This window comes from Phalangium opilio, unplaced genomic scaffold, assembly GCF_054372755.1.
Source record: "Phalangium opilio isolate 3A_F unplaced genomic scaffold, DU_Popi_V2 ptg001170l_1, whole genome shotgun sequence".
NCBI lineage: Eukaryota > Metazoa > Arthropoda > Arachnida > Opiliones > Phalangiidae > Phalangium > Phalangium opilio.
In genome coordinates, this window is record NW_028324255.1 from 11,577,903 (window position 1) to 11,649,991 (window position 72,089).

Genomic DNA, 72,089 nt, shown 5'->3' on the forward strand with positions numbered 1-72,089 from the left:
AGAAAAATTCTAATAAGGAACCCTGAATTAATAAACTGGTCCCACCGTCTATTTTTTCCAAAAACCATAATTAATAAAGTGGTCCCTGGGACCACTGACCCCAAGTTTTGGAATAAATAAACTGGTCCGAGCAATAAATAAACTGGTTTTGGACTTGTAAACCTGTCTTATTTCCTATCCTGCTGACGAGCCCATGTAAAAAATAAAGATGGCCGCGAGCTACGGAACCTCAGGAGGTTTAAGCCTCGGTCTTTAGTGTATCGGGTCCGAGTAACGGGAGTTTCTGAAGCGTTTGCAAATCTTATTTAAATTTATATTTTTATTATTATGTAACCGATTTATATTACTGAACGAATTGTACCTTATACTGTAGCAGACCACCCTAAAAGTTAGGCCAAGGTTTTTCAACTGTTGCTGATATTTAACTAGTTATGCCACCGCATGGATATTTTAAAATCCTTTCCTAACATTAGAATAAGGTACACACTAAGGCATTTTCGCGTATGAGCCTGAGGTTAGATAAAAAAACATTGACAAATGGCAACCTAGGCCATCGTCACCAAAGCAAACTAACAAAAAACTCATGGCAACAGAGCTGCCAGAATACAAAGTTTAAGGAAGACAAAATAGTAAAATATTGCTTGTCCATTCTTAAACAAAATTATTGTTCTTTCTGGACTGGTACAGTTTTACTACCCCCATTATAGGAAAGTCCTATTAATAATTATCTTAATGTTCTTTTTATTGTTGAGCTTAAGTTGTAAATTGTTTATTTGATACTTTCATAGTATCGTTAATTAAACCTTCAATGCCTTGATTTAACTTTTCATTTATAGTCCTTATTTAATTTAAGGATGATGTCAGTTTGTAAGTCTTGTTAATTTAATTCCCCCTTTCCCACAGAGAGGGTCTGAAATTTAAATCACTTGGCAGAGACTGGAGGTCTTCAACATTCAGTGACAGACTCTCATTCTCAATGGGCATTTAAAAAACTGTATAAATTTAAATTGAAATTCCAAATTATTTTTAAATACTTTCTGTTTGATACGTTGATATTAACGTAATCAATCCTTGAATACTCTATTGGTACTATCAACACCATCGTTAAATTTATTACTTAAATAATATAATTTTTTTAAATATAATAATCAAATTAGCAACTTATAATTAGTTAACTTTAAATGAATATGTTTCATTGATTAAAATTACATTTCTAAAAATTGTTAGGTAGATAGCAGTTTCATGTTTCATGTAGAAATTTCATATTTCCGTGGATTAAGAGATGGACACGTTGATTCCGTTTGTCGTTGATTGAAATTAGTTTTATTTTGATCATAAATTTCATTTTATATCTTTGAGTTGTTGATTTTATTTTTACAATTATCACTTACGTAACTGTTATTAGTCGATGAACCCAGCGAGAGCGGAAACTGCCAAAATGATTAGTTAATTTTGCAAAGAATCTGCAATTTAATTCTGCAAAAATCTACCTATTATCTTATTTCAGTTCCATTAAGTGATCATTTAATTTTGAACTTGCCAAACAAATAGTGAGCAATGATACCTCCGTCCCAAACTAGTTATCGTTTTAGGGTCATTCCTATTTTAGAGGCCGTTTTCCATAGTGGTAAAATTTTTAGTAGGATGGTAGTAAAAATAGTAGTATTCCCCCTACGAGGAAAAGCGGAACCTATGATGGAGAAAATAGTATGAATTGCTACATTGTGCTGACTAACCATAAATTGCCGCCTTTTCCAAAATATTGCTGACTAACCATAAATTTCCGCCTTTTCCAAATATTGCTGACTAACCATAAATTGCCGCCTTTTCCAAAATATTGCTGACTAACCAAAAAATTGCCACCTTTTCCAAATTGTTTCTCACTAACCATAAATTGCCGCCTTTTCCAAAACATTGCTCCGTGTAAAGAGGCGCATACTTAGCCTTTCGTGAATAAACAGGAAAAATGAAATGGGGTAATGCACTGGTCTTTTAACAAGGCGTTTTAAGTGTTCTAATTGCGAGGCCAATACAGAATGAACATGCAAAACGAAATGTTGGAATAATACATGGGCCTTTAACCTAATTGCGAGGCCAGTACAGATATGCCCTTACGTTCAAACGAGATTAGACCAGGTTAGGTTAGGTTAGGTTTAGGCGAGGCGGGTGAAATTCCATGTCGGGCCTCTCAAGTAGGCGTTGGTAGTGGCCTACTTGAGAGGCCATTAGAAAATAAACATGCAAAACGGAAACGTGTACAATTACACGCGCCTCTGAACTAAGTGTTTGTAGTGGCCTACTTGAGAGGCCAGTAGAGAATAAACACGCAAAATTAAACTAGGGACAATACATGGGTATCTTATCTATGTTTTTATCGTCGGCTACTTTGCCGTTCGTGAATAAATATTAAAAACGAAATTGAAGCATCACATTGGCCTTAAAACGAGTTGTCCTAAGTGGCCTAATTGCGAGGCCAGTACAGATATGTCCTAACGTTCAAACTAGATAAGTATAGGTTAGGTTAGGTTAGGTTAGGTTGGGTTGGGTTGGGTTGGGTAGGTTGGGTTAGGTGTCGGGCCGCTCATCTTGGCGTCAGTAGTGGCCTACTTGAGAGGCCAGTAGAGAATAAACAAGCAAAATGGAATCATGGACTATTACACTGGCCTCTCAACTAGGCGTCAGTAGTGGCCTACTTGAGAGGCCAGTAGAGAATAAACAAGCTAAATGGAACCATGGACTATTACACTGGCCGCTCAACTAGGCGTCAGTAGTGGCCTACTTGAGAGGCCAGTAGAGAATAAACAAGCTAAATGGAACCATGGACTATTACACTGGCCGCTCAAGTAGGCGTCAGTAGTGGCCTACTTGAGAGGCCAGTAGAGAATAAACAAGCTAAATGGAACCATGGACTATTACACTGGCCGCTCAACTAGGCGTCAGTAGTGGCCTACTTGAGAGGCCAGTAGAGAATAAACAAGCTAAATGGAACCATGGACTATTACACTGGCCGCTCAAGTAGGCGTCAGTAGTGGCCTACTTGAGAGGCCAGTAGAGAATAAACAAGCTAAATGGAACCATGGACTATTACACTGGCCGCTCAACTAGGCGTCAGTAGTGGCCTACTTGAGAGGCCAGTAGAGAATAAACAAGCTAAATGGAACCATGGACTATTACACTGGCCGCTCAACTAGGCGTCAGTAGTGGCCTACTTGAGAGGTCAGTAGAGAATAAACAAGCTAAATGGAACCATGGACTATTACACTGGCCTCTCAACTAGGCGTCAGTAGTGGCCTACTTGAGAGGCCAGTAGAGAATAAACAAGCTAAATGGAACCATGGACTATTACACTGGCCGCTCAACTAGGCGTCAGTAGTGGCCTACTTGAGAGGCCAGTAGAGAATAAACAAGCTAAATGGAACCATGGACTATTACACTGGCCGCTCAACTAGGCGTCAGTAGTGGCCTACTTGAGAGGCCAGTAGAGAATAAGCAAGCTAAATGGAACCATGGACTATTACACTGGCCGCTCAACTAGGCGTCAGCAGTGGCCTACTTGAGAGGCCAGTAGAGAATAAACAAGCTAAATGGAACCATGGACTATTACACTGGCCGCTCAACTAGGCGTCAGTAGTGGCCTAGTTGAGAGGCCAGTAGAGAATAAACAAGCTAAATGGAACCATGGACTATTACACTGGCCGCTCAAGTAGGCGTCAGTAGTGGCCTACTTGAGAGGCCAGTAGAGAATAAACAAGCGAAGTGGAACCATGGACTATTACACTGGCCGCTCAACTAGGTGTCAGTAGTGGCCTACTTGAGAGGCCAGTAGAGAATAAACAAGCAAAATGGAACCATGGACTATTACACTGGCCGCTCAACTAGGCGTCAGTAATGGCCTACTTGAGAGGCCAGTAGAGAATAAACAAGCAAAATGGAACCATGGACTATTACACTGGCCGCTCAACTAGGAGTCAGTAGTGGCCTACTTGAGAGGCCAGTAGAGAATAAACAAGAACTGGCGCTCAACTAGGCGTCAGTAGTGGCCTACTTGAGAGGCCAGTAGAGAATAAACAAGCGAAGTGGAACCATGGACTATTACACTGGCCTCTCAACTAGGCGTCAGTAGTGGCCTACTTGAGAGGCCAATAGAGAACAAACAAGCGAAGTGGAACCATGGACTATTACACTGGCCTCTCAACTAGGCGTCAGTAGTGGCCTACTTGAGAGGCCAGTAGAGAATAAACAAGCGAAGTGGAACCATGGACTATTACACTGGCCTATAACTAGGCGTCAGTAGTGGCCTACTTGAGAGGCCAGTAGAGAATAAACAAGCTAAATGGAACCATGGACTATTACACTGGCCGCTCAAGTAGGCGTCAGTAGTGGCCTACTTGAGAGGCCAGTAGAGAATAAACAAGCTAAATGGAACCATGGACTATTACACTGGCCGCTCAACTAGGCGTCAGTAGTGGCCTACTTGAGAGGCCAGTAGAGAATAAACAAGCTAAATGGAACCATGGACTATTACACTGGCCGCTCAAGTAGGCGTCAGTAGTGGCCTACTTGAGAGGCCAGTAGAGAATAAACAAGCTAAATGGAACCATGGACTATTACGCTGGCCGCTCAACTAGGCGTCAGTAGTGGCCTACTTGAGAGGCCAGTAGAGAATAAACAAGCTAAATGGAACCATGGACTATTACACTGGCCGCTCAACTAGGCGTCAGTAGTGGCCTACTTGAGAGGTCAGTAGAGAATAAACAAGCTAAATGGAACCATGGACTATTACACTGGCCTCTCAACTAGGCGTCAGTAGTGGCCTACTTGAGAGGCCAGTAGAGAATAAACAAGCTAAATGGAACCATGGACTATTACACTGGCCGCTCAACTAGGCGTCAGTAGTGGCCTACTTGAGAGGCCAGTAGAGAATAAACAAGCTAAATGGAACCATGGACTATTACACTGGCCGCTCAACTAGGCGTCAGTAGTGGCCTACTTGAGAGGCCAGTAGAGAATAAGCAAGCTAAATGGAACCATGGACTATTACACTGGCCGCTCAACTAGGCGTCAGCAGTGGCCTACTTGAGAGGCCAGTAGAGAATAAACAAGCTAAATGGAACCATGGACTATTACACTGGCCGCTCAACTAGGCGTCAGTAGTGGCCTAGTTGAGAGGCCAGTAGAGAATAAACAAGCGAAGTGGAACCATGGACTATTACACTGGCCGCTCAACTAGGTGTCAGTAGTGGCCTACTTGAGAGGCCAGTAGAGAATAAACAAGCAAAATGGAACCATGGACTATTACACTGGCCGCTCAACTAGGCGTCAGTAATGGCCTACTTGAGAGGCCAGTAGAGAATAAACAAGCAAAATGGAACCATGGACTATTACACTGGCCGCTCAACTAGGAGTCAGTAGTGGCCTACTTGAGAGGCCAGTAGAGAATAAACAAGAATTGGCCGCTCAACTAGGCGTCAGTAGTGGCCTACTTGAGAGGCCACTAGAGAATAAACAAGCGAAGTGGAACCATGGACTATTACACTGGCCTCTCAACTAGGCGTCAGTAGTGGCCTACTTGAGAGGCCAATAGAGAACAAACAAGCGAAGTGGAACCATGGACTATTACACTGGCCTCTCAACTAGGCGTCAGTAGTGGCCTACTTGAGAGGCCAGTAGAGAATAAACAAGCGAAGTGGAACCATGGACTATTACACTGGCCTCTCAACTAGGCGTCAGTAGTGGCCTACTTGAGAGGCCAGTAGAGAATAAACAAGCAAAATGGAACCATGGACTATTACACTGGCCTCTCAACTAGGCGTCAGTAGTGGCCTACTTGAGAGGCCAGTAGAGAATAAACAAGCAAAATGGAACCATGGACTATTACACTGGACGCTCAACTAGGAGTCAGTAGTGGCCTACTTGAGAGGCCAGTAGAGAATAAACAAGCAAAATGGAACCATGGACTATTACACTGGCCTCTCAACTAGGCGTCAGTAGTGGCCTACTTGAGAGGCCAGTAGAGAATAAACAAGAACTGGCCGCTCAACTAGGCGTCAGTAGTGGCCTACTTGAGAGGCCAGTAGAGAATAAACAAGCAAAATGGAACCATGGACTATTACACTGGCCGCTCAACTAGGCGTCAGTAGTGGCCTACTTGAGAGGTCAGTAGAGAATAAACCAGCTAAATGGAACCATGGACTATTACACTGGCCTCTCAACTAGGCGTCAGTAGTGGCCTAATTGAGAGGCCAGTAGAGAATAAACAAGCTAAATGGAACCATGGACTATTACACTGGCCGCTCAACTAGGCGTCAGTAGTGGCCTACTTGAGAGGCCAGTAGAGAATAAACAAGCTAAATGGAACCATGGACTATTACACTGGCCGCTCAACTAGGCGTCAGTAGTGGCCTACTTGAGAGGCCAGTAGAGAATAAGCAAGCTAAATGGAACCATGGACTATTACACTGGCCGCTCAACTAGGCGTCAGCAGTGGCCTACTTGAGAGGCCAGTAGAGAATAAACAAGCTAAATGGAACCATGGACTATTACACTGGCCGCTCAACTAGGCGTCAGTAGTGGCCTAGTTGAGAGGCCAGTAGAGAATAAACAAGCTAAATGGAACCATGGACTATTACACTGGCCGCTCAAGTAGGCGTCAGTAGTGGCCTACTTGAGAGGCCAGTAGAGAATAAACAAGCGAAGTGGAACCATGGACTATTACACTGGCCGCTCAACTAGGTGTCAGTAGTGGCCTACTTGAGAGGCCAGTAGAGAATAAACAAGCAAAATGGAACCATGGACTATTACACTGGCCGCTCAACTAGGAGTCAGTAGTGGCCTACTTGAGAGGCCAGTAGAGAATAAACAAGAACTGGCCGCTCAACTAGGCGTCAGTAGTGGCCTACTTGAGAGGCCAGTAGAGAATAAACAAGCGAAGTGGAACCATGGACTATTACACTGGCCTCTCAACTAGGCGTCAGTAGTGGCCTACTTGAGAGGCCAATAGAGAACAAACAAGCGAAGTGGAACCATGGACTATTACACTGGCCTCTCAACTAGGCGTCAGTAGTGGCCTACTTGAGAGGCCAGTAGAGAATAAACAAGCAAAATGGAACCATGGACTATTACACTGGACGCTCAACTAGGAGTCAGTAGTGGCCTACTTGAGAGGCCAGTAGAGAATAAACAAGCAAAATGGAACCATGGACTATTACACTGGCCTCTCAACTAGGCTTCAGTAGTGGCCTACTTGAGAGGCCAGTAGAGAATAAACAAGAACTGGCCGCTCAACTAGGCGTCAGTAGTGGCCTACTTGAGAGGCCAGTAGAGAATAAACAAGCAAAATGGAACCATGGACTATTACACTGGCCGCTCAACTAGGAGTCAGTAGTGGCCTACTTGAGAGGCCAGTAGAGAATAAACAAGCTAAATGGAAACATGGACTATTACACTGGCCGCTCAACTAGGCGTCAGTAGTGGCCTACTTGAGAGGTCAGTAGAGAATAAACAAGCTAAATGGAACCATGGACTATTACACTGGCCTCTCAACTAGGCGTCAGTAGTGGCCTACTTGAGAGGCCAGTAGAGAATAAACAAGCTAAATGGAACCATGGACTATTACACTGGCCGCTCAACTAGGCGTCAGTAGTGGCCTACTTGAGAGGCCAGTAGAGAATAAACAAGCTAAATGGAACCATGGACTATTACACTGGCCGCTCAACTAGGCGTCAGTAGTGGCCTACTTGAGAGGCCAGTAGAGAATAAGCAAGCTAAATGGAACCATGGACTATTACACTGGCCGCTCAACTAGGCGTCAGCAGTGGCCTACTTGAGAGGCCAGTAGAGAATAAACAAGCTAAATGGAACCATGGACTATTACACTGGCCGCTCAACTAGGCGTCAGTAGTGGCCTAGTTGAGAGGCCAGTAGAGAATAAACAAGCTAAATGGAACCATGGACTATTACACTGGCCGCTCAAGTAGGCGTCAGTAGTGGCCTACTTGAGAGGCCAGTAGAGAATAAACAAGCGAAGTGGAACCATGGACTATTACACTGGCCGCTCAACTAGGTGTCAGTAGTGGCCTACTTGAGAGGCCAGTAGAGAATAAACAAGCAAAATGGAACCATGGACTATTACACTGGCCGCTCAACTAGGCGTCAGTAATGGCCTACTTGAGAGGCCAGTAGAGAATAAACAAGCAAAATGGAACCATGGACTATTACACTGGCCGCTCAACTAGGAGTCAGTAGTGGCCTACTTGAGAGGCCAGTAGAGAATAAACAAGAACTGGCCGCTCAACTAGGCGTCAGTAGTGGCCTACTTGAGAGGCCAGTAGAGAATAAACAAGCGAAGTGGAACCATGGACTATTACACTGGCCTCTCAACTAGGCGTCAGTAGTGGCCTACTTGAGAGGCCAATAGAGAACAAACAAGCGAAGTGGAACCATGGACTATTACACTGGCCTCTCAACTAGGCGTCAGTAGTGGCCTACTTGAGAGGCCAGTAGAGAATAAACAAGCGAAGTGGAACCATGGACTATTACACTGGCCTCTCAACTAGGCGTCAGTAGTGGCCTACTTGAGAGGCCAGTAGAGAATAAACAAGCAAAATGGAACCATGGACTATTACACTGGCCTCTCAACTAGGCGTCAGTAGTGGCCTACTTGAGAGGCCAGTAGAGAATAAACAAGCAAAATGGAACCATGGACTATTACACTGGACGCTCAACTAGGAGTCAGTAGTGGCCTACTTGAGAGGCCAGTAGAGAATAAACAAGCAAAATGGAACCATGGACTATTACACTGGCCTCTCAACTAGGCGTCAGTAGTGGCCTACTTGAGAGGCCAGTAGAGAATAAACAAGCGAAGTGGAACCATGGACTATTACACTGGCCTCTCAACTAGGCGTCAGTAGTGGCCTACTTGAGAGGCCAATAGAGAACAAACAAGCGAAGTGGAACCATGGACTATTACACTGGCCTCTCAACTAGGCGTCAGTAGTGGCCTACTTGAGAGGCCAGTAGAGAATAAACAAGCGAAGTGGAACCATGGACTATTACACTGGCCGCTCAACTAGGTGTCAGTAGTGGCCTACTTGAGAGGCCAGTAGAGAATAAACAAGCAAAATGGAACCATGGACTATTACACTGGCCGCTCAACTAGGCGTCAGTAATGGCCTACTTGAGAGGCCAGTAGAGAATAAACAAGAACTGGCCGCTCAACTAGGCGTCAGTAGTGGCCTACTTGAGAGGCCAGTAGAGAATAAACAAGCGAAGTGGAACCATGGACTATTACACTGGCCTCTCAACTAGGCGTCAGTAGTGGCCTACTTGAGAGGCCAATAGCGAACAAACAAGCGAAGTGGAACCATGGACTATTACACTGGCCTCTCAACTAGGCGTCAGTAGTGGCCTACTTGAGAGGCCAGTAGAGAATAAACAAGCGAAGTGGAACCATGGACTATTACACTGGCCTCTCAACTAGGCGTCAGTAGTGGCCTACTTGAGAGGCCAGTAGAGAATAAACAAGCAAAATGGAACCATGGACTATTACACTGGCCTCTCAACTAGGCGTCAGTAGTGGCCTACTTGAGAGGCCAGTAGAGAATAAACAAGCAAAATGGAACCATGGACTATTACACTGGCCTCTCAACTAGGCGTCAGTAGTGGCCTACTTGAGAGGCCAGTAGAGAATAAACAAGCAAAATGGAACCATGGACTATTACACTGGACGCTCAACTAGGAGTCAGTAGTGGCCTACTTGAGAGGCCAGTAGAGAATAAACAAGCAAAATGGAACCATGGACTATTACACTGGCCTCTCAACTAGGCGTCAGTAGTGGCCTACTTGAGAGGCCAGTAGAGAATAAACAAGAACTGGCCGCTCAACTAGGCGTCAGTAGTGGCCTACTTGAGAGGCCAGTAGAGAATAAACAAGCAAAATGGAACCATGGACTATTACACTGGCCGCTCAAGTAGGCGTCAGTAGTGGCCTACTTGAGAGGCCAGTAGAGAATAAACAAGCGAAGTGGAACCATGGACTATTACACTGGCCGCTCAACTAGGTGTCAGTAGTGGCCTACTTGAGAGGCCAGTAGAGAATAAACAAGCAAAATGGAACCATGGACTATTACACTGGCCGCTCAACTAGGCGTCAGTAGTGGCCTACTTGAGAGGCCAGTAGAGAATAAACAAGCAAAATGGAACCATGGACTATTACACTGGCCGCTCAACTAGGAGTCAGTAGTGGCCTACTTGAGAGGCCAGTAGAGAATAAACAAGCAAAATGGAACCATGGACTATAACACTGGCCTCTCAACTAGGCGTCAGTAGTGGCCTACTTGAGAGGCCAGTAGAGAATAAACAAGAACTGGCCGCTCAACTAGGCGTCAGTAGTGGCCTACTTGAGAGGCCAGTAGAGAATAAACAAGCGAAGTGGAACCATGGACTATTACACTGGCCTCTCAACTAGGCGTCAGTAGTGGCCTACTTGAGAGGCCAGTAGAGAATAAACAAGCGAAGTGGAACCATGGACTATTACACTGGCCTCTCAACTAGGCGTCAGTAGTGGCCTACTTGAGAGGCCAGTAGAGAACAAACAAGCGAAGTGGAACTATGGACTATTACACTGGCCTCTCAACTAGGCGTCAGTAGTGGCCTACTTGAGAGGCCAGTAGAGAATAAACAAGCGAAGTGGAACCATGGACTATTACACTGGCCTCTCAACTAGGCGTCAGTAGTGGCCTACTTGAGAGGCCAGTAGAGAATGAACAAGCAAAATGGAACCATGGACTATTACACTGGCCGCTCAACTATGCGTCAGTAGTGGCCTACTTGAGAGGCCAGTAGAGAATAAACAAGCAAAATGGAACCATGGACTATTACACTGGCCTCTCAACTAGGCGTCAGTAGTGGCCTACTTGAGAGGCCAGTAGAGAATAAACAAGCAAAATGGAACCATGGACTATTACACTGGACGCTCAACTAGGAGTCAGTAGTGGCCTACTTGAGAGGCCAGTAGAGAATAAACAAGCAAAATGGAACCATGGACTATTACACTGGCCTCTCAACTAGGCGTCAGTAGTGGCCTACTTGAGAGGCCAGTAGAGAATAAACAAGAACTGGCCGCTCAACTAGGCGTCAGTAGTGGCCTACTTGAGAGGCCAGTAGAGAATAAACAAGCAAAATGGAACCATGGACTATTACACTGGCCGCTCAAGTAGGCGTCAGTAGTGGCCTACTTGAGAGGCCAGTAGAGAATAAACAAGCGAAGTGGAACCATGGACTATTACACTGGCCGCTCAACTAGGTGTCAGTAGTGGCCTACTTGAGAGGCCAGTAGAGAATAAACAAGCAAAATGGAACCATGGACTATTACACTGGCCGCTCAACTAGGCGTCAGTAGTGGCCTACTTGAGAGGCCAGTAGAGAATAAACAAGCAAAATGGAACCATGGACTATTACACTGGCCGCTCAACTAGGAGTCAGTAGTGGCCTACTTGAGAGGCCAGTAGAGAATAAACAAGCAAAATGGAACCATGGACTATAACACTGGCCTCTCAACTAGGCGTCAGTAGTGGCCTACTTGAGAGGCCAGTAGAGAATAAACAAGAACTGGCCGCTCAACTAGGCGTCAGTAGTGGCCTACTTGAGAGGCCAGTAGAGAATAAACAAGCGAAGTGGAACCATGGACTATTACACTGGCCTCTCAACTAGGCGTCAGTAGTGGCCTACTTGAGAGGCCAGTAGAGAACAAACAAGCGAAGTGGAACTATGGACTATTACACTGGCCTCTCAACTAGGCGTCAGTAGTGGCCTACTTGAGAGGCCAGTAGAGAATAAACAAGCGAAGTGGAACCATGGACTATTACACTGGCCTCTCAACTAGGCGTCAGTAGTGGCCTACTTGAGAGGCCAGTAGAGAATGAACAAGCAAAATGGAACCATGGACTATTACACTGGCCGCTCAACTAGGCGTCAGTAGTGGCCTACTTGAGAGGCCAGTAGAGAATAAACAAGCAAAATGGAACCATGGACTATTACACTGGCCGCTCAACTAGGAGTCAGTAGTGGCCTACTTGAGAGGCCAGTAGAGAATAAACAAGCAAAATGGAACCATGGACTATAACACTGGCCTCTCAACTAGGCGTCAGTAGTGGCCTACTTGAGAGGCCAGTAGAGAATAAACAAGAACTGGCCGCTCAACTAGGCGTCAGTAGTGGCCTACTTGAGAGGCCAGTAGAGAATAAACAAGCGAAGTGGAACCATGGACTATTACACTGGCCTCTCAACTAGGCGTCAGTAGTGGCCTACTTGAGAGGCCAGTAGAGAACAAACAAGCGAAGTGGAACTATGGACTATTACACTGGCCTCTCAACTAGGCGTCAGTAGTGGCCTACTTGAGAGGCCAGTAGAGAATAAACAAGCGAAGTGGAACCATGGACTATTACACTGGCCTCTCAACTAGGCGTCAGTAGTGGCCTACTTGAGAGGCCAGTAGAGAATGAACAAGCAAAATGGAACCATGGACTATTACACTGGCCGCTCAACTATGCGTCAGTAGTGGCCTACTTCAGAGACCAGTAGAGATGGGGTTTACTGATTTCCGTGTAGAGACAGACGAGATTAGGAGTGGCCTTACAATAGGGCGACTATAGACACCTAGTTGAGAGGCCAAGATGTGGGGAAGTTCACTTTGGTGACATATGTTTCGTTATTTTGCGCGCATTAATAGTACAAAATGAATTTCTTTTGGGAAATTTCGCTGAGAACATTAGGTTAAATAATAAAAAACTGTTAAAACAGTAAAATCATACGAAAACGTTGCTTCTGAAATATGCCTAATGAGTATTCAAATAGAGCTGTTCATAGCATTTTCTCCGTCATCGGTCTAGCTTTTTGATCTAGGAAAAATACTACTATTTTTACTACTATCCTACTAAAAAAAATCCCACTATCGAAGGCGGCCTCGTAAATAGGAAAGATCCTAGTTTTAAAACGCTGACTCGAATTTCATTTTATATCTTTGAGTTGTTGATTTTATTTTTATAATTATCACTTACGTAACTGTTATTAGTCGATGAACCCAGCGAGAACGGAAACTGCCAAAATTATTAGCTAATTTTGCAAAGAATCTGCAATTTAATTCTGCAAAAATCTACCTATTATTTTATGTCAGTTCCATTAAGTGATCATTTAATTTTGAACTTGCCAAACAAATAGTGAGCAATGATAACTCCGTCCCAAACTAGTTACAGTTTTAAAACGCTGACTCGAGTTTCATTTTGTTCATACATTTAATTTTTTTCATTCAGTTGATGATTTTTATTAGTAAATCAACCTAACGAGAGCGCGATATCTTAGAATATAAAACCTTGACCCTAACTTTTAAGCAGACGAGTCTTCAAAAACGATATCATTGGTGAAATTAAAAAATTCTCTCTGCTTAGCGCGCCTTCCGTCGGGGAAAACTTTAATTTCTTTTTTGATTAATATGATAATATTAATTGTAATGTTTAAGTTCCCAAGTAGAAATCTAATCTTGCCTAGGATTAAAAAGATATATAATAATTATAAACTGCAAAAAAAATTGCAAGCAACACAGCGCTATAGGCAGTCTGGCGCGCGTGCGAAGTCTGTCTGTCTCTCCTCTAACGCCATACGATACAATATATATATACGACTGCATCCAGTGGAGAGCGCGTCGGGGGGGTCCATATCCTTCTACCTCTCTCTTCTCTTGACTCTAACTTAACTCGCTCTCTGTTATAAGCGACCGTAGCTACGTGGTAGCGCGCGCGGGCGGGCGTCTTCACTGACGTCTCGAGAGCGTTGACGTTGGTGTGTTCGAGTCCCTTCTGGATTTGGAAATTTACGAAATAAAATAAAATGAAATTCAACTACCCAGCTCCATCTGTTCGCATTTTATTTCAGAATTTGAATTCCGCACGCGAAAAAAAGGGGAAAAAGAGGGGGAAAAAGGGGGAAAGGGGGAAAAAAGGCGCCCAGCGTTCCAGCAAGCATCAGGACAGTACTTTCGCTGATCTAAAGAGCGCAAAAGTAAAAAGAGGGTACGCGTTCAGTGCTCGAAACCACAATCTACCGAATAAATGGAACGAAGTGTAGGAAAGTAATCAATGGGGGTAAGCAAAACGAAAGACTTTATTTCTTTCCGAGCCATATAGTATTAAGGCATTTTTATATTTTTGTATTATTCAGCCTTATCCGGCAGGTGATACAATTGGGCCAATCACAGCGTCTTTACTATTGCTAAGGTCTATTGTTCTAGCAAACTCGGGCTCTGGGGACCAGGGAAACGCCGGAGCGGGGCGACTCACAACCAATCACAAGAGAGATGAACCGGATGCGAGCAACCGCTTTACAACCACGAAATAATCCCTCTTTGACGCGTTTGATATCAGATACTGACGACCATGTTTGGGGGGAAGGGGGTCGGCTGCCTTTTTCAAAAAAAAAAGAAAAAAATCAACAGTCCGTCGACATTTCTGCAGTCCTTCAAGTGCTAGTATAATGCAAAAAAAATATGTCCCCCTATTGAAAGGTGGGCCGATCAAATAATATTAATTTAGTAATTAGCCAACTCACGTTTTTTTAAAACACGTTCGACATTGGGATTTCCATTCTTTTTCATGGGGAACGCATATAGAGTCGAAAAGATTTTTCTACGAGATATATGAATTTTTGGTTCAAAGGTTTCACACATGCCGAGCAATGTCGTAGCCTCTAACATTGTATAAACTGGAAAGGATGTAGTTAGTCGGTTGTTGATCAAAGCGTCTAGTTCCTCGATTAAGTGTGTTTGTCCGTGCACTTTAATTGAATTGTGTCTCTCTATATTTTCTTTCAACACTTTTCTGGGTAATCCCTCTATTGCATTCTAAAAGAAAGGTATGAGGAGTAAAAATAAGAGATTCGGAATGTTTTTCTTCGGAAAGAGTATCCAACTCGGCTCTTCAAGTGAAGAACAATTTTGCGTCTATAACAACTGCTAAGCATTTTCCTACACAAAATCAGCAGACCATCATCAATTTCTTAAAACTAAATACATCAACCTGAACTCAAACGCCGCACAATATACTTTTCTAAACCTAAGGTTAATTTAAAGTAAGAGGTCCGTTGACAGTACGTAACCTTGGCCTTTTTCGAAATATTAAGGAGAAAATATTAAAAAAAAATAAATAATCTCATAAAAAAATTATTTAACATTTAATTAGTCTTAGAAACAAGGACTACTGCACCGCCTTTGGTTTAGTGGCGTCTTATAAATTCTACAGGGCCGGTAGGCCCTTGTAGATATGACTTGACACCCTTTTGTAACGTTAAAGCAAAATTCACATGCTTTTACTAAATTTCCTATGGAAATTAACATGGCGTTTTTCGTGATTTACCCCCACTTCGAACAGAAAAACTACAGCGAAGTTACTTTTCGGAATACTCTTGAATTAACAATTTAGTATTCAAGGTGTGCTATCGGATAGTTTAATTTAAATCAATTAACTCTAAGTATGTTAATTTTAGTTAATTCTGAAAGTACGTCAAAAATTACTTTTTGGTCAGACTATCTAGCAGTAGACGCTGACAAATTACTTTCATCCGAGCTTGAGCACCTTTATATGTATTTTCTAATTAACTGTAGCACCCTTAATAAGAAATACGTCGTTATCAGGTCGAATTTTCGTCTAGAAAAGTAATTCAGGTAAATGATTACAGTTAACAGAGGTTTTTATATCATTTAAAGTAAGTTTTTGAACGTTCTTTACGGCCAAGGCTTAAGATGTATTTTAGTTTGTCTATGTAATATAGTCTTTATAGTGTCTTTCCCCTTAAAGATAAAAAAGCTAATTTCCAGCTCTGTATTACAAAAATACGCAGTCTGCTTCGTTTTCTGCTACCAACAAATATAGGAGGTATACAGGGTTTCATTATTTGTTAATCTCACTAAAATGCTACTAATTGTGAAGATGTGTGATATATTTCCTTAAACTAAACCAATGTAGAGGAATTCCATGTTTACATCAGCACAAATTCTCTCAACGTAACCACGTTGGAAACAGAGGGTTACGTATGAGGTATACAGGGTTTCATTATTTGTTAATCTCACTAAAATGGTACTAATTGTGAAGGTGTGTAATATATTTCCTTAAACTGAACCAATGTAGAGGAATTTCCATGTTTACATCAGCACAGATTCTCTCAACGTAACCACGTTGGAAACGATTCGTTAAAACAATTTTTTTCCTGGTGAAACAGTCCGTATATGATATTACGTTTTATAAATTATTTGTTACCAAGAGTGGATTGTTTAATTTAGAAATATAAGTAACAGTGGTGCTGGTTAATCCAGGAGAACATTGTCTTTACGTAATTAGTCAAATAAATTCCATGTGCAGATTTTTTCAACGTAACCACGTGGGAAACAGAGGGTTACGTTCGCTATTTTCACAGTCCTTATTGCCGTTTGTTTATATGTCAGAATTGCTATGAATTGTTTAGGTATTTGATTTAATTACTGGTATTTAAGCGAAACTATGGAATCACATCATTCATTAACATTGTAACCTTTGTATTGATCCGTTGTAACCAGGCTTGGAAATAAGGTTTATTTCTGAACTAGTCCTCCGGACCAGTGACCCCTGACGTCTTAAATATGAAACTGGTCCCGGGACCAGTGACCCTTCCCCTATTTATTTTTCTACTGGTCCCAGGACTTGTGGTCGTTCTCTCTTCTAAAAAATCTCTCTCGGCTTAGGGTTGTATACACAACTGGACTCCTGGAGTCGAAATTTATGTTAAAATGAAAATAATTAAAGAGGTCCCATATCAATTTTTAATAAAAGTAGGAATTAATAAACTAGTCATTGGGACCAGTGACCCTCACGTTTTGAATAAAAAAAGTGGTCCAAGCTATTAATTAACTGGTTTTTGACCTGTAAACCTGTCTTATTTCCTAGCCTGGTTGTAACGGGCTCCCCGGTACAACATATTTAATTGTTAATCTTCACGTTACCGCAAATTTAGCACGGGGCACGATAAAAATTGAACGCCATGTGTTGGAACTAATCAAAAACTCATCTAAACATTAAAATTAAGGTTAATAATTTTTTGAAGCTCAATTTATAAGCTAAATCAATACTGTCAAACCACAATCCTTCATTAATTTCAACATAATTAAGTATAATTAGGGTGAATTTAAACATAAAATATACATATTTTGGATAAAAACTCGAATAAATTTTAAATGGACTACTTAATTATTATTTAAACTATATAGCTGTTGATAAAGCCTCGTATTTCTATTTCACACTTAATCAAGATAAACTTTAAATTAAACTTAATCCGGATAAACCTTTAATTAAACTTAATCCGGATAAACCTTTAATTAAACTTAATCCGGATAAACCTTTAATTAAACTTAATCCGGATAAACCTTTAATTAAACTTAATCCGGATAAACCTTTAATTAAACTTAATCCGGATAAACCTTTAATTAAACTTAATCAGGATAAACCTTTAATTAAACTTGATCAGGATAAACCTTTAATTAAACTTAATCAGGATAAACCTTTAATTAAACTTAATCAGGACAAACCTTTAATTAAACTTAATCCGGAAAAACCTTTAATTAAACTTAATCCGGATAAACCTTTAATTTAACTTAATCAGGATAAACCTTTAATTAAACTTAATCAGGATAAACCTTAAATTAAACTTAATCCGGATAAACCTTTAATTAAACTTAATCAGGATAAACCTTTAATTAAACTTAATCCGGAAAAACCTTTAATTAAACTTAATCCGGAAAAACCTTTAATTAAACTTAATCAGGATAAACCTTAAATTAAACTTAATCAGGATAAACCTTTAATTAAACTTAATCCGGAAAAACCTTTAATTAAACTTAATCCGGATAAACCTTTAATTAAACTTAATCAGGATAAACCTTAAATTAAACTTAATCAGGATAAACCTTTAATTAAACTTAATCCGGATAAACCTTTAATTAAACTTAATCCGGATAAATCTTTAAATAAACTTAATCCGGATAAACCTTTAATTAAACTTAATCCGGATAAACCTTTAATTAAACTTAATCCGGATAAACCTTTAATTAAACTTAATCGAGATAAGCCTTTAAACTAAACTTAATCGAGATAAGCCTTTAAACTAAACTTACTCGAGATAAGCCTTAAACTAAACTTACTCGAGATAAGCCTTTAAATTAGACTTAATCGAGATAAGCCTTTAAATTAGACTTAATCGAGATAAGCCTTTAAATTAGACTTAATCGAGATAAGCCTTTAAACTAGACTTAATCGAGATAAGCCTTTAAACTAGACTTAATCGAGATAAGCCTTTAAACTAGACTTAATCGAGATAAACCTTTGAACTAAACTTAATCGAGATAAACCTTTGAACAAAACTTAATCGAGATAAACCTTTGAACTAAACTTAATCGAGATAAACCTTTGAACTAAACTTAATCGAGATAAACCTTTGAACTAAACTTAATCGAGATAAACCTTTGAACTAAACTTAATCGAGATAAACCTTTAAACTAAACTTAATCGAGATAAACCTTTAAACTAAACTTAATCGAGATAAACCTTTAAACTAAGCTTAATCGAGATAAACCTTTAAACTAAACTTAATCGAGATAAGCCTTTAAACTAAACTTAATCGAGATAAGCCTTTAAACTAAACTTAATCGAGATAAACCTTTAAACGTAAGGTGAAATTAACCCAAAACACGATTTTTTGGTGAAATTCATGGATACCTATTTATATAAAATTAAAACTACACTTATCTTTCACCCAGTCTCAATTTTCCTATTTAATCTTTACAATTAAATGAGCACTTAAGTCCATATTTAGACCCATTTCAAGTCCATATTTAGACCCATTTCAAGTCGATATTTAGACCCATTTCAAGTCGATATTTAGACCCATTTCAAGTCGATATTTAGACCCATTTCAAGTCGATATTTAGACCCCTTTCAAGTCGATATTTAGACCCCTTTCAAGTCGATATTAAGACCCATTTCAAGTCGATATTTAGACCCATTTCAAGTCGATATTTAGACCCATTTCAAGTCGATATTTAGACCCATTTCAAGTCGATATTTAGACCCATTTCAAATCGATATTTAGACCCATTTCAAGTCGATATTTAGACCCATTTCAAGTCGATATTTAGACCCATTTCAAGTCGATATTTAGACCCATTTCAAGTCGATATTTAGACCCATTTCAAGTCGATATTTAGACCCATTTCAAGTCGATATTTAGACCCATTTCAAGTCGATATTTAGACCCATTTCAAGTCGATATTTACCCCCATTTCAAGTCCATATTTACCCCCATTTCAAGTCCATATTTACCCCCATTTCAAGTCCATATTTACCCCCATTTCAAGTCAATATTTACCCCCATTTCAAGTCCTTATTTACCCCCATTTCATGTCCATATTTACCCCCATTTCATGTCCCAATTTACACCCATTTCATGTCCATATTTACCCCCATTTCAAGTCCATATTTACCCCCATATCATGTCCATATTTACCCCCATTTCATGTCCCAATTTACACCCATTTCATCTCCATATTTACCCCCATTTCATGTCCCAATTTACACCCATTTCATGTCCATATTTACCCCCATTTCATTTCCCAATTTAATTTTTTACAAAATAGATGGGATTAATGCTCATTTTACTTAACCACTCAAGTTAATCAGATGTTAACGGGCGTAGATAGAATTTTAATTTAAGCCATGATGTTTGTCCCATTAGACCAAATCCAAAACCGCCAAATTGCGGTAGTTTTCAGCCGAATTGGAATTCGGTCGTAAGGCAGGCAAGCGGTTAATTACCATAGTACAATTAACTTGAATTGGGTCAATAGGGCCTTAAAACGGAGTAAATAGGGTCTTTAAATGGGTAAACAGGGACTTGAAATGGTGTATTGACCGGTTTGTTTTACACCATAAAAGTTGTGCTAAATATGGAAAAAAATAAATATTTAACAACTATTTCACTTCACTTCGTTTAATAATGTGACAGAGGTAGCGTACTTTTTCCATACTTTTAACACCATTAAACTACGTAATATAGAAGTTCAACAGATTGCCTAACAAAGATGTTAAAAACCACTGTAAATGGTGCATAAATGCCTAATATTTCCTTAATACTTGCAAATAATATTAGCAAATGGCGTGAATTGATCATAAAAATGGAGTTAAAGTACACCCTAAATGATGTCTTTTTTGGCACCGGAAAAAACAGCATATATGGTGTTTGAATGCACCGTTATATTTTAGAGTGAAAATGTATGACGGTGAAGCAAACATGATTATTCAAAATTTAATTACATTAAGACTGAAGTGACAGATATTATAAAAAACCGTCTTGGTTTGGACCAAGGCCGAAAAAACAAACGATATGTTTAGGTTTATCAATTGACTGAAGTTTCAGATATTGAAATTTTTTTCTAGTTATTTTTATCCACTCAATCCTTAATCAATATTTAATTCAATCAACTGATTTTACAGTTAATCGATCTAGTCCCTCTAAATTAATTGAAAAAATTACATATCTACGCTTTTTCAAGAACAATTACATTTTCCGAAAACAGTTTATCATGAAATTAATTATTTTGAAGGGATTTCGTGTCGATGCTTACTAACTTGTAAGCACCTTGACCAACATAGTTTTAATTGTTGCTGGCTTGACAAATTTTCAAGTTTGCACCAAAAGAAGTTTAAATCTGTTTTAAGTTGTTGATAAGATGGTCGTTTACAGTGAATGTCGTCTACTTAAGACAAAGCAACAAAGTTTATCCTGTGTAGTTAAGGGTAAAGATCACATAAACAGAAATACTTCTCAGTACCAATGACTTGTTATATTCATTTCCCGCGGAGATAATATGGTTAAACACATCATTCATTACTAGTTATGCCAAGAAGGTCACATTTAACTCCGACACCCCCTCCCTTCCTCTATTTTCCCAATATATTGCATTTTATAATCACCAGTGGTTCCAGTGTATGGGTCATCTGAGCCGTCGCAACACACTATATTATATTACCATATAGATCGAAACCTTTTCACATTAGTAAACGGTACATGACACTCCGGACTTGCCCGCCAACCTTATTAACCTAACACTATAAAACATTCGTGTACATGAATGGTTATGGTTATGGCTTGACACTCGCTAGCGCCCGAACGACCGATCACTCAGTGTAATCGGTGTACAGTACATTTGTAAGTGAGTTTGGAAATTACATACAGAGAAACTAAAACACAGGTGTGATCCCGCCATTGGGGTGTTTTCTCTCTTTCATTTTCTCGCTCGCTTAGAAGCACCGCTATAGGCAGTGCTAGTTGACTAGCCTCCTGCCCGTAGTGAACTTTGGCACCGTCTGGCGATGACCCTTGGTGCGAGGGAGAATACACCCCAATGGTGGCCTCGCCCCTGTGTTTTCCGAAATGATTTTTACGCTTGCTAAAATGATTACACGTAATACGTAACCGGTGTAAAGTAGGGGGGTGATGTTTCAAATGAAGACTGAGTTATGACCAAGAAATTCTAAAGTATGGAAATGGAAGTTCCAGGGCAACTTTACCTTCATAGAGGCGACAATAGAAATGTAGCATTTCGATATACGAAATTTAATGTATAAATTCGCGCAACACCCTGGTTTGGCATCAATTAAATATTTACATTTTCCATTCGAGTCATGCCAAAGTTCGCTTGCTCTTTTCAGACATCCAGTAGAACATTTCAAATATTCAATACTGATCCCTCAACACGTACTCCCTTCTAAATAATAAATTTCATGATAAAATGTTTTCGGAAAATGTAATTGTTCTTGAAAAAGCGTAGATATGTAATTTTTTCAATTAATTTAGAGGGACTAGATCGATTAACAGTAAAATCAGTTGATTGAATTAAATATTGATTAAGGATTGAGTGGATAAAAATAACTAGAAAAAAATTTCAATATCTGAACTTCAGTCAATTGATAAACCTCAAACATTTCGTTTGTTTTTTCGGCCTTGGTCCAAACCAAGACGGTTTTTTATAATACCATTTGTGGCATGCTGGAGTACTAATTATAAACAATATTTATTGTTCCACTTGAATATTTAGTTTCTATATTCAGTTTCCTGATCACCTGATCACCAAAAATGTAACGTCGTATATTTTAAACACGTCACAAGTGTTTTGAAAAATTGCGCTGTCAATCGAAAATAATAGAAGCTAGGACGATGTTACAGTTATATTATTTTTAGTTATGAATAGTATCGAAAGTAAATTTAAACGTTTAGTACTCTTCGTATTCTTGTTAAAACATTTTCAACACTCCCATAAAGTGTCATTTTTAAAACTTATCAAATTAAAGTCGTTAAGCCTAAATGCATTTCTAAAAAGTCTGTATCATATTTAGTGTGCAAATATTCCATATCGGAGAAACAGAAACCGGAAAACACCTGACGCCCTCTACTGATTTGCTGGAGTCCCACCTCATATTTTAACTTGCGTGAAAAAGTTTGGTCCTGAACGTTAGACTCAAAATAGAAATTTGAATATTTTTGTGAGGAAAGTCACCCTTAATAACATTTTTTAAATTCAAATGTACAACTCTAAAGGTTGGATATAGGTGGGAGTTCTTTTATATGTAGCTTCTTGCTGCAAAAAGTAAAAAATATAATTTCAGTTCGTTACACCAAGAACGGATTCATGCTGATAAGAGCATAGGGCAATAGCTTTATCCTCTGGTACCATCCTCGCATACTTGGTTGAGAAGATTCGTCTGCTAATATTTATGTCACGTGACTAAAAGCGTTCATTTCTATAATCTATATAGTTGCTGCAGACCGTCATAGATGGCGGAATGAAGTGACGCGAACCTACACCAAGTATGCTAGGACGGGGACAGAATATCTCGTACCCTATGTTCTGAGCATGAATCCGTTCTTGGTTACACATAGTCAAGTGAATCAATGAAGGAGTGGAAAGTTTGAGACTACACTCCAGCCTTTGAAAAGTATAAACTTGAACTTATAATAATAATAATAATAATAATAATAATAATAATAATAATAATAATAATAATAATAATAATAATAATAATAATAATAATAATAATAATAATAATAATAATAATAATAATAATAATAATAATAATAATAATAATAATAATAATAATAATAATAATAATAATAATAATAATAATAATAATAATAATAATAATAATAATAATAATAATAATAATAATAATAATAATAATAATAATAATAATAATAATAATAATAATAATAATAATAATAATAATAATAATAATAATAATAATAATAATAATAATAATAATAATAATAATAATAATAATAATAATAATAATAATAATAATAATAATAATAATAATAATAATAATAATAATAATAATAATAATAATAATAATAATAATAATAATAATAATAATAATAATAATAATAATAATAATAATAATAATAATAATAATAATGAAATGAAATGAAAAGGAAGTTTATTGTGCACTTAAAAAACTGTACAAGTAGTTCACGAGAAAGTACACAGTTAATGCGGTACTAAGTATACCGGAATCATGAATTATTTACAGATCAACGGTGCTTAGGTTTTATGCACATTCTATTTGTATAATAATAATAATAATAATAATAATAATAATAATAATAATAATAATAATAATAATAATAATTCTTTAATGTACACAGCAACAATACAAAAGTACCTACAAGGTTGTGCACAGTATAAAATTATATTATGTTAAAACCAGAAAAAGAAACAAAACTTTCCAATATGGAATTCGTCCGTAGGGGATAAAATAAACTATATATGTTAAAATTAAGTATACATTAAGATAACTCTAAATAACTAAAATTATCTTAAGATATTACGTAAAAGTACCATCGATTTTAGTTTTCTTTAAGTTGAAAACACCATTAAACAAGTCTAAAGAGTTACCAAAGTCGTTATAATTAGTCATCATCCTATTTAGTGGGTTGACTTTCAAGTTCTTGTAAAATAGTAAACGACTTCTAGTGTTACAGTTCGATACATTAAAGCTTATCTGATCCAAAATATCCGTACAGGTATTTTTATAATTTATGATTTTAGACAAAAATATTATGTCAAGTTTTAATAAAACCAACTGTAGTCTTTCTAGTTGTAATGACAGTAGCACTTCGTCGTAATGGTAAGATTTCAGATTCGTGAAATACGTCTTATAGTAAAAGATAAATTTTCTTTGTACCGACTCCAATTTTTCTAGATTAGTTTTACAAGTCTGGCTATAGCTTAAGGAACCGAATGTCAAAATAGGACGAACAATAGTTTTGAATAGTAGTAAAAAACAGGAGTGTGAGCGGATCTCTCGTGATATGCTCAAGGCCCCTCCTAGCGTTCTGCGTGCCCGTGTAGAGGTATAGTCCACGTGATCCGTGAATAAGAGTTTATGGTCAAAGATTACCCCCAGGTCGGAAATACTCGTTTCGCGATCAAGTAGTTTATCATTGAGCTTATAGTCAAACAAAATGGGACTGTACTTTCGTGTGTAGGTAATCATTTTTGTTTTGGTTTCGTTTATTGGAATGTTATTGGAATTACACCATCTTTGAATATTTAGTAGGTCATTCTGGAGAGTTTCGCAATTTTTGATATCTGATATTGATAATGCGCACTTTATGTCGTCGGCGAATTGATATAGTTTAGAGTTAGATACGTAGCTTGGAATATCAGCGATGTATATGTTAAACAATAGCGGACCCAGTGCGGAGCCCTGAGGTACTCCACAGGTAACATCGAAAAAGATGTCAGAAAAATGGTTGTTGCATTTTATGAAGTTTTTGCGGCCTTTCAAGTAGCTTTGAATCCATAGTAGTAAAGGGCCAGATAAACCCATAGCGGATAATTTCTTAAGTGTTAGTTGGTGTGACACTCTATCAAAGGCTTTAGAGAGGTCTAAGTAAACCACATCAACCTGCCCAGAATTTTTTGTCAAAGGTTCTACGAAGCTAAGGAAAGATAAATGATTGGTGTCCACTGAGCGTCCCTTTACGAACCCGTTTTGAGTTGCAGGGAGATTTGGGGTGAACCATTTATAGAGGTACCCATGAATTATGTAGTCGAATACCAGTGCCAAGGAGCTAAGAATAGATACTGGACGGTAATTATATAAAAAATTAACATGAATAAAATATAATTACAGAAATGGCAATTATCTTGATTTAACCGATATACGTATCCAGTTCCATATCTCTGAGAGCCCACTCCAAACTTGTTTGTTTCGAAGCGTACCAGATTTCACCGATCAAGGTCAAGATGGACAGCATCATCAAAGCCCCGAACGCTATAAACATGACGCTTATATCATGGAAGGTCGTCTTCGAAAATTCCATATTTTTTTTTGAATCAAATATCTCGAGCACCGTTGTTGGTTCAAAAGGTAATTCGCTCGGACTCTATGTCCAGATTCCCAATAATGCATAACTCTGCAGTCAGAGTAGCAGACTTACATTACCAATGAGTCAGAAAGAGTCCCAAGCACCTGGCGTCAGTGGCGTCGCCAGGTTCTCGAATTTGGGAGGGCTTAAGCCCTCGCTAAAGTATTGTGTTGCCAATTTTTCAAAACACCATACCTTTATCATGACACTCTCTTGTTTATAAGGCGAATATTAGAGTAATAAAATAAGGAAAAGTAATTAAGGACTGAAAGCACTGTTTTATCACAAAAGCTTTCGCATCACACAAATTAATTTTATTACCGTTAAAATGTTTGAATATAACTTGACATTGACTATATCAGAACTAGACTAAACTCGAGTGTGACTAGTAGGCGTGGTTAATTGAGGGGGGGGCAGTTAATGGCAAAGTTTCAATTATTCGATTCAGTGATCCTAGGTACTTTAGTAGGTAGAGGACGGGGAGAAATTATTTTTTAGACCTTGCTTCGGAAGCCAGGCGATTGAGGCGAAATGGGGAAAATGTTGCCCTCAGTGCTCGGGACGGTCTAGGTATAGCTATGCGATAGAAAAATCGTGAAAATAGTCTGTTACGACTGTATACATACGCTCTAGAGGATATAAATATGAAATAGTGTTTCTATGTTTATTTCACTTTCATATAGTAAAAACTTCAATTCACCCCAACTGAATAATTAGGAGAGGCTTTCGGTTAATATAAGGGGGCGCTTTTAAGAAATTTAAGAGGGGCTTCAGAGAATTTTCAGGGGGCTCAAGCGCCTTCAAAAAGCCCCTGGCGACGCCACTGCTGAGGCTGGCGTTTCATTGAAATGGCTTTAATGAGCGTGCTAACCCGCTTTCCTTTGACAACACTTATTAGAAGACCCTGACGTGTATAATCACTTAGCAAAAGAACCGAACAACATTCAAATATCAACTGACTGTCATCTCATCGTGAAAGACCAAGGAGGGAAAATCCGACACCGAAACCGAGTCCTTATTTCGGTTTTAAACTATAGATATTATAACAAAATAATAACCTTTGTATGTGTTTACCACTATATTAACATAGCAGACAATGGGGGCAATTCTCTTACTTTTTAAGCGAGTTATCGCAAGTGGTAACTATCGTCTAAACGGTTGGTGGCAACCTTGTGCATTCTATGAGAGCGCGATATCTAAATAGGTGATTAGTCATAGGTGTCATTGAACCTTGAACGAAAAGTGGCGAAGTCTCGCGAACAAAATGCTCTTTTCACCCGTTACTTTTGGAAAGAATCTATAATTTGTCTTATGTTAACGCTGTCGAATATCAGTGCATGCTGTTTCACGTTTAGGTTGAACAAGGTGACCCAAGAGCTGGGCTCATAATTTTGGCCACATCGTACCGAACTCAACAGTCGTACAGAAAATTTGAGTGAATAGCCCCTCGATGCGCTACTTTAAAGTTTGATATAATGATTACTAGTAATCCTAACTTCAATGCACTTACTTCTGTTGTAATTATAATAGTGCGACACAAATAGAAAACTTTAGTGATTACCCTCTCCATGCGCACCCTTTAACAGTGCAAAAACGATTAATCGTAACGCATAAGTAACCCTAAATTGAAGTACAGAAAAACAGACTGATTGGTCCCTCAATGCACTATCTTTCAAAGTGCTAAAATCATTACCCGTACCGTAAATCTGAGTGAATATCCCCTCGATGCGCTATCTTCAACTGTGATAAAATGATTGCCCGTAATCTGTACATCAATAATTTACTTTCTTTTATACTTGTAATTGTGCGACACAAACAGAAAACTTGAGTGAGTAGCCCCACGATGCGCAGCCTTTAAAGTGCTAAATTAATTACCAGTAACGCGTACCTAAACCTTAATTGAAGTACAGAAAATCTGAGTGATTAGCCCTCGTTTCCCTGACCTAAAAATTAATTATCTGGGCCGTAATCCTTACTTTCATAAATTGACCTATGTTAAAATTGTACTATACTATATTAAATATATAAAGATACTATATACTTTCTTTTACTTTTAAAATTATTCTCCCTTTCTTGAGAAACGCACGTAACTTCTGGGATAGTGATGAACACCGACATAAGACCATTCTAAATATACCATCTGTATATACTTGCTTTTGCATTTAAAGTTAAACTCGATTTCTTTGAATGTTGAAATAGGGGAGCGGGGTTGAATGCGTGAATTCCTTATTGTCGACGGGTGACAGAAATTTTAAAGGGAGAGTTTAACACCATCCATTATATTAAAGCAATCCAATAATCGTTTTAGATATATCGAGAAAGCGTAAAACGCAATTCCCTATCATTAAGCTCACTTGTAAGTGCAATGCTTAAACTTACTAATATACGGGATTTACGAGAGGTATTTCTGTGGGCGCTGCCATAACCTGTCGGCGGCCTTTAGTTAGTGGCTGACATTCCCTGTCGTCGAACGCGATCCGTAGCCTTGGCAGAACAACTCTCCGAAAAGGGGGCGGTAACCTCGTAAGTCCCGTATAATCCCCATCCATGTAAAATAAACGAACGAAAAATATCACCTCTCATTCACTGTCCCTTCAACGACGAACCAAACATTTTACTACTACTACTACTACGAGAATGACAACAGGTCAGGTCATACTAAGAACCTCATCGTAGATGTACATCATACGATGTGGCTAAAAACTGATACTTTAAAGCATAGCGCGGCTCCTGTGGATCCCCTAAAAGTTGACTTTCCTTACGAACTCCAGTTTTGGCTTGGCGAAGCTAGAGGCATTTGTGGGCGGGATTTATACGTGCATGTATAAATCCCGCCCACTAGCCTTTGCCAAGCCAAACCCGGAGCTCAGGAGGAAAGTCCCCATGTAGGGGATCCACAGGAGCCGCGCTATGCTTTAAGTTACAGTTTAGGTTTCCCGCGTTGTTGTTTTTGAGAAAATAGAGCCTCCAGTTCCCAACTTACGATATATATGTTCCTTCATAACCTTTGGAATATTTTACCTCGTGTTTATGACATTTTTGATGAAAGTTGACGCGTTATTTGACATTGATATAGTGTCAAACATCGATAAAAAAGGGTTTTTCCCGTAATGTAGTGCCTTTTTCTGTTTGTAACCATGAAGACAAAAATATTCCAGATGAGTTAGAGTGCTGATAAAAACTGCGTTTCCCTTGTTGAAGATAGAATTCAAGTCATTGTTCCCTTCCGTCTTGAATTTATTCCATCTTCTTCTCTTTTCTTTAAAGATATCCGGGCGGGCAACCTTTAAATGGATTTTTTTTTGTACACAACATAGCATTTTCCAAATTCATTTTAAGATAGGTTGGCATGATAATGTTTTATGGATTTTGGTCTATGCATCCTTTTGGACTTCAGAAAACGAGTTTTTAATTTACCTCTAAAGCCTTGCCAAATGTAAAAATGAGGATAACAAGGATTATGATACCTCCCTACCCTCACTTCAAAGAAACACCGAATTTAATGTGGCACTAAACTTGAAGCTACTTTATACCTTAACATAATCGTGGCTGGCTACATCACCATGTAAAAGAATACGCAAGTCCGGGTATTTCAATATATCGTCGAAGTTATTTATGTTGCGATCGATGTGGACCGTCAATTTCGTCAACAGGTTGGCCTTAAAGTTTTCTGCCAAAATAAAACAACCGACGAAATAGATCACAAATATAAGTCTCTTGGTAGTTTCGCATTTGTTAGCCAAAATAAGAGGAACCAGTCGTAATCCGGGCACAAATCGACTGGCATACGCAAACAAGTGATACCAAAGTTTGAAATTGAACAAGATGAGGAAAAGATTAATAAAAATCCACACCTAAAAAGTAAATAATAAACCTAAAATGTATAAATGGTTCTTTTCTGCCCATTGTTATATGAAATTCTGGAACGCAGAATTCAAGTCGTATTCATCCACTTGCTGACCAATAATGAAAATTGTAGAACAAAATACCTGAGGATGAAAGACTTCAAGGACTCCGGTCAATGATATTTGGTATTCGGCTTCGCGGAAATACGAAAGCATGTTGTGTTCTGTGTACCAAAATGGGTGCGTGCAAGCTTCATTTTCTGTTTTTATTGAAGGAATGAGTAATGTAAATATGAGAGTTCACAATAACGGGGTGCACAGCACCCCGTAGGAATAACATGGGGTTATCACCCCGACGGCTTTTTCAGGAGCATTTTATGCCGCGAGTCGGAGGTCTAAGCACGGGTAGGGATACATCGCCTCCCGTCGAATTTCGATAGATGGGGTGAACGGGGTGTAGAAATCCCCTAGAAATAATGGACTTTTTACGGCGATACCCTCGGAACCCTAAACCGTGCTTTTATATATGGAAAATCAAAAATTTCAACGCCGTGATAATTCTTCGCAAATACCGATAGCATTTTATCAGTCAACAACATAAAATCGCCCCCCAATTCGAACGAGGAACCCAAGAGAGCGAAAATTTCCCCCGGGAATTTGGTGTATCCATAAGCGGTAGCGTGAAAAGTTTATTTCTCGAGATTATAAATCGATTGTTTATCTATTGAAATGGAACTAATATAGTAAAGGCTGGAAGAATGGTTTTCAGATATTGCGACGGGGCTCTGTAAAATTACAGACTTATGTGAAAAGTCTTATTGACCCCTGGGGTGAACGGGGTGTAGAAATCCCGTGGAAATAACATGGGGTTATCACCCTGACGGCAGATTTCTACCGTCGATTTCAAGTGATCAGTTAACATGAGGATCACTGGGAGACCCTCGAAATTTTATATTAATTCTTAGCAACAAGGGGTATAAAAGGAGCGTAAAGTTTCGGGTTATATTTATTCTCTCGTGGGTCTTTAAACGGATTCGAAATATATGTAAGTATAGGAGAATTTCTTTGTAAGGCTGAAACTTATCCTAATTTTTTTTTATTTCTTAAAAAGTGGTGGTATACCGATCAATAAACTGTCCGATATTCGATCGCCCCCTCCCCTGAAGTAACATGGATAACCCTATTCTAAGGAGATGTGTTTTAGAAGTGAATTTTCTACGGGCTAATAACGAATTCGTAATAAAAGAATTAGCGTATTATATAGTTGAAACAGGCGAAAACGGCACGTTTGTTTTCAAGCCGCCATTCCCATATGGTGAACTCAGCTTGAAGGACCGCCGATTAAATGGTTGGGTTTCGCGGAATATTTGCGCTCTAAATTGGAACGACGGGGAATACGAATTCAAGGACTTTATCAGCATTATAAGAGGGTTATCGGGGAAAGCTGATATCTTTTGGACGAAGGGCTTGGAGAAGTCGATCTTTCTTTCGAAATCTATCGATGACACCGTGGGAAATGCCGAGACTCTCGGCTGCCCCAAATTAAGTGGTTCTTCAAAAGAGCCCCCACCATCGAACTGTATTTACCATAGAAATACACACTATTGCTGCCTTTCAAAAGCTTTCAGATTAAATTTATGGTTGAAAAAATTTGATTGTGTGCATTTAACTTCAAAATAAAAATTTTATTCGAACTTGTGTGTTTTATTAAGTGGATAGAAATAGTATAAATAGCGTTCTGGATTTATGGGAAGTATCATTCTAACTTGACCTGCCGAAAAGTATCATCATTATAAAGTGAATACGGAAATAACTATGGAATCAGGAAAGCCTACCATCTGTAGAATCGTTTATACAGTGACGTTAGGGTTAATAGCCCCTAATTTCCTTTTAACATTTAAAATATTTGAAACGATAATTCGGAAATACCATCAAACATGGCACAACGGAATCTTTCTCGATGAACCAGCCGGACAGATAAGGGTTGATCTTCCTTACCACGCGAATTTAGAAAACATCAAGAAAAATGGACTGAAAAAGAGCCAGGAATACATTACAGTAAATTTCCCAAACTACTATATGTTATCGCTGTCTCTATATAGTATTTATTTATTTTTTATTTCTTTTTATTTTTATTTTTATTTTTTTTTTCTTAAGGTGCAGAAAATTCCCTTACCGGTGGAAGGGGAGGTGGAAATGGCCCAAATCCTCAACTTCTTGGGGTTTGAAGTTACCCTTCCATTACCAGTGGTCCCCCCGCCGATATTGGAGAGTTCTCTTCAACCTGATATTTCAACATCTGATCTACCATTCTCCCAACCCATTCCATACACCCCGACTATCGCAACCGTACCGTCTCTACCATCCCCCTCAACTCATGAAATCCAGGGTGTGGAGACTTTAAACGAGCCGTCGTTTGTACCCGAATTAAGTTCCGTCAGCCAGAGGAAAAGACCCCAGTCTGCAGGGTTGGATGGACCTAAAAAGAAAAGGAGGACGAAGCCCATCATCGAGACGGACGTATTACAAAGTCAAATCAACCTCGATGAGATTATGGCTCAGATATTGGCTGATCCTGACGAGGATTAAATGTTTTTATAATAATAATAATAAATGAAATAAAAAGATAAGAAAATATATTCACCCTCCCTTTTTCATTTCTCAACTAAGCATACATTTTAACTTCAGAGATAAGATGGAACAAAATCTCGAGAGTTCCAAGTGGTTCGGGGAATATACCCCCCTGGCCCTTCCATTTGTTAATCAAGCATACATTTTAACTCCGAAGATATACGTGACGAGATCTCAATAGTCTCAAAGTGGTTCGAGGAGAAGTCGGTATATAAACCCCGAAATATTCTTAAATATATTACTCCGAGTTGCACCCTCCTTAAACGTAGTACTATTTCTTTAAATTAGAATGTTTCTGTGTAACACTTGTGATAAGCGGCATAAGAGTAAAAACGCGTTGTTGAAACACGTGTGCAAGCAGCATGACGATGTTAAATGCCATATTTGTGATAAAAAATTTAAGAGAAAATATACGCTGGACAGACACGTCCGCGAACAGCATGGCAATATTAAATATTCGTGTGTAACGTGTGGGAGAAGTTTCGCACGTAAAGCTCGTCTTAACCGTCACTCCCAGATACACAGTCGGAATCCGCTACCATCACATCGAAGGTCTAACGTCTCTACCCAACCTAATGATTCGTCGTCAGAGGATTATCCTATGATGTTATCTCCGGAAGAGCCCACCGATGATACTTTATTCTCTAACAATGCCGAGGAGATGTTAGCTCTGGGCGATGCCGTTCTTAGCGCTAGATATACCCCGCCGGATGTTCAAACCGACTTCGAACTCTTTATTACCCCTCTAATCCTCAGTTTAATTAAGTATCTGAGCGATCAATTGTTTAAAAGAAAGGGGATAAAGTGGAATCTATTGATTCGAGTGCGTTATACTAAAGTATTAGACGACGGTACAGAAGTTGAACACATCCCGTTCATCCGAAGCACAACGCGGACGACTCTATTAGAGGATCGGTTTCGAGATCAGATAAGCGAATGTATTCAACAAATTACAACTCTGATGGAGGAGTTTCAGGAGTTGGGGAGTAATTGGGTGATAGATAGGATTTTATATCTCCAAGTAGACGTAATCAAGTATTTACCTCTAGTCGCGGGTTCCTTTATAAACACCCCGAAAGTAATAACTGCCACGCGTAGTGTGCTCAACATCAAATCTAACGACGCGATGTGTTTTAAATGGGCATGCTTGGCTCGCTTACACCCCGCTGTTCAAAACCCCAATCAAGTATCCAAATATGAGCCATATGAAAATGAACTAAATTGCTCGGACATAAGTTTCCCCTATACCCTCGACCCCATTACAATGAAGAAATTTGAAGTGAAAAATAATCTCTCGATTAACATATTCGCGTGGGAGGACGGTGTGTTTCCGCGCTACGTGAGTGAAGAGGTGGTGAGTGAGGAGAGGGAAATTGACCTTCTACTTTTAACCGATGGTGAGAAGAAACATTATTGTCTCATTCGAAGTCTCAGTCGACTTTTATCACGTTTCACAAAACACAACGGTAAAATCTATATCTGCCGACGATGTCTCCATAGATTCTCGGGATTAAACGCGAAACGAAATCATACCGAACATGTTAAACATTGCTCGATTCATAAACCTCAGCGAATTAAAATGCCACATAAAAAACCAATTCTATCCTTTGATAAGTTTGAATGGATGCAAAAGGTAAATTACTATTTTTTATGATTTTAAATTCTTTCGGTATATCTTACCCATTATCATCAAATATATAGTGTCCATTTATAATATACGCTGATTTCGAGAGTATATTAAATCGTTATCAGACTTGTGCAAATAACGAGACTCTTTCCTCAACCACCAAACTCTCGGAACACATCGCCTGTGGATTCAGCTACGTCGTGATTGGAATGAATGGTACATCACCAAATTCTTATCTTTAATCAAATAATTTCTAACGATAATCTCTAGGAGAGCCCAGGGCACCCGTAACGTATAGGGGGACTGATGCCGTAGAAATTTTCCTTCAAAGTTTGCTGATGGAAGCTGAAACTATCGGTGAAGCTCTACAAGAAAACATCCCTATGGATCTAACACCTGCTGAATTGGCGGCTAGTAAGAGCGCGACTCATTGCTACCTCTGCTCTCAGATTCTGACTATCAAAGACTATGGCGTGAATGATCATTGCCATCTAACAGATGAGTTTAAAAATATTATCAAGACTTCTCTTATTCAGTATTTAATTTCCTTTTATTTTAAGCCGTTATCGCGGTCGTGCGCATAACTCCTGTAATCTAAAAATGCGGTTAGGGAAACACATTCCCGTGGTTCTACACAATTTGTCAAAGTAAGTAATCATCCCACCTGGACGCGGGTACTTAAACAATTATTAATTACCCTTTCTATTTGAAGGTACGATTCTCATCTGATCCTCCAAAAAATCGGCCTGTTCAAGGAGGATAATATATCGGTCATCCCGAATAATACCGAAACTTACATCAGTATAGGGCTAGGGAAGTTACAGTTTATTGATTCATTGAGGTTTATGAGTGCGTCCCTAGACACCCTAGTTCAAACTTTAGCCACATGCGGAATCGACAAATTTAAAATCCTGAGTGCGTCGTATAACCCCGAACAAGTAGGGTTAGCCCTCAAGAAGTTGTCTTTCCCTTACGATTATATGGATTCGATGGACCGTTTCGAGGAGACCGAACTCCCGCCAAAGGAGGCATTTTACAATGCCCTAACCGACGAGCATATCACCGATGAAAACTATCAGCACGCTCGCGATGTCTGGGAAAAATTCGGAATTAAAAATCTAGGTACTTTTAACTTTGTAAGAGAGGGTTCCACTTCCTATATTATAAGCTAATGGAAATTTACAGGCGATCTACACGATACGTATGTGCAAATTGACACACTACAATTGGCGTGTGTGTTTGAGGAATTCAGGGCTATGTGCCTGGATGTCTACCGATTAGACCCCGCCCATTCCTATACCGGACCTGGCTTGGCTTGGCAGGCAGCTCTCTTGATGACAAAAGTAAAACTGGATTTACTTTTAGACCCTGATATGCATCTGTTCATCGGTAATCAAATAAACATAAACAATATTTTTACGATATTTACCGATTTCAATATTAAGAAAGGGGAATACGTGGCGGTGTAAGTCTGATTTCCAATCGTTTCGTCGAGGCTAATAACAAGTATTTAGCCGACTATGATCCAAACAAGTCCAGTAATTACATCATCTATCTAGACCTGAATAATTTATATGGTATTTTCTAACTCATATAAAACCCTACAAATTCTTAATAAGCTAGCAATATATTGTTTTCGTACCCATAAAACTAGGTACCGTTATGAAGGACTATCTGCCTATGAATAACTTGCAATGGATTGACGATAATGATCTTCTGACTTACACCGAAAATACTATTCTAAACACGCCAGACGATTCTCCGAACGGGTACATTCTTGAGGTTGATTTAGAGTACCCGAGGGAATTACACCGTTCCCATAATTGCCTCCCACTCGGGCCGGAGACGCGGAGAATAACCACCGATATGTTTTCCCCGTACTACAAAAACCTTATGGAGAAGAATGGACTTCCTATAAAAGATACTTTGCCTAAACTAGTTCCGAGTCTAGAAACCAAACTCAACTACGTCATCCATTATAGGAACCTGAAATATTACATTTCCAATGGGTTGAAATTAGTCACAGTACATAAGGTTTTACGCTTTGGGCAAGGTCCTTGGCTTAGTCCGTATATAGACCTAAATACAGAGAAGAGAAAGTTGGCTACCAATACATTTCAGAAAGATTTTTTCAAACTCATGAATAATAGGTAACCTATCTACTAATCATGTGTTTAATTATCTTCGACTTATTTAAAATCTCTCCAGCGTATTTGGGAAAACAATGGAAAACCTTCGAAATCGGATAGATTTCCACCTCGTGCAAACCGAGGATATGGCGGTTAAGAAAGCTTCCTCCCCAGCGTTCGAAAAATTCATAATGTATCATAATGACTTGGTTGGAATCCAGATGATGAAGAAGACATTGACGTTAAATCGACCTATATACACCGGCTTCTCTATATTGCATCTCTCTAAGCTATTTCTCTATAGATTTCACTATGATTTTATCAAAGTGAAATACGGTGATAAGGCCATACTACAATTCACTGATACCGGGTTTTTTATCTATCACCCTATCCATGTTTTTATCCCCCCATACGCTAACTTAGACTTTCATTCACAAATAGTCTCATGTACAATATCAAAACCGAGGATCTGTACGCTGACTTTAAGGAGCACGGGGATCAGTTTGATTTCTCTGGATACCCTAAATCACACCCCCTTTTCAGTGATGCTAATAAAAAAGTGATGGGCAAGATGAAAGACGAAATGGACGGAGTTCCAATAAAGGGTACTATTAGGTTCATTGCTGATGTTAATTGAAATTAACCTTTACACTCTAGAGTTTGTAGGGCTCAGACCGAAGCTCTATTCCATTCTTTCTGGATCTGGAGAGAAGAAGACGGCAAAGGGGGTCTGTCGTCGCGTTGTGAAGCGGGACATCCATCATTCGGATTATCGCGAATGTTTATTCGGTGCGAAGGAGACAACATGCGTCATGAAAAGGATTGTTAGCGTTCATCATGATCTGTACACCGTCAGACAAACGAAGAAGGCCTTATCGGCTTGTGACAACAAGAAATACATCCTTCCAGACGGAATTAAAACACTCGCTTACGGCCACCATTTCATCGACACATTTAATAGAAAATGTAGAGCTCTAGAGTCGGAAGATGAAAACAAAATTTGAAAAATAAACTTTATTTTGAAAAACATGGTATAAAATATGACGACAAGCCAAAGCTATCGAAAAACATACGTAATTTAAATGGAAAATAAAATGTTTTAAGATAGATTTATTGAGAAATTCTTGTACATATATTCGGCAATCATACGATCATTAACATTTTTATTTTTAGAAAATCGTTTTATTATATCAAACATTTTAACTCCCCTACATCTATACAATGAAAAGTAAACGCAATACCCGCCACAAGTTTGACTTAATTCCCCCTGTAGTTGGCGTGAATTAAACGTAACAGTTAGGCTATTTCGCTCTACAAAATCATTAAATTTAAATAAATCCGGAGGATTTCCATAGCTTTCAAAGAATTCAGTATTTTTTCTTCTTGAAATATATATGGCCGTCCAATGTTTTCCTTTCCCTTTTGAGGTGTCAGTATTCACAATGTACAGAGAGGGGAACGTTTTAACAGTCTTTGGTAGTTTATCCGCCGCAAAAATACCCCTAAACAGATTTTTAGCGTATGGGTCGCGCCTTAATATTCTCTCAAGTTGTTGAGAGTCCATTATGAGCTTTGATCAAATAAAACAGCTCGGTTTTTGTCAATTTCAATCAAAGATTGGAATTCGGAATAGTAAACGACGGCAATTGTAGCCGGTAGCGCTTCGGCAAATATTAACTCCAATCGGACACTACCGTTCTTTATAAAGTTGATACTTTCAGTCGAACTACCATTCAGGTCGGGGGTCAAGTCGAATACGAAAAGAGCATTACCATTGGCGAACTCGTCACGGTCAATGAAATTACCCTCGTCGATATTCCATTGTCCGGTTTGAAGAAAGAGATTGGCGTACGATCTCATACATAGGTTATCCTTAAAGTTGGGGTTTAAGGGTTTATGGGGTACGCTAACCCCATCAACGGATAAGGTGATTTGAGTCACCGCTTCATTTTAAAAATTAAAAGGCGACATTTTATAATCACCCAAAAACGCGTTCTGGTCTACAAATCCAATTACAACTTTATTCGGTTGTTGACCGCTAAATAAATTGTCTTTGACTGCTATTTTACTTCCTTGAGATATGGAAAACGTATTACATTCCGTACGTGTTATGGGGTATTTCATCGTGGCCAATTCCAGGGTTTTGGCGTGTGATATCATAATCTCAGGGGTTAGTTTAACTCTTCTTATGAATAACGAAGCGTGGGTAAATATAACTTTCGCTTTAATTCCATCCGCATGTAAGCAGAATTCGTTGGGACTTTTGATAAATTTAAAATTCACATCGACCAGATTGGGGATGAAGCGATTTTGCTGGCATATATCGGCGTGTACGACACCGATCAAGTCTATAACCCCATTTTGGGCGAATTTACTCCGTTTCTCAAACCCTTCATTTTCGAAAAAGTCGTCAAAATGCCCTGCCGTATCTTTGTAGAATAGTGCCCCGGTCAAAAAACTCTTTTTCGCTGGACCACCAAATGTCAATAGCGCTTGAATCATGCTCTTGAATGCGTATTGTTGAGGACATGATGTAACTGATCTATCATTCAATTATACGTGTAGTTCACTAAAAAGACTGAAGAGTAATAGGTTTTCGGGTCCAACTTTATCCGCCTGAGTTGTCAAATTACCATCCGCATCGTACACAGCGGCTTTAGGTAGAGACCCATCCGCTTTAACCACTTTTACTTGTACTTGCAGGAGCGTGTTTTTCAAGTCCATGTATGACTCGGAGTTCCCGGTGACGGGAAATATAATAGCCTGATTTTCATCCACGTTGGAGGTAGAGTTATACTCCACCCATTGACTTCCTATTATCCCAGTTTGGGTATAGGGTACGTGAAAAACATTTAGTTCCGAGCTGACGCTGTTCATAGAGTTTGGGTGTGCGAGTGACATTATGAAAATATATCCGGGTGTAAAGATGATGACCTTCTCTTCTTCTTAGTTCGAACAGAACTGATGATGGGTGACACTTTGCGTTTCCTTTTACGCCCGTTTCCAGTTAGCTTGGTCACTTCTTCGGCTGCCCTTCTCAATGTTTCTTTACCCGCTTCTTTACCCCTAGTTCTCAGTGATTGCTTAATGGGTACACCGCTTGTATAATCCGTCGCAATTTTCGCGCCAGTATTCAAAAACTTTCGACCTAGGTACGTGGCACCCCTTTTAAGTAATGGCATGGCTGATCTGAACGCTGACGAGATAATTGACCCCAGACCATAACCACGTTGCACGGCCAAACCTCTATATACTGGGATGGATCCATGTCCAATTTGATTTAGATAATAATCCTCATAATCCTTAACAGAAACGTGACTCGTATTATATGGAGACATCCTTACACTTTGACAATCACGTCATAAATGGGGCGGAGCTTGAATTCAACGTAGTTCTTATAACAAGTGCCAAGTTCTTCTGGGTCTGAAATGTAGAGTGACGTGAACTTTCCCACGTTCGAACTTAACCGGTTTACCCATTTCACTCATAATGTTAATTTCAATTGTTTGGAAGTTGTTTTTCGCTATTGGCATGTAATGTGGTTTAGCAAACTCCTTCTCGACCGTGTCTCCATCCTTTCCATTTATACTTATAATTCTTAAGAGAGGGACGTCGGAGTCTCCTACCGATCGAGACTGAATTATATCAGAATACACGAATAAGGAGTGCATTCCAGCATCCATATCGCAACTGAATGGGGCGGTCATGGAAGTGAACACAGTGAAGTCTTTTTTGGAATTCCTCGTGAACCCTAATATAACGGCAATTTCGCTTGGGATATAAAGTTGATTCGTCCCTTTTAACTCGACCATCACCCGTCGATTTGGTTTGTTGTATGAAAACTCAACCCTAGATTTTATTTTTTCAGTAGCACCAGCATCGTCGTCGGCTGACAATATTTCGAGTAATTCCTCTACGGAACCATAATATCCGGGAGGTATAATTATCGATATACCCCGGTTTTCATTCACTCCGTTAATTGTCTGTCCACTTTCACCAAAACCAGATCCCTCTTCTGGGAATTCATCCATTGCATCTGAAGCAACACCTACGAACGAATTATCCCAAATGCGAACTGCGCATTCCCTTTTTACCTTATTCCAAGTTCTAGGATAGCTTATTTCAGCAAGAGCAACCTCGTGAGATCCCTCTAGTGCTATTGATTCTGGTAGATACGTTCTGAACGTGCTTATAGTATTTCCTTTGAAATATTGCGCAGAGGAATCGGAAGGTAATGTAATATAAAAACTCATTTTACGTCGACTTCTTGCACCCAGGAATCAAAGTCGGAACTATACCCTCGCCACCGTACGAGTAGTTCTTTAGAACCGTCTGGTTTTTTCCGTTTTCGTATTACTCTTTCAATTTTAAATGTACAGTTTTCCAAGTCCTTGCCTACTTTCTGTATTTTCTCTTTGTAGAACGTACCTGAAATGAGCTCGGAGTTCAAATCTTTCGGTTTATATACGGGTGGATCTCTCGGGATACGTTCTGTTACTTTGAACAATTTTTCGGTATAATTGGGTAAATACCCCTTTTCAAACGTTCTTTTATTTTTGCTTATTCTAACTAAATCATCAATTTCAAATGGGTATGAAACTGGCGGCGAAAAGTTAACTTTCCCGTATAAATTGAACCAGATTTGTTTCGAATTTTCCTCTGACACTTCAATGGGTTTGCATTTAATCGATCTGTGGTAGTTGTTATTATACGCTTCTAATAATTCAGGTAATACGTCAATGTATTTGTAGGTGTCATTTTGCGTAAAATAGCGGTACATTCGCTCCTTCAAGGTTCGATTAAATCGTTCAACGATACTACATTTCACCTCCGAGTGTGTGGCGAAAAACTTAATATCCAAACGTTTCAATTCACTTTGCAGTTCTTTATTTAGAAATTCATTTCCATGATCTGACTGCACAATCTTGGGTTTTCTACCAGACTCTAAAACGGATCTAAACGCCGCAACCATCGTAGATCCTTTCTTGTCTTTAATAGCAACGGCGAAGGCGAATTTACTGAATACGTCAATACAGCACAGTAGAAATCTATATCCGTCGTTATGACGTTTGATGTTTTGCATGTCTGCCAGATCGAGTTGCCCTTGTTCATCTATACCGTACACAATAGTCTTGTTTCGTCTGAAGTTGCGCCTTGCGGGTTTGTGTAATGTATACGTTTCTTGACGTTGTAGGAACTCAATAACATCATTTAAGGAAAGGTTAATCCCCTTTTCCCTCGCAGCCCTATATAGACCCTGCACACCTCCGAAGCTTCCTGGATCTTTTTCATTGAAGTATATTTCTTCTAGTTTATCCATTAGTCGTGCAGTTTAAGGTTTTTTGAGTATACCAGTAAGCGAAATCAGATAGTTCGATAATTATTATAAGAAATAATATCAAAAGCGCCGTAATAACTTTGGGATTACTTAAGTATGAAATGGATGGAGAGGCAAGAAACCCTGTGGGGGAAGGGTCGTTACAACCTTCCATGATAACTCTAAAGTAATTTGTGAGAGAAATGAAACGGGGTGTTGGTTTTTATTCTTTATTTTAACTTTATCCAATTACGAAACCCATTACCATACATAGATTCCGGGGTTGGGGGTGTGTAATCGATGTTTGGTACATCTAGGGAGGTACTTGATACATCCAGAGGTACAGCACTGGTAGAGTATTCAAATGGGAACTTATTTTTAACAAGAGTTTTGGGTACATTTTCCTTTTATAAGCAGATCTTAAAATTTGTCTAATCCAGTGACATTGTATCTCGATTTGCTTTTATATGCTTTAACAGTTTGGTGTAAAATATCCACAATATTCGACCCGACGATTGTTTGTCCCCTGTATATAAGTTCCCCGTTGGGGGACCAATTAATCTTGGAGTTGATATCAATCCACTTGTATAAGGCAATGGCCGGTTTGAGGTGTGAATCCGGTATTGTCATGGCTATTTCAGAATACCAATCTTTCTTTTTCTGTTGTTTAACAGGTTTCATCTTTTTTCTTTTATTAATAGCACTCGTTAGTAAATGATTGTACATGTTAACTTTTTGCGTCTGGTTCAATTTGCTATCATCCGAAACAGTCTTCGTATCCGAATTTTCACCAAGTTCAACTTTTGGTTGCGAGTTTAATCGACGGTAAACCTCTTCAGGTACCAAAATCATCTTTCTAGCCATTTTTAATTGCTCTGCTTATAGCCGCACCAGCAGCACTGCTAACAAGTGATAAGAGAGGGGCTAACAAAAGAGGTAAAAATTCTCCCTTTTGAATAAGGATCTTTTTTCGTTTTGCTACAGTGCTTTGTTTAGATAACTTCCGTAACATTAGACAGTGCTTCTTCAATCGTTTCTTCTGGTCATCTGATAACTTCACGTTACCGCGTAGGACATTTATACAACATTCCACTATAGCCTTGATAGAGTCATTACTAGCGTGTTTGATAGCGTATTTTCTCTGACACGCATTACAAGTAGTCAGATACTTTAAGAAATGTTGATGCGTATGCACCCTTTTCATTTTGGAATAAAGACTGCGGCTTCTTCGCCCGGTATGAGTCCCGTCCGTAGTCTGTGATCATCTGACGTCGTTGGCTTTAAATCAACCCATAAATACCCAAAATCTCTAGCAATTGCCTGATGGAACGCGTCGATGACGTATTTACTATTAGTGGGACAAATCTGTTTGGCTAAATGAAATATAGCCGATTTATCTCGAGGAGATTTGAATATTATCAAGTAGTGGGCGTTTAAATTTAATGTTCTAATTTCCTTCCCAGGGTAATATAAATTTTGCATCAAAATAAAAACAGAGGTGTTTTTATGGTGCGATCCCCGTATGAACAAATTAGTTACATCCTTGTTATTAGATATTTCACAAAGTAAATCGTCAAGTATAACAAAATTCTTGATATTGGGGTCTAATATATTCACATTTAATATACCTTCGTGAAATTCTACGGAAGGCGTGTGATCTAATACCGAATTAAATAATTTCGGTTCATATTCAGTGTAACACCATATTATCCTATCTAGAGGGGGTGATATACATATATCTTTATACTTTATAAGGTTAGCTACAAAGTATGATTTTCCCGATTGTGTCGCCCCGGCTATGAGACCATTAAATGGGTGTTGTAAGCTGAAGTCCATTTTAAGGAATGAATCACTTTTTAAGAATCAAGTTGTTTTTATTACAAATATTCTTTGACATTACATTCGATTTGACCAATCATGATTTATTAGGGTGTGACATCTTCAGATTTTAATAGTAATTTTTTCGATTTACAAGCAATATTACAAAGCATATATTCGCAGAATTGTTCATCCAGAAATGTATTCGCGGTAAAGTCTTTTGTAATCTCGGAATAACTCATTTTACTCATAGCTAATGTAAAATTCATTTCAACACGTGTATTCCAGTCGTACATTATGCATTCGTGTTTTATTTGAGAGGGATTATCCCACTCACATCCGTCACAGGTTTTAGAAATTGTTTCCCTTAACTGGTCTAGCACACGTTTCTGAATTTTCTCGTGAACCCGTTTAGCCTCACCTAGAAACGTTGTAACTTCGTCGTATTTCTCCAATAAAGCAAGCCAGAGAGGTTTTGAGATAGCAAAACCGACCTTCGTAGGATAGTGTTTACCGTAGTTCACACCGCTACCCAATCGCATTTCTCGGATGTTAATGATTCTGGTATCTTGAAATTCGGACAAGTCAACTCGTTTCGTTTGTGATCCCTCGAAAAACCAGGCAGATGGAAAGACTGTTTCACCGTCAAAGAACTTTGAAATTTCCCTACGCTCCTGGTAGAGTTCACCGAATTCATGTTCGGTCAAAGTAATTAAGGGACCTCCATTCAGACAGCCCAACTGAATTTTACAGTCCGGAGTCACGCTAATTCCTTTAAGTGTAGAAATTGGAAATATCTTGGCGGTGTGCCTGCATAGAAATTCTGAGTTAAAATAATTCAAACATCAAACTCTTATTAAATACATAACGTATACGTACATTTTTAGTTCTTTACAAGTCCAGAGAATGAATTCAAGTTTCAATGACATGTCTTTTTATACTCCCGGTTGTTTACTTTACACTCAAAGGTGTCAATAAGATTTTTCGCATAAGTCTGCAATTTTACAGAGCCCCATCGCAATATCTGAAAACCATTCTTCCACCCTTTACTGTATTAGTTCCATTTCAATAGATAAACAATCGATTTATAATCTCGAGAAATAAACTTTTCACGCTACCGCTTATGGATACACCAAATTCCCGGGGAAATTTTCGCTCTCTTGGGTTCCTCGTTCGAATTGGGGGGCGATTTTATGTTGTTGACTGATAAAATGCTATCGGTATTTGCGAAGAATTATCACGGCGTTGAAATTTTTGATTTTCCATATATAAAAGCACGGTTTAGGGTTCCGAGGGTATCGCCGTAAAAAGTCCATTATTTCTAGGGGATTTCTACACCCCGTTCACCCCATCTATCGAAATTCGACGGGAGGCGATGTATCCCTACCCGTGCTTAGACCTCCGACTCGCGGCATAAAATGCTCCTGAAAAAGCCGTCGGGGTGATAACCCCATGTTATTCCTACGGGGTGCTGTGCACCCCGTTATTGTGAACTCTCATATTTACATTACTGGAATGCAAGACATGTCAAGTCTACGATACACAACTTCCACATCGGGATGCTAAAACGAAACATAAAATCAATATAATCAATATAATTTTCCAAAAGTGTGTCATATAGGAAAAAAATACCTGCGCGTAATTTTTTTTTCATCAAAGGAATAAACGTAGCATTTACCCTGAAATAGAGAAAAACTTATGTCCTCTGGTAAAATTATTTATGTAAACGCTGGATAATTTACTTTCCTGCCGGAAACAAGACAAATTCATGGAAAATTTTGTCCGCGCCATGATAACGATTCACTTCCAATGTTTTCGTAACATAGTTGTACTGATCCTAAGGAACCAAATACATTATAGTATATTGTAACATATATCGTATTTCTTTTAATTAAGCCCATATGTTTAGTAGCAGACGATAATGCAGACAAGAATCATAACTGTGAAAGAGAGGTAAGAAAGGGTTGATGTAGGCGACACCTAATTAGGCGTATTTTTCAGGTCGTTTGACTCGTTTCTTTTGTTGGAAGCAGTCTGGGAAATAAGGATAATTTTTAAGAGAGTGTCTATTCTCACCCCCGGGTGGAAATAGCCTGCGCGCTATTCTCACCCCCCGGGTGAAAATAGCTTATACGCTATTCTCACCCCCGGGTGAAAATAGCTTATACGCTATTCTCACCCCCGGGTGAAAATAGCTTATACGCTATTCTCACCCCCGGGTGAAAATAGCTCGTACGCGATTCTCACCCTCTGGGTGAAAATAGCTCGTACGTTATTCTCACCCCCCCCCGGGTGAAAATAGTCTAAGTAATTGATTTTGGTCGCTAAGCAGTGTTTTAAACAACCCTGGGCTCCTGACCCAGAGATTTACTGACCTATTTGTGTATCCCTCCCACTGGACCCTGGTATAGCTATGGATATAACAATGAGCAAAGATATAGATATATGATGTTGATATACACTGGAACAGTTTCTATGGTTTAATTAGAAAAGCAAGTTTTTACCTAAATGACATTAGTGTCCAAAATAATCCTAACGTGGTCTAAAGTTAAACTATGGTGTCCAAAAATAGCTTATGGTATAAGTTGTTTTAGGTTTTCTAGCGTTATTTACATGTTTTGTAAACTTCTCGTAATAATTTCCATACAGTGCGTAATCTTTAAATGTATGGCTAACTTTTTGAAAATACATAAAACCAGAAGGGAATAAGAGAGAAGGGAGACATTAGAGCCTGCTTTGGTAACGAGAGTCCGACCAACCTCAAGAAAACCGCGAAAACTTTGCGCAAGTACACAGCTTTTAACCAATTTACTGCAAAAATAGTTCTTTAAGTTCTCCGCGGTATCGGCCCATTTGTCTGCTAGATTTTCATTCTCCAAAGGCTTAGGGCTGTCGATGTTTCGTTCTTGTGTAATTATAACCTCAAGTATGTATTTTATTGAAAGTAATTTGTATTTTTAATATTAATTCAGAATAATTAGTTTTCATCTATTTATTACCTTCAAATTATCTGATTTTGGTATGTTTTCAATACTCGTGTATCTAAATTAATTGCACAGCTTGATTTCGTTTATCAACATGAAATTCGGCCATTTTTATCTCCTTCAATGTAAAGTTGTAAACAAAACTAATTTTTATACGTCAACCGAGACGTCACCTTATGTGACGTCACAGCTAAGGCAGAAGTTAGATAGCCAATCAGTGAAGGGTAGTTGATTTGAGGTTGGTAAGACTGTTGTTACGAGTGTAAAGCATTATAGAACTATAAAGTGTGTCCCTTCCCTCTTATTCCCTTCTGATAAAACCATAAAACAAGGGTCAGTCTTAGCTTGAAGGAGAGAGGAATGGGGTGGAAACCCCCATACCTATAGCGTTGCCTGTGTACCCCCAACTACGGCACCGTAGTCCTCCCAGCATCCTCAGCGGTTAGGTAGGGTCGTACGTCCCTCGTACTGGATGAAATTGTAAAGGGCGCTCCCTCTATCTTAAAAATACACACGAGCTCTCATACAAATAAAATGGCGCTACGCGGCAGCACTTAGCAATCGCCTACCGAAGGGTAGGAGCGAGCGCGAGGTACATTGGGAGAGATACGGTGCCGCAGGTCGCCCATAATCATTTCCAATCCATCTCAACTCCCTTATCCCTGCCCTGGTCTTAGACTTAGTCACATGGTAACGTGGAAATAGCCTGGAAGCTATGTTCACCCGGGGTAGACTTCACCGGGCTGTGAAAAAAGCACCCAAGCTATTTTCACCCTCCCACGGCCCTTAGCTCAATTCTTAGTCACGTGGTAGGGTGGAAATAAAATCTACGCTATGTTCACCCGGCCGGGTAGACTTTTCCCTTCACCGGGCGCTGAAAATAGCGCCCAAGCTATTTTCACCCTACCGCAGCCCTTACCTCAATTCTTAGTCACGTGGTAGGGTGGATATAGCCTCTACGCTATTTTCACCCGGGTAGACTTTCCCTTCACCGGGCGGTGAAAATAGGGACTAAGCTTTTTTCACCCTACCGCAGCCCTTTTCCTCAATTCTTAGTCACGTGGTAGGTGGATATAGCCTCTACGCTATTTTCAAATAGGGTAGAAATAGGCGGATCTACCCGGGGGGGGTGAGAATAGTGACACTCATTTTTTAAACTGGTCCTTGGGACCAGTGATCCCCTAGGGACCGAAATAATAAACTGGTCCCAGCCTTTGTTTTCCTATAGATTTGCAATTAATAAACTGGTCCCAAGGACCAGTAAGCCCCACTTCTGGAATTAAAAAACTAGTCCGAGCAATTAATAAACTGGTTTTGGTCCAGAGGAAGTGTGCTATTTCCCAGACTGGTTGGAAGGACTATAGGGTTTGCTATTACTTTCCCCTTGAGAACACTACGTGTTTAAATGTGAAATTTACCGAAGTCGGGAAAACGGTAATAAGTTTTAAGGCCCATTTACACTAGACTAAAATCTTACGTTCGCGTCGGTCGTGTCGTTAACTTCGTTTCGGTCGCGTCGGAACGTTCCTTTGCCTGTTCAGACAAGAGAGCAGACGACAGTGACGACCAAAAAGTGAGTGAGATCAGGGCTCTACATAAGGCACTAGTCAAGGCATTTGACTACTAAAAAAAATGTCTTGACTACTAAAATAAATCGAAATCTGGGGGTTCACTAGTCAACTTGACTAGTAAAAAAATGTACCAAATATTCGTAAACCATGCGTCTCACTAGTCAGTGACTACTAAAAAAATTGGGATAGGGGGCTTATTAGTCAGGCTGACTACTAAAACAAATATCCTTATGTAGAGCCCTGAGTGAGATATACTCTGATTTTTTGAACCAATTTGGAGCTCGTTCAGTTAAGGCGGGAAATTTTGAAAGTGAAAAATACGTTTGCATTGAATTAGGCCTATTTCGATCAAGTATGAACTCCGAAGAGACTACTGCGCTAATTTTGCAAAATAATAATTTGTTAGCAAGTTATTTTTTCATTAGAAGAGCGAAAAATCAATCAAATAGGCAGGTTGTTTTTGTCCATCTTATTTAAATCCTAAAATAGCCGAATCGCATTCCAATAAAGTCCAAACTGAGTAGAGCCCTAGAGCGCGTCTGCCGTCTGCTAAAGAAAAGGCGCTAAAAAGAGGTGCTGCCATCTCGACGCTGACCGACGAAATTGAATTTTTTCAACCTTAAACCCGCGAATATTTTACGTAGTCGTTGACAAGTGTGAACAGTCTAATGAAGCGAACAAAGCGACTTCGCCGACGTGAACGTAAGATTTTAGTCTAGTGTAAATGGGCCTTAACACTCGTTATCCCTATTCTTGAAGAAATGCACACAGACATTAAGACCGATTATAAGTGGAAAATCACCACGCCTAATTGAGCAATTATAAATCTAGCTCACACACTCTAAAAAATAACACCTCCAAACTGACACCATTTTTAGTGTAATTCAACACCATTTATAATGTAATTCAACACCATTTATAATGTAATTCAACACCATTTATAATGTAATTCAACACCATTTATAATGTAATTCAACACCATTTATAATGTAATTCAACACCATTTATAATGTAATTCAACACCATTTATAATGTAATTCAACACCATTTATAATGTAATTCAACACCATTTATAATGTAATTCAACACCATTTATAATGTAATTCAACACCATTTATAATGTCATTCAACACCATTTATAATGTAATTCAACACCATTTATAATGTAATTCAACACCATTTATAATGTAATTCAACACCATTTATAAAGTAATTCAACACCATTTATAATGTAATTCAACATCATTTATAATGTAATTCAACACCATTTATAATGTAATTCAACACCATTTATAATGTAATTCAACACCATTTATAATGTAATTCAACACCATTTATAATGTAATTCAACACCATTTATAATGCAATTCAATACCATTTATAATGTAATTCAACACCACACATGCTGTTTTTTTCGGTGCCAAAAATGTCACCTTTTATGGTGTAATTCAACTCCATGTTTTGTGATAATTCCTGCCATTTACAAATAATATTTGGAAATATTAAGGAAATGTTGGTCATTTATGCATCATTTATAGTGCTTTTCAACATCTTTTCAGGCAGTCTGTCAAATACAACAACATGAATGTCCGAGGGACGTCGTTGATCAAGTAATGTGACCCAATCATGAAAAGTCTGAACTAACTGGGTCACGAAACTAAACCCAGAACGAAAGCCAAATTGACTGTCTGGCAGAATGTTTGATGCCGCACAGAAAGATTTAATATGATTAGAAATTAGGCTTTCCATTACCTTACAAAATATAGAAGTTAACTAAATGGGTCCATAGGTTGACATATCAGATCTGTCCGGACCTCTCTTAAAGCAAAGCGCGGGTCCAGCGGATCCCCTACTAGTTAAATCTCCTATACAAACTCCAGTTTTGGCTTAGCAAAGGCAGGAGGCATTTGTGGGCGAAATTTATAAGTGCACTTACTAAAACGGTCTAAAATGAAAGCACAATTTTCAAAATTGGCGCCAATTTTTTTTTCATTAAGAAAATAAAGATTAAGTATTGTTTCTAATAATTTTAATTACATGCCCTGACTTTCGTAGCCACAACTTTTTAGCATGGGTTAAGTACTGTAGAAAGCCACTCTTGGACTTTCATCGTTTAACCGCGGATATAGTAAATTTGTTAGAGCAGTTATCTAGCTTAACAAAAACGGATTTATGCACATAAATCCGTTTTTGAGCTTAACGGGCATTTTTAACAATTAACTTTAATTAAACTACATTACAATTAAAGTTAATTAAACTAGATTAAAGATTAAATATAATTAAACTAGATTAAAGATTAAATATAATTAAACTAGATTAAAGATTAAATATAATTAAACTAGATTAAAGATTAAATATAATTAAACTAGATTAAAGATTAAATATAATTAAACTAGATTAAAGATTAAATATAATTAAACTAGATTAAAGATTAAATATAATTAAGCTAGATTAAAGATTAAATATAATTAAACTAGATTAAAGATTAAATATAATTAAACTATATTAACGATTAAAAATGAAATAACAAGATGAAATGTTGAAAATAATTAAACTAGATTAGAAGGGTGGTTTTAGAATCCATAAAATGAATGCGACATGCCAAGCGCCTACCAGAGGTAAATTAAGTTACCAAGCGCCTACCAGTGGTGAATTAAGTTACCACCCGCCTACCAGAGGTAAATTAAGTTACCAAGCGCCTACCAGTGGTCAATTAAGTTACGAAACGCCTACCAGAGGTAAATTAAGTTACCAAGCGCCTACCAGTGGTGAATTAAGTTACCAAGCGCCTACCAGTGCTTAATTAAGTTACCAAACGCCTAACAATTTTGAATTAAGTTGCCAAGCGCCTGTCTACGGTGAATTAAGTTACCAAGCGTATACCAATGGTGAATTAAGTTACCAAGCGCTTGTCTATGGTGAATTAAGCTACCAAGCCCCTGTCTGTGGTGAATAAAGTTACCAAGCCCATGCTATGGTGAATAAAGTTACCAAGCGCCTCCCAATGCGGAATTAAGTTACCAAGCGCCTACCAATGCGGAATTAAGTTGAATCGCATTTCAGACTAATATTTAAAATTTACGTTATGTGATTTGCGTTACGAGCGTAACGCTGAAAAATCATAGCGCGTGATACAAGAAATTTACCACTGTGCAGATGAATCGCAACCCAAAATGGGCTAATAGAGGTTTGACATGGTGTAAATACGGGCAAGAAATGCGGTAAATTGGGTCTTGAAATGGTGAATTAACGGGTTTGATTTACACTACAAAAATTAAATATTTAACACCCGTTTCATTTCATTCGGTTAAGTAAAGTGACATACGTGGCGTTATTTTGCCTACTTTTTACATCATTAAAGTATTATAAAAAAAAGTCTTGGTTTGGACCAAGGCCGAAAAAACAAACGATATGTGTGAGGTTTATCAATTGGCTGAAGTTCAGATATTGCAATTTTTTTAGTTATTTTTATCCATTTAATCCTTAATCAATATTAAATTCAATCAACTGATTTTACTGTTAATCGATCTATTCCCTCTAAATTAATTGAAAAAATTACATATCTACGCTTTTTGAAGAACAATTACATTTTCCGAAAACATTTTATCATGAAATTAATTATTTTGAAGGGAGTACGTGTTGAGAGCTCAGTATTGAATATTTGAAACACTCTGTCTAAAAAGACCAAGCGAACTTTGACATAATTCGAAAGGAAAGTGTAAATATTTCATAGTGGATGCCAAACCAGGGTGTTGCACGAATTCATACATTTAATTTCGTATATCGAAATGCTACATTTCTAATGTCGCGACTATGAAACAAAGGTTGCACTGCAATTTCCCTCTTCGTACTTTAGACTTTCTTGGGGGGGGGGCGGTTAAGTTAAGTGTGACCTTCTTCGTTTAACTGGTTATGAATGGAAATGAATATAACAAGCCATTGGTACTGAAACGTATTTCTTTTTATGTAATCTTTACCTATACCTTTGGTTATATTTATACCGATATCATATTTTTCCAGTGCTACAGATAGCTACCTACTAACAAAAACCACACAGGATAAAGATGTTGCTTTGTCTTAAGTATACGGCATTCGTTTATTAACTAGTCTGAACAAAATAAATTTAAATTATCATATTTTTTTTAACATCAGTCTTCTTAGCAACTTACCGATTTAAGTTTTTTTTTTGATGCAAACTTGAAAATTTGTCAAGCCAGCAACAATTAAAACTATGTCCGTCAAGGTGCTTACACGAAATCCCTTCAAAATAATTAATTTCATGATAAAATGTTTTCGGAAAATGTAATTGTTCTTGAAAAAGCGTAGATATGTAATTTTTTCAATCAATTTAGAGGGAATAGATCGATTAACAGTAAAATCAGTTGATTGAATTTAATCTTGATTAAGGATTAAATGGATAAAAATAACTAAAAAAATTGCAATATCTGAACTTCAGCCAATTGATAAACCTCACACATATCGTTTGTTTTTTCGGCCTTGGTCCAAACCAAGACTTTTTTTTATAATATCTGTTACTTCAGTCTTAATGTAATTAAATTTTGAATAAGTATGTTTGCTTTACCGTCATACATTTGGGGTTGATCTATTTCTAATTGCTTAAAGAAGTACTTAAGTATCGTTAATTACATTTAACTTATATCCAATAACATTGAATTCGATAAGCATATAATGTTGCACTTTATTTATGAAAGAAGCTTAAAAACGACGGTATTTGAAATATGGAAGAAAAATATTTGTTTCGTACACTGTATACATATACAGTGGTGTAGAGATCAGACCAACAGGTTCCTTTATGTACAACCCCCAATAGTGCCAACGGGTGATGTCATACTAAATTTTACAGGGTGTAAATAAATGTTTAGAATTCATGTTTTATTGTATGCAAGTGACAACGAGTGACAAGGTACAAAAAGAATGCAACAAAATATTTTAAAGCACTGTCCTACGATTAGTCTTAGAACGTGGGTCTCAAATTGCAACCTCTTAACTGTTTGGTAAACACCTCAACGTAAATATTCGACGTTTCTACCATTGTGGTCTAGGCACTCTTCCACACGACTGTCCATGTCTTGCAATACATTTGCAAGCAGTAAAGTCATGACGCATGGTAAGACTAATGGTATTGCCGTCTTACGAAATCCTCGTCCGTTAAGGCTTGATGTAGGGGGTATGATAATGCCGGTAGTGATGCCCTTGTAAACTGGCACAAACAGTAGAATGGCTTAGTGCAACTTCTTGTTCCACCGCTCTACTATTAGCATGAATTGGCTTCAAAACGTGCTACGATGTCAAAATCTCTATCCTCATTACAGACTATACAGTCTTTTCTACGTTCACGATCTTGCACTACCGAAATCACGAAGGTGCTCGCCAATGTCGGAAAAGGTGCTTCGCACCGGATGTTGTCGGTGTGGAAACCGTTCGGCATAAAGCACTGCCTTTAGTTGAACGTTACTGCGACCTTCACCAAAAATAAACATCCTGTCCAATTTGTCCTGGTTGGAATAGGTTGGCATTTTGCTAGGAAACGAGACTAACTACTGTAATTCTACTACTTAGCTCCTACACTGAAGACCCTGAATATCAAAAGGGACCGGAAGTACTTCACTCAAAGTTGAGTTTTCAAAGATTGCCAGATTAAGCAGGTCATGGGATTTAAAGTGATGAAGGTCGCTTTAACGTTCAACAAGTGACACCGCGGTATGTTTTTGGTGCTCCAATGTCCTCACACGATAGGTCCAAACAATTACCATCCTGGTTTTACGGCTCAGCGTTGCGGTATTGCCGGTTCCATTAGAAATACAAGGTCTGTAGTGTTACAATTGTAACAATACTCCTGTTAAAATGGCACAGATACTGTACCCCCCTCCCCCCAAAAAACTTTTAAATTTCGCGCCTTTTCAATAGCTTTCTTTTCAATATGGGAAAAATTATTTTAAATGACAATTTTTTAAGTGTAAGAATTAAACAGGAAAATGGAGGCTGAGTGAAAGATAAGTGTAGTTTTAATTATAATTTGTTAGTTTAATTATAAGGTATCCATGAATTTACCAAAAACATTCGTGTTTTGGGTTAATTTCGCATTAATTATACTTGATTAAGTTTAATTTAACGGTTTATCTAGTGTGGATTTAGTTTATAATACAAGTTTCAATGAAATATTAACTTTAATTGCAATTACTCTAAAATATGTATGCGCTTTTGATGAATTTAAATGATGAATTAAATAAATTCGAAAGTGAAATAGGAAACATCTGTGGCTGTGCGAAAAACTTGTGTTGTTTTTATCTTAATTTGAGCGCAGTTCGGGAGAGTCGATTAAGCTTAAAAGTATAATTTTTTGGAATTTTTTACCCTAATTGGAACGTTTTGTGCAGTTTAACATTTTTGCCACAGTCATTATTTTACCCTAAACTTTTGAATTTCGCGCCAATTAATGTACTTTAAACATAGTTGAAATTAACTGAAGTGTGAAATAGAAAACATTGGGATTTACCAACGGCTTGGGTAGTTTTAATCTTAATTAAACAGTTTATTTAAAAGTTATTTGAGCTTTTAATCCAAAAAATGAATATTTTTGGTTTAATTTCACGTTAATTATAATAATTGATTTAAAATTAACGTATGATTGTGTTTTGGCAGTGTACATTTAGGTTATAAATGACTTCAATATATACTTAACCTTAATTGCAATTTTTAGTGGGTTTTGAATCTTATTTTACCTTAAACTTTCGAATTTCGCGCCTATTAATGTACTTTAAAATAATTTAAATTAACTAAGTATGAGATAGAAAACATGGGGCTTGTGCAGTTTTAATCTTAATTAAGTATTTTATTTCAAAGTTACTCGAGTTCTCATCCAAATATGTATATTTCATGTTTAAATTCACGTTAATTATACTTAATTAAGTTGAAATTAATGAAGGATTGAGGTTTGGCAGTATTGATTTAGCTTATAAAATGATGAGTTTCAAATCACCTTAATTGTAAAGTTTAGAGGAGTTTTTCATTCTTGCCAACACAATGTGTTAAATTTTTATCATACCACGTGCTAAATTTGCGGTAACATAAAGATCATCTATAACATAAGTTAATGAATGATGTGATTCTATAGTTTAGCAACTTTGGCTTCAATAACAGTAATTAAATTAAATACCTAAACAATTCATAGCAATTTAGACAAATAAACAATCGGCAATGTGAACTGTGGAGATAGCGAACAACGTAACCCTCCGTTGCTGACGTGGTTACGTTGGAAAAATCTGCGCTGATGTAAACATGGAAATTATTTGACTAATTAAATTACATAACGACACTGTCCTCCTGGATTAATCAGCACCACTGTTACTTATATTTATGAATTAACAAAATCCACTGTTGGTAACAAATAGTTAAACTTCGCTAAGGTAAACACCACGACTTTTTAACTGCCGTAAGGGAAACATTTTAAACTTTTTGTCATCTTACCAGTAGTATTTTGAAGTTTTCGATCTTTTCACAGGGTGAAAAGCACTATCTTTATTTCAACACGTTAATAATTTGAATAGGTATGCCATTTATTACATCAAATTGGAAGCGCACACGGTAAATCACTACCTCCTATATAAGTATCAAGGCCCGAGTATGGGAATTTTTTTATCCTCGAAATGAGGCATTTTAATTCGCGGGATTTAGACGCAGCACGGCGCTCGTTTGCAGACTTTGACGTCATAGCTATCACGTGTTTGTGACGTCTGTAGCAGACGAGAGGCTCTCATGGTTGTTTTTTATTGAAGAATTTTGATTGCGCGTCGTGCTCGAGACAGTCGAGTCCTTTTGTTCGTCACATTTGTGACTTATGCTTTAAGGTAATTTCTTTAACGTTTTCTTTCAAAATACTAAAGAAGTACTAAATATTTATTTGATGGTTGATTTGCTTGTATTAAATATTGACTTAAAAAGCATTTTTAAAATTTGAAGGCTGCATTTAAGCCTTGGTCTATAGAAATAAATTTTCAATTCTTAACAGTATTTTTAATTTAGGTTCAAAATGGTTATGTGTATTGTTCCTGGGTGTAAACAACACACAGAATAAAATGTTGTAAAATAAACACTATGGTAATGGCAATAGCGTATGCCATCAAGATGATGTTGTTTTAATTGCGCATCCTCCCTGTTTTTAATACCATCAACAATACTGTTTTTCTAAACAGTGGAACTAACAGTTTTAAGTATTAATTGTTCGTGTATTCAGGGGCGTTTGTAGCTTTTAAAATAACCTCTTCAGAGGTTGTTTCAAAGACAGTCTTAACCGTTGATTATATTGTAGGGGTCAATGAAAAAACCAGCACTATATGCTGTTTTACTACCAATAAATCACAGTTACATAAAATGTCTGCTGCTGTAAAACTAACAGCAAAATATGTGGTTTCAAACTCACTAAGCACTGTGGATTAAAACGTGGTTTGCTGTGAAAATAAAAACACATCATGCTGTTTCAAACCGCTTATAGTACACTAAAAAAATAGGGTTGCTGTAAAAATAACAGCTCTTAGAACAGTTTTAAATCCCGGAGCTTATTTTGATAATATTGATTGATTTATATTTTATATAAGACGACTAGCTGTTTTAACAGACTGTCGATTAGGGTAGATTTATACTGGTTGCTGTTATACACATCTTTTAAAGTAGTTTATATGGGTCCAAATTTCACACCATTACAGGTGTTCATTTACACCCCAGAAAGGGTTTAATAACACTTATTAGAGCAATTAGTGTCAAAGATAAGAATAAAATGGTGCAACAGAGGTTCAGTTTAACACCTTTTTAACTCTTATATCGAACTAAGATGTAATTTTTGCTTCCATATGAGTGTTGCGCAATTCCTTAAAGGGTGCAGCATAACACCTTTCCAAGTTTACATAACGCTTTCTGAGTGTCGCATGACACCTTCCTGAGTGGTTGATTTATCAGCAAATAGCGCTATGTGCTTAGCAAGGTTCAACCTTGAGAGAACTTATGAGGACATTTCTAACAAACAAGGGTAGTTCTCGCATCAATGTGAAACTACATAAAAAGTTGGCCACTTGATCGACTTAAAATCCAGCGTGAAACTGCATGGTAAGTTGGTCATTATCACCGACTTAATAACTTCTGAAAAAGGCAGAAAGTTATAAATTAGTATAATTGCATCGGGTATTAAATTGGTTTTGGAGGCCCTAATATACCAGCAGTAGATACAGACGTATTCGTCAAATTTAATAATCTCTTTTCACGAAGAGTTTTTCGAGCACCAGAAACGCGTTTGACCTAATCTACTCTACTATATTTAAAAAAAGAAAATCCATGGAAGAGCGAGAACTTGGAACAGTTTGACACTAACGACGTTTTTGAATCGGAAATTTCTCTAACTTTAACTAAAGTCGACGATTTAGAAGTTAGTGTACGGATTATTTTGAGGGGGCTAACTTCGAAATTTGGGGGCGCTATAGCCCCCATAAAAGGCCTAGGGACGCCACTCCAAGAGTTTCGCATAACGCTTTTAAGAATGTCGCCTAACACGTTTCATAGTGTCGCCTAACACGTTTTGTACATTTTCGGTCAATTTTAGAAATAAGTAGGTTGAAATTATAATGAAAAAGAGAAATTGCAAAGTTAAAAAATTGGTTTTAAAATTAGCAATTCACTGACTTTCCAAAATATTTTTATTTTCATATGGGTCCTTTCATAATAAACGCGGACCTTTTCCAAAAGGCTTAGCATGGTTAGGTAAGATTAAGTTATATTGCTTCAAGGTTTAAATTAAAGCGCTTCAAGGTTTAAAATAAAGTGCTTCAAGGTTTAAAGTAAAGTACTTAATGTTCAAATTATAGTATGCAAAACTTTAATTTACGGTGGGTTATACAGTAAAATATACGTTAAATTTATACTTAATAGTGTAACTATCTGTGTTTTTAATTATACACTACTGTATTCTTCACGGCAGAATACTTTTTCCCGGTAAACAGCAACGTTCTATTAATAATAACATATCCTGCACTTCCGTTTGAGAAATAAAAACTAGCTGTTTTTTCCACATTCGTTAACATATAAAAAACAATGTTTTGCTTTATATTTAAAATTAAGGTAATGTAATTTCAAAAAAACAGCGACTACCTGTATGTATTAAGGCTTGTTAGAGGTTTTTCTGGATAACAGCATTAAACAACCAAAAACATGGTGAAAAAAAAACAATTGTTTCTTTGACATTAATTTCTCAGTGTGAAACTGAAGGTAAAGGAAAGAAGCGACTTGAGAATGAAGCTGTTATTAGTTTCCATTCCTTCCCAAAGGATGTTGAAAAACGAGCAAAATGGATTAGTCAACTTTTTGGCCCAGAAACTGATGCCTATGATAATTGGGTGGCAAATAAGGGCGAAGTAAAAAATATGCAGTAAGCATTTTAAAACTACCGATTTCAGTACCAGTACAACCAAAAAGCGACTTCTGCCAAACGCCATACCCTTCAATAACAGTGACGAAAATCGAGTAAACCATCTAATTTCGCCTTTGAAACAAATTAACGCATCACCTAGGAAGAGATTACCACTTTCGCCACTCAATAAGAACAATGGAAATGGTTTCAGACAAAGTATTTTCACAACAGAGCGAACACTAAATGTACCTGAAGTTTCTCGTCATCAATGTGAAGAAACTTTTAAAGCAGTACCTGATGAACTATATCTACCCCCACTTCAAAATGAAGTATATGCTATTAAAACTACTAATACTACAACAGTACCTGAAGCACTACATGATCCCAAAATTCCAAATGAATCGTCTTGCCATAGAGATGTTTCTACCCAAGCATCTTATATCATAAGAAAGAGGAAATATAAAACTTCAACCAGAAAATTTGGAAGAATGAACTTCAGACATAAAAAGCAAGTTGAATGTTTAAAGAATAGAATAACTCAGCTCACCGCAACTGTCAAAAAACATAAAGATGAACTGAATCGAAAAGAATTTGTACAATTGAAAAAGATCATGAATGCAAGCTTAAGCAATGATTTGAAAGCAAATTTCCTTCTCGAGCAAGTTATTGCATTCAATAAAAACAAATTGCCGTACCAGATTTCCACTCTCAAAATATGCTGTCTTGTATACAAAAAATCTCCAGCTGGCTACAATTTCATACGAGATCTAAATGTTTTGCATCTTCCACACCAAACCACACTCAAAAGATTTATCGGCCATGCTAATGGTGAAGATGGGGTCACAAGCCTTGTTAGACAAAGATTACAACTAGAATTCCAAAAGTTAACTAACCCAAATGAAAAAATGGGTTCCCTTATGTTTGATGAAATGTCAATTACCCCTAAATTGCAGTATGACAAACATTTAGACCAGTATTTTGGAGAGACCTCATTAACCGATGATCAAGGTATTGGAGACAAACTAGCGACCCACTTGTTATGTTTCGTATTTCAAGGTCTTTCTACAAACTATCGAATACTTATTATTAGCTTATTACTATACAGCTAATATAACGGGTGATCAATTACACAAGTTACTTCTAGATGTCATCAAAGCCTTAGAAGAAAGTTGATTTCTTGTTGTCAGGCTTGTCTGTGATAACGCAAAGACAAATACAGCAACATTTAAAATATTAGGTGGTGGGGTTCTTAACCATGAAGTTCCACACCCAGGAGACCCTAATCGTAAAATATTTGTGGCTTTCGATCAGAGTCATCTAATCAAAAACATCCGATCCCAGTTTTTGTCTAGAGAATTTGTTTTCATTGGGCTTATAATAACTTCTGAGTATGTAAAGAAGTTATATCAGCTTCAAAAAGGGAAATTGGTTAAGCCAGTAAGATTTTTAACCCGCAAACACTTGTACCCAACTAGTTTCGAGAAAATGAACGTCCTAAGAGCTATCCAAATATTTTCCCAACCTGTAACTGCCGCTTTAAAAACCATTTTGAGATTAAGAATGTGCAACAAAGAAGAAGAAGATAACATATTGGCTACCATATATTTCATGGAAATGATGAGCGAGTGGTTCGAAATTCATGATGTGCACAATAAAACTGTAGGATATCATCTCAGAAATAGTAACAAGTTGCCATTTGAAAATGTTGATGACGAAAGGCTTGAATGGCTGATAGAGGAGTTTCTCCCGTTTGTACAAATGATACAAATCAACAACACACTAAAAGAGGAGAGATTTACAAATGAAACATTTGAAGCTCTTCAACTTACAACCAAATCAACAGTTGCTCTTATAAGGTACTTATTGGATAATGGTTTTCATTTCGTCTTTACTCGAAAACTATCAAGCGACGCGGTCGAAGATGCATATTCTCATATACGAGGATCTGGGGGATTTAATGACACCATGGATGTACGTGCTTGCACTCTTACACTGGAACACCATTTGAAAATAGGTATTTTGAAAGCCTCAGATTCTTCGAATTGTGCAAGGGGCTCAAGAGCAGTTCCTGTACTTTTTTCAAACTGCTACGATAAAATTGAACCAAGCTCAAGAATTAATGAGACAAGAACTATAACTCTACCACCATTTCTGAAGCAAATGCTTCATCGGATGGAAAATTTAACTTATCTAGGTATTATTTCACAGAAGTTTCAAAATCTACTGTCATTGTCAAATTCATTCTCTTTATAGATAACTCTAATATTTCTATTAGAAACTGTGCTGCTGCCATGATTGGTGGATACATTGTCAAGGTAGCGGAGGAACACACGGATTGCTGGAAGTGTTTAGAAAAACTGTTTCAACCAGTTTCAAATTCACCACTATGGACTTTAATTTCTGCTCAGGATAGAGGTGGTCTTAAGTATCCATCCAGATTATTGATATGTTTGCTAGTCATTATAACTGACTTCGTCCAGTCTTCTCTAAACATATTTCCTCGAAATAATGTTCTTCAAAATTATGTTAAGGTAATTCTTCCTTACTTTCGCAAGCCATTACCATGTGATTGTGATGGAAACGCCAAATTTACAAAACTTTTGCTGGAAAAGTACTTAAGACCACTTTTTAATAATCACGCACAAGATGTTACTGATAGGAAAGAGAAGTTTAAGAAGTTAAATTCCAAACCATTGTCTAGAAAAGTCCTAAAAATTTAGGTTTCACGCCATTTTTAAATATGAATTTAAGTATCCCTTTAACTTCCTGCTTGAACTGCATTTTTTGAATAAGATAAAGATAACATAGCTTTCCATTTTAATTGAGTTAAAAAAGTAACTCGGTTATTTAAAGTTCCTTAAATCTAGTTGTTTAAATAAGATGTGATAACTTAGCATTCCATTTTATTGAGCTAGACGTACTTAAAAACGTCACTCAGTTATTTTAAGTTCCTTAAATCTAATTGTTTAAATAAGATAATGTGATTTCCATTTTAATTGAGCTAGCCTTGCTTAAAAAAGTTACTCAATTTTTTCCTGAATATACCTAATTGTTTAAGTTGATGTTTAAATTCACTCATTTAAATGCTATTTAAAAGTGAAAATTTGATAATTTTGAATTTTAATAAATTTTTAAGTTAAAAATTGACTATAGATATTGTTTTTATTAAAAGTTTAAAATTAAAACTGATGCAACTGAGTTTTAATAAAATTATTTTTCAACTTTAATAACACCTGTTTTTAAGCTTACCTAAAAGTATGAAACCGGTATAGAATTAAGTCTATTAATATTAATCAAAAATGTCTTGATTATAATCAAGACCTAAAAAGTATCGATAAGACTGAGGTTATCACTTGTCTGAAGGATCAGATATTAATTTTTCTTTTTAATTGAAACTTAAATGCATGCTTAAGAAAAAACAACGTTCCATTACCGTTTTCCGTTGAAATAAATTATTTTACTGGTAATCAATTTCAAAAATTTACTTATCTCGGCTTTTCGACCACAATTCCATTCCCCGAAAACATTTTCTCATTACATTAATTACTTTTGGGAGAGTACGTGTATGGTTTTTGCGTTTTAAAAGGTTCCTAAAGACGTTACATCCCCATTCGTGACCAGCACGCTTCGCAGTGGAACACTTTAATTATTCTAAAACCAATGGCGCCAAATTCAATAGGGACAGTAACATTTTTACTCGCGGTTTTGCAAAATGATGTAATATCAAGTGTACTTTAGTGAACCGTCGTATTGTTCTTTCTCATAGTTCAGGGCATGATCAGTGTTACTGCCCAATTTCTCTCTCTAGTTTCTAACAATGGTTAGAGACTAATTGATATGGCACGGCACAACGTTATATACATTTGTAAATTCTAAGTAGCACAAAACGAAAAAGAATCCATTTTTTTATATTTTGGTTTGAAATAAATAAACTCATGATAGTAGTTATAACGAACAGAAAGTCAAGGGAATGGCACCGGCAATGAGCAGCAAGAATAGATGAAAGTTTGCTTCAAGGTAGCAGAGGGACATGGTAGTGAAAATAGTAATCTAGAATTTTGTTCGTTCAAACCTTATTATATCATGAAATATTCAAGTGAGGAGGCGGCACTACCTAGAAAGATTGATTTTGGCAGATAACAGCGAAAAAAATTATGTTCTACACACATTGGGACTATGGGAGAGTTTCTGGGCCACAGGTCGCACATGATGAAATTTCAACTCCAGTTTACATCTGTTCGTACTAGTAGCAGGTTAAGCTATAGTTTGCTCAGGTCCTGTTAGTCTCGAAAGGGTTATATAGTCCTTGTAACTTTTAAAAGGTTGTTGTCATGGCTTAACAGACCGCTATTACAGTTTTTTATTGTTTTATAGGTTATTTTGACACGTTATCTCCCAAAAGTAATTAATGTAATGATAAAATGTTTTCGGGGAATGGAATTGTGGTCGAAAAGCCGAGATAAGTAAATTTTTGAAATTGATTACCAGTAAAATAATTTATTTCAACGGAAAACGGTAATGGAACGTTGTTTTTTCTTAAGCATGCATTTAAGTTTCAATTAAAAAGAAAAATTAATATCTGATCCTTCAGACAAGTGATAACCTCAGTCTTATCGATACTTTTTAGGTCTTGATTATAATCAAGACATTTTTGATTAATATCTGTTCCTTCAGTCTTCATTTTAATTAACTAAGCAACCATAACTTTCGCTCAATCAGACATTTATTTATAATGATACTTCAAAAAAAACGTAAATCAATAAAAGTTTGTATTCTTATTGTAATTAACATAATACAATTTTTACAATCATTCATTGAAACGCGAGGCGCCCCCTAAAAATTCCATAAATAGGACCAAATTGACAATTTTACAAAATTTTTAAAAATGCTGATTTATAACCTTTTATCATTTAGCTCAAAATTGTCATAAGCCCAATATGAAATTCCGATATCCTTAAAACTTCATAAAGACGATCCGAGATTTTTAATTTCACACTTTTTTTGTAGCATAAACTAACGTCTGTTTGATATGAAGCTTAAAACCTTAAACAAAATATAGTCAGGGCTACCCTAAAAGTTCACCAAGATGATCCAAGATTGTTAATACGCCTAAAAAGTGCCATCTTCAAAATATGTAGCCTGGGAAAAGAGAGCGTGATCGAGTGGGTTATGCTAGTGGTTGGAAGTCGCGGGGGTTGGGACAGTGATAAGGAAGTTGAGATGGATTGGAAATGATGATTGGCGACCTGCGGCACCGTATCTCTCCCTATGTACCCCGCCCACGCCCCTACCCTTCGGTAGGCAATTGCTAAGTGCTGCCGCGGAGCACCATTTTATTTGTATGAGAACTAGCTTCTATTTTGAAGATAGAGGGAGCGCCCTTTACAATTTCGTCCAGTACGACCCTACCTAACCGCTGAGGATGCTGAGAGGACTATGTTGCCGTAGGTGGGGGTACACAGGCAACGCTATAGGTATGGGGGTTTCTACTCCATTCCTCTCTCCTTCAAGGTTGGGACTCCAGGCATAGCCAACTCCATCACGCACTCGACAACGCAAAGCAACTCGCGCCAGCGTGGGAAATAAGGCGGTGACACAGGGCAAATGACCAGTTTAAAAATTCCCTGGTCCAGTTCAAAAATTAAATCGGAGGGGGGTCAGTGGTCCACGAGACTACTAAGAAAGTTCAAGGGTAATCAGACTCCACGCATTAAAATTCTAATATTTTAATTATCCACTTCTTTAGTTTAGCAGACGACGTGCTCTGGTCAATGGTAACGGACCAGTTTATTTATTCGAAGTCAGGAAAGTCACTGGCAACGGACCAGTTTATTTATTCCAAGTCAGGAAAGTCACTGGCCTAATGTCCAGTTTAAAAAATGCTTATTTGGTCACGAACCAGAAAACTCACGTAAACGCGACGCGAATGACGAAAACTACGTATTTTCCGACTGCCGAGAGGCGAAATAGCCCGGCCTCCTTTTACGTCCCCCCTTGTATTTTGAAAGTGGGACTGGGACTATGGCGGGCGAATACTTAGGCATCTAATACCTTCTCTCTAGTAAACTAGATATCGCTTCTTGGTAAAACTTTATATAACTGAAACCATGAGTTTATAACATATGTTCCAAAACAAGCTTCATACAACTTTTGGAAAACAAATTTCCCTGAGATTTCCAGGCTTTTCCCCTTGTACTTCCCTGAGTTTTCCATGTTTTTCCCGTATATGGAGTATCCCATGGAGCAAATGTTAACAAAGGAGGGAAGGGGCAAATAGGACTATTACATAATCAAAGGATATCCCCGTATCTCTAATAAAACCAGAGTTACGAGCTTCCAAAATTTAGTGTAATGTTAATCCTATGGAGGAGGAAAAGTACCTACAAGTACCCGGGGCAAGTACCTACAAGTACCCGGGGCAAGTACCTACAAGCACCCGGGGCAAGTACCTACAAGCACCCGGGGCAAGTACCTACAAGCACCCGGGGCAAGTACCTACAAGCACCCGGGGCAAGTACCTACAAGCATGCGGATCAAGTACCTACAAGCATGCGGATCAAGTACCTACAAGCACCCGGGGCAAGTACCTACAAGCATGCGGATCAAGTACCTACAATCACCCGGAGCAAGTAGCTACAATCACCCGGAGCAAGTACCTACAATCACCCGGAGCAAGTAGCTACAATCACCCGGAGCAAGTACCTACAAGCACCCGGGGCAAGTACCTACAAGCACCCGGGGCAAGTACCTACAAGCACCCGGGGTAAGCACCCAGGAGCACCCAGGACAAGTACCTACAAGCACCCGGGGTAAGCACCCAGGAGCACCCGGGGCAAGTACCTGCAAGCCCCCGGGGCAAGTACCTGCAAGCACCCAGAGGCACCCGTGGCAAGTACCCACAAGTTCCTACAAACACCCACAAGTACCTTCAAGCACCCACAAGTACCTTCAAGCACCCACAAGTACCTTCAAGCACCCACAAGTAACCACAAGCATCCACAAGTACCTAAAAGTACCTTCAAGCACCCACAAGTAACCACAAGCACCCAGAAGTAACCACAAGCACCCAGAAGTACCTACAAGTACCTTCAAGCACCCACAATCAACCACAATCAACCACAAGCACGTACAAGTACCCACAAGCACCTACAAGTACCCACAAGCACCTACAAGTACCCACAAGCACCTACAAGTACCCACAAGCACCTACAAGTACCCACAAGCACCTACAAGTACCCACAAGCACCTAAAAGTACCCACAAGCACCCACAAGCACCTACAAGTACCCACAAGCACCTACAAGTACCCACAAGCACCTACAAGTACCCACAAGCACCTACAAGTACCCACAAGCACCCACAAGCACCTACAAGCACCCACAAGCACCCACAAGCACCTACAAGCACCCACAAGCACCCACAAGCACCCACAAGCACCTACAAGCACCCACAAGCACCCACAAGTACCCACAAGCACCCACAAGTACCCACAAGCACCCACAAGTACCCACAAATACCCACAAGTACCCACAAGTACCCACAAGTACCCACAAGTACCTACAAGTACCCACAAGTACCTACAAGTACCCACAAGTACCCACAAGTACCTACAAGTACCCACAAGTACCTACAAGTACCCACAAGTACCTACAAGTACCCACAAGTACCTACAAGTACCCACAAGTACCTACAAGTACCCACAAGTACCTACAAGTACCCACAAGTACCTACAAGTACCTACAAGCACCCACAAGCACCCACAAGTACCCACAAGTACCCACAAGTACCCACAAGTACCCACAAGTACCCACAAGTACCCACAAGTACCCACAAGTACCCACAAGTACCTACAAGTACCTACAAGTACCTACAAGTACCCACAAGCACCTACAAGTACCTACAAGTACCCACAAGTACCCACAAGCACCTACAAGTACCCACAAGTACCTACAAGCACCCATAAGTACCTACAAGCACCCATTAGTCCAATATAAAAAATTAGGGCGAAAATGCGTGTCTCTAACAGTGGTAAAACGCCGTAATTCCAATACCCAAAACAACGTAAGTCAAAGTATGTGTTAATAATGATAAAAATCGATACTTAAACTTAATTGATCTTAATGAAACTAAGAAAAGGCACATCTATGGACTGTTATCTTTCATTTAAGATGGTTCCCAAACGTAACGAATGATTAGTTTTCTTTATACACGATCCCAATTAAGGTCATTTTTCAAAAAAATCCCATGTTATGTCTATGGAAGAATATTGTATCTTTCACCAAATGTCTGATTAATTTTATGGATTCTAAAACCACCCTTAACAACTTTTTTCTTTATAGAACTAACTATTAGTTGGATCTCTTTGAAATTTTAACCACATAATTAGGGCCCAAATTTTAGTTCACTGGCAAAATTTCAAAGCAGCAACCACAATACGAAAAAAGTTACGGCCAATCAGAGAACCCTCCTTTAGCATTAGAGGCAGTATCAAGTCTTATCTAAGAGAGCGACCGCTCTCCTAGAATTAAATATAAAATAGTTCTAATTAACCAATGTTGGCCAAATAATCAAAGTCATTGTACTAATGCGAACGGGCCTGATTTGAAATAAGAAATTCTGAAACGAGCTCCCTCTCACGGGAAAACCGCACAACTATATACAAGTTCAAATCCCCATCTGACGAGGGAGCATACTCGGGCCTTGATACTTATATAGGAGGTAGTGATTTTCCACATAAAAGCAAACGTTTGAAATATATCAACGTAACTTGTTAGCAAGCAAAAAGGTAGGCCGTTCTAGTTTTCAACGAGAACGAAAATGGAGAAATAAGTTTAAGCGCGCTAAAAGGCTTCTGACCCAAAATTAATTTTTTGACATACTTTGTTAATTAGTTGAAGTACAATACTTAGACTTCATTAATTAAAAATCGAAACAGGTAAGTTTCTCATTTAAGAAAGACTTCATTAATTAAAAATCGAAACAGGTAAGTTTCTCATTTAAGAAATGCTTGTTAATTTAGAAGTATTCCGAAAACTAACTTCGCTATAGTTTTTCCGTATGGCCTGTCACAATTGCCTTAAAAAACCGAAAGTTTTTTAATGCTTTTTCTATGGGACGCTAACCCTAAAAGGTGTGACTTTTTCTTTAACATTACGGAAGGGTATCAAGTCCGGCCCTGTAGAATAATATAAAGAAGTAATATTTGAAGTCCGGCAGATTACCTGAAAAAGATGATAAAAAGTGGTGCATAAATGCCTATTATTCCCTTACAATTTTAAATGGCGTGAATTGATGCGCTATTGAAATTTCATTTAAGAAATGGTTCCCTCTTCTTAACACCTTATATTTAAGCGATTGATTTTCAAAAAAATGTCTCTATTTTTAAATCATTTTAACACCTTTTATTGTGGTATTTGAAGGTGTTATACTATTTCAAATAGGTATCATTTGCTCACCCATGGCCAACTTAGATTACCGGTGGTAGAAGGCCTACCAGCTTTACACGAGACCCACGTTAAAAAAACGACTAGCAAAATCGCCCCTAGTTCCGACTTTCGCCGTTTGAATGTTGATTATTCGTCAAATAACGGAAGGAAAATTATGAAATAGGTCTCAAAATATAAATTAGAACTTACTTGACTTCTCATTTAAAATTCAGCCACGAACAGAAAATCCGTAAGTATATTAAAAATGCTCTAAAAACGAGTCCACTTCCGAATTTTTCTTCCCATAGAAAAAGCATTACGGGAAAAACTGGGTTGGTAGCGCACCTAACGGCGAAAGTCGGAACTAGGGGCGCTTTTGCTAGTCGTTTTTAACATGGGGCTCGAGTAAACCTGGCAGGCCTTCTACCACCGGTAAACTAAGTTGGCCATGGCTCACCTTTTAACGAATGGAATTTTTTAGCCGTTTTTACACTTTTTATGTAAGAAAATAGCTATACTTTCGTGTTATTTTTAACCCTTTAATGGTATAATAAAAGGTATTATTTTAATCCACTTAGGTATAATTTGAGCACCTTTTATAGAATAATGTTTTTTTAACTTTATTTACAACATTAACTTTAGTTTATGGTGTTAATAAAATATCGAACTATTTCCATACCATTTCAACACCCTGTCAAGGTGTAGAAATAGTGCAAATACATTTTACACCACTACAACGATTTTTGGTACCATAATATTTTTAGAGTGCAGGTAGAAAATTACTTATTTTTGAACAAACAATTATCTTCAAAGTTCTACACATATTACAATACAACTTTGAAGTACAGTGCGAAGACAAACTAAGCAAAATGAATAAAACCTTTACTTACGTATAGCATTAAGAGAGAGTAAGGATGACGGTATAAACCCAAAAATTTTACCACCCTTCCTTACCCCCCTTTCAGGGGGGGTAAAATTTTTGGGTTTATACCGACATCCCTGGGGTTGGGGGGATATGGGGGGGAATTGATGACGTCACGTGATGGTGTTGGCGGGAAATTTGAATTTATTTTTAGTGTATTGGTATGACGTCACTCTTAATTTTGATGACGTCACGTGGCTGGTACCTGTAGGGCTAGGCTTATGCTAGGCTTATGCTAATGTAGATCCTGAAAAGGATAGGCTTAAGCTAGGTTATTCTAGGCTTATTATTATTATTATGAATCAGATTTTCTAGTCAGAAAACATTTAATGAACACAATCGTTTCCAATTAATTCGCGAATGTACGCGTCGTTATTTAAGCAAATGAAGAATAAATTATATAATTGTAGTTTACGCGTCAAGTTTTTGTCACGAACCAAGTTACAAAAATCTTCGAAAATGCTCGAAGGAACTATACACGCTGCTAGGAAATTTTTTTCACGATTGTAATCATTGTGAGACATATACCGCGACTTACATAATATTTTTGATATATATCATTCATGCGTTTTACAATAGCTTCGTACATGCATTTAATAACTTCGGCTTGATCATTTAAAAGCTTGAAGTGAAATCTCATAAAACTAAATTTCTCGTTCAGTTTCCCTGCCTCGGCCATTGTTAGAGTGAATACGCTGCCATCGTCGAATACTATATTCCCCTCCATAACGGTTATTTTTATTTTCAAGTTCAAGTAACGATAATTACCCCAGTCGCCAGTTTCTATAGATGAATAGATCTCCGTCCACTCCTCCATAAATTCCTTCAAAACGTCTTCCGAGATGGTGAGAATAGTTCCGTCCTTCTTTGTCAAAAGTAGCCTTACCCCGAAAACGGCATCGCATTCATTACTTAGTCTAACACGGGCGTTCACGCGGTAAACTCCTACTTTGGTGGACATTCTTACGACAGGTCTTTACGGTTTAAAAGGTTACAACTGAATGATCTTTATTGCGTGATTTTCTTGAGTGCGGGGTTGGTAATTAGCCTGAGGGTATATTGACTGATGCTTTTTTTATTGTCCTTTATTGGCCAGGTGGTTGAGGACCATAAAAGGGGGCGTGGCTAAACCATTTGTATTGTTATCAATAGAATCTGTATTTAGAGTGATTTATGACGCACCACCAACGTGTTAAGACATTCCATCGGCTTTTTTTATTTATACGTAACCACGCGCAGACGGGTCTATGGCCATAAAAAGGGACAGAACTTGAACAAAAGAATTTATCCCCATCCGTTTTTATTTTTACTATATAGACGTGTCTTAATGGGTTTAGGGGCATGGTCGAATCAGTTGTATTGTTACGAATGGAATCTATTTTCGGATTTATTGCTTTGTTAGTTGGTGACTCTTCCTACCACGAAACAATTAATTGTTTCCAGGTGTTTGCCCCGAAGGCATTATCCTGACAAGTCTCAACATGTTACGTCTTTGTTGCGTTACCCGAAATTAAAGTAATATTTTTAAAATACCAAAATGCAAATTCAACTAAAAATACAGTTACTAGGATGAAAGTAACGGCCACTATTTTCCCTGGCTTTGAAAGAGCTTCGCGAATTAACGTCTGCTTAGTAACAGCATCCATTACAATCTAACTTTTCATCCCCTTATTTGGGGTATAAATAGCGTCTGATTTGGTACGGACCTCATTAGATTGTTAGACACCGCCAGGATAAGATGAATCGAGAAATTACACGTCTAGAAACGTTTGGTGCATTTGCGAGTACGTTTGTAAAACCGTCAGAACTAGCCCGTCATGGGTTTTACTATTTAAGTTCGGGGACGGACGCTGTTAAATGCCATTTTTGTGACTTAACGCTACGAGGATGGGAACCTAACGATAATGTTTTCGAGGAGCATCAGAAATTCAAGGCAGACTGTGATTTCCTTCAAGGATTACCAACAAATAACATGCCTATATCCATCCAAAACCCATTGACTAAAGACATACCACCAAACAAAAAGTACAGAGATGTCCCTCAAGAAGAGTGGGAGAAAGAAAAAGTCATTCCGCCAACCCAACCCATACCAACAACACTTACTCCGAATGACGATATTGTACTAAGAATTAAACGCGTTAATCTCGAGAAAGCTATAATTGAAATGTTTATTCAAGAACTTTTGCGACATGAAAGTTAGGTCCTATTATTGTAATATATTCCATACCTTATTACGTTTCTAAATTATAAAAGAACCAGTCAAAAAAACTTGAAATGTAACTTGAAATAAATATAATTTTTTTCCTAAATTTGTTCTTTGTAATACTATTAAACCTACTACAGTCTTGACAAAACCTTTTCAGTGGTGATAGTGTAGGGTGTTACTTAGCTTTTATCAACACATTTCGTGTTAAAAGTAAATCGTTTTTGAACATTTACATTGCATTGTACCCACACGAAACGCGTCATTTAAAATTTCAAAAATCCCATAGGAATATATGGAGAATTGAATAATCCATCGGAACGAAAACAGTCATATTCATTACATTTTAACTACACGAAACGAGTCATTTGATAAAAACATTTCAAATGTTTAAAGCGTTGGAATAAATTCTAACTAAATTTATCAAAATCATTCCTATTTTCAATTTGGTTCCTCAAAATGATTTATGGCTTTAGGGAGGGGTGAATGACCTCGGGTCCCTGAGATGCATTGGAATTTATTTTTCTTTAATTGTGACACCCCACAATTTGGTTTATGACCTTGAAAAGGGGGGGAGAACTTGAACAAAAGCATCTATTCCCTTTGTCCTTTTGGGGCATTCCAAGACTTCTATGGCCATAAAAGTCTTTGGAATATCAAAATGAAACAGAGCTTTAAAGCTACAAAAGTACTAAATGCATCAAAATTACGAAAAATACTTCCACATATTCACTTTATATTATGGAAAAAGGGAATATTAAGGTTCTGTATGATTTCTTAACACATCAACACAAGGCTAACTGCTAACGCGACGCACTAGTGTAACAATGGACGGACACACACAGACAAAAATATAGACTGCTTTTTAACTCTTTCCGTATTAATTTTGAGTTGAAAAACAAGATTATATTAAATATTAAAATAAATATAATTAATATTAAATATTTTCTTCGTTAGTTGTTCGCCTTATTGAGCGTTACATCGTTTTGATAAAGAACAATTAAACATTCTTGAAAGACTTGACTAATATTGGCGTTTGAAATGAAGCATATGCCGGTTGCTTTGCCTTACTCAAATAGGTAGTATATAAGGGCGTCGAACTACAGTTAAAAGCAAGAACAACCGCAATTGCGAAAACCTTTGGTGGACAACCCACCCTAGGGAGGCTAGACGTTTCTCGTAACCCTAGCTGATCGCCGCGAATGTCTTAAACCAAACGATGACGATGGAGTTAGAAGCCAATGAGACAGATTGGTGTCTATGTGGAATAGACGGAAGACCAGTAGATGGTGGTGTTTAGAAGCCAGTATGTACAGACTGGTGTCCAAGTGGGATGGACGAAGACCAGAAGATGGTGGTGATTAGAAGCCAGTATGTACAGACTGGTGTCCAAGTGAGTAGTAGGGACTATACAAATAGCCACGGATCCAAGATGGCCGCCACCCCAAGATGGCGGCCAGAACATCATCTACCAAACTTCCAAACAAAGATTAAGCTAAATTCCTACCTGATCAACCCTACCTTCCAGCATGCTATGACTCTTTAGAGGGGTTTTACCTATTTTTCCCCCAAAACAAGCTCGGCTTAACCCTCGGAGGCTGTAGTTCTTTTAATAAACCAGTCTAGTTATTTTGTAAGATTCTCGTTTGAATTTCCCGCAATAAAAAATAACCTTTAAAGTATGTCTGAGAAACAAAGACAAATATAT

The 72,089-nt window shown here is 38.0% G+C and overlaps 3 protein-coding genes and 1 long non-coding RNA gene across 6 annotated transcripts; 3 read left to right on the top strand and 1 right to left on the bottom strand.

Moving 5' to 3' along the window:
* The first annotated feature begins 15,442 nt into the window (after nt 1-15,442).
* On the top strand, nt 15,443-16,538 carry LOC149587277 (uncharacterized). The gene is made up of 4 exons (XR_016380328.1): nt 15,443-15,708; nt 15,885-15,919; nt 16,172-16,261; nt 16,324-16,538. It is a non-coding gene; the product is annotated as an uncharacterized LOC149587277 (long non-coding RNA).
* A 13,201-nt stretch (nt 16,539-29,739) lies between these two features.
* On the top strand, nt 29,740-31,978 carry LOC149587278 (uncharacterized). Its single transcript, XM_089863749.1, has 2 exons — nt 29,740-31,399; nt 31,499-31,978. The coding sequence occupies exons 1-2, from the start codon at nt 31,157-31,159 to the stop codon at nt 31,928-31,930; spliced, it is 675 nt and encodes a 224-aa protein (XP_089719875.1). The 5' UTR covers nt 29,740-31,156; the 3' UTR covers nt 31,931-31,978.
* Nucleotides 31,979-32,136: 158 nt separating this feature from the next.
* Nucleotides 32,137-36,837, top strand: LOC149587279 (uncharacterized). 2 transcript variants are annotated; one of them, XM_089863746.1, is made up of 10 exons: nt 32,137-33,605; nt 33,674-33,815; nt 33,870-34,097; nt 34,159-34,246; nt 34,312-34,721; nt 34,785-34,988; nt 35,045-35,176; nt 35,254-35,749; nt 35,808-36,333; nt 36,386-36,837. In XM_089863746.1, exons 1-9 carry the CDS (start codon nt 32,262-32,264, stop codon nt 36,289-36,291), a joined length of 3,528 nt encoding a protein of 1,175 aa, XP_089719872.1. In that variant the 5' UTR covers nt 32,137-32,261; the 3' UTR covers nt 36,292-36,333; nt 36,386-36,837. The 2 variants fall into 2 exon arrangements, with proteins under 2 accessions (XP_089719872.1, XP_089719874.1); XM_089863748.1 differs by having other exon boundaries at nt 36,395-36,837.
* Nucleotides 36,838-42,912: 6,075 nt separating this feature from the next.
* Nucleotides 42,913-44,399, bottom strand: LOC149587280 (uncharacterized). Of its 2 annotated transcripts, XM_089863461.1 has the most exons (3): nt 43,743-44,399; nt 43,358-43,673; nt 42,913-43,284 (listed from the first exon to the last, which is right to left on the bottom strand). In XM_089863461.1, exons 1-3 carry the CDS (start codon nt 43,790-43,792, stop codon nt 43,240-43,242), a joined length of 411 nt encoding a protein of 136 aa, XP_089719587.1. In that variant the 5' UTR covers nt 43,793-44,399; the 3' UTR covers nt 42,913-43,239. The 2 variants fall into 2 exon arrangements, with proteins under 2 accessions (XP_089719587.1, XP_089719586.1); XM_089863460.1 differs by having other exon boundaries at nt 42,913-43,673.
* Between the last annotated feature and the right edge of the window lie 27,690 nt (nt 44,400-72,089).

Bases quoted from the DNA above. Each gene is read 5' to 3' on its own strand.
- LOC149587278 (XM_089863749.1), top strand. From the start codon at position 31,157: ATGGAATCAGGAAAGCCTACCATCTGTAGAATCGTTTATACAGTGACG. The intron at 31,400-31,498 runs GTAAATTTCCCA...TTTTTTCTTAAG, and splicing joins AGAGCCAGGAATACATTACA to GTGCAGAAAATTCCCTTACC.
- LOC149587279 (XM_089863746.1), top strand. From the start codon at position 32,262: ATGTTTCTGTGTAACACTTGTGATAAGCGGCATAAGAGTAAAAACGCG. The intron at 34,098-34,158 runs ATGAGTTTAAAA...CTTTTATTTTAA, and splicing joins TGATCATTGCCATCTAACAG to GCCGTTATCGCGGTCGTGCG. The intron at 35,750-35,807 runs GTAACCTATCTA...AAATCTCTCCAG, and splicing joins TTCAAACTCATGAATAATAG to CGTATTTGGGAAAACAATGG.
- LOC149587280 (XM_089863460.1), bottom strand. From the start codon at position 43,792: ATGTCATTGAAACTTGAATTCATTCTCTGGACTTGTAAAGAACTAAAA. The intron at 43,674-43,742 runs GTACGTATACGT...ATTTCTATGCAG, and splicing joins ACTTGTAAAGAACTAAAAAT to GCACACCGCCAAGATATTTC.